The 72,089-nt window shown below is 39.6% G+C and overlaps 2 protein-coding genes and 4 non-coding genes across 7 annotated transcripts; 1 reads left to right on the top strand and 5 right to left on the bottom strand.

Annotated features, from left to right (window-relative positions):
* Positions 1 to 19,707: 19,707 nt before the first annotated feature.
* LOC126872751 (5S ribosomal RNA) lies at positions 19,708 to 19,826 on the bottom strand. The gene has a single exon (XR_007692166.1). It is a non-coding gene; the product is annotated as a 5S ribosomal RNA (ribosomal RNA).
* A 7,783-nt stretch (positions 19,827 to 27,609) lies between these two features.
* Positions 27,610 to 27,728, bottom strand: LOC126872750 (5S ribosomal RNA). Its single transcript, XR_007692165.1, has one exon. It is a non-coding gene; the product is annotated as a 5S ribosomal RNA (ribosomal RNA).
* Positions 27,729 to 28,030: 302 nt separating this feature from the next.
* LOC126872621 (uncharacterized) lies at positions 28,031 to 31,092 on the bottom strand. Its single transcript, XM_050632725.1, has 3 exons — positions 29,850 to 31,092; positions 28,975 to 29,126; positions 28,031 to 28,270 (listed from the first exon to the last, which is right to left on the bottom strand). Exons 1-3 carry the CDS (start codon positions 31,090 to 31,092, stop codon positions 28,031 to 28,033), a joined length of 1,635 nt encoding a protein of 544 aa, XP_050488682.1.
* A 9,816-nt stretch (positions 31,093 to 40,908) lies between these two features.
* On the bottom strand, positions 40,909 to 41,027 carry LOC126872749 (5S ribosomal RNA). Its single transcript, XR_007692164.1, has one exon. It is a non-coding gene; the product is annotated as a 5S ribosomal RNA (ribosomal RNA).
* A 10,617-nt stretch (positions 41,028 to 51,644) lies between these two features.
* LOC126872748 (5S ribosomal RNA) lies at positions 51,645 to 51,763 on the top strand. The gene has a single exon (XR_007692163.1). It is a non-coding gene; the product is annotated as a 5S ribosomal RNA (ribosomal RNA).
* A 9,035-nt stretch (positions 51,764 to 60,798) lies between these two features.
* Positions 60,799 to 69,323, bottom strand: LOC126872649 (zinc finger protein 184-like). Of its 2 annotated transcripts, none has more exons than XM_050632755.1 (3): positions 69,121 to 69,323; positions 68,756 to 68,872; positions 60,799 to 66,073 (listed from the first exon to the last, which is right to left on the bottom strand). In XM_050632755.1, the coding sequence occupies exons 2-3, from the start codon at positions 68,759 to 68,761 to the stop codon at positions 63,305 to 63,307; spliced, it is 2,775 nt and encodes a 924-aa protein (XP_050488712.1). In that variant the 5' UTR covers positions 68,762 to 68,872; positions 69,121 to 69,323; the 3' UTR covers positions 60,799 to 63,304. The 2 variants fall into 2 exon arrangements, with proteins under 2 accessions (XP_050488712.1, XP_050488711.1); XM_050632754.1 differs by having other exon boundaries at positions 69,148 to 69,323.
* Positions 69,324 to 72,089: the final 2,766 nt, after the last annotated feature.

Raw genomic sequence — 72,089 nt, 5'->3', positions numbered from 1 at the left:
CGGATTAGGATTATTGGTTGTTAGTCGTTGCTGCTCAGGGAGTCGTAATCGTTCTATTGATTTTGGTCGTCGATTTCGATCTTCCCTGAAGAATCGCTCGATGTCGGTGGCTTTCTTTTCGACTTCAAGGATATTGTATGGTGGATTGGCGAGTAGTAATTGTCCTTTTTCGCCTTTCAGGCCTCGGATAAAATCGATCACGGAGTCTTTTAAAATCCTGTCGTTCATAGCTCGTCTAGTAATTTCGTCACGGTATTCGTTCGTTATACTGTATTGTAACTTATTGAGTGCTCTGCGGAACCTGATGATATAACTTTGCACACTTTCGTCGTGACGCTGTCTCGTTTCGCGTAGCTGGTCTTGATGTTCTCTAACAGAGTCTTGGGTGGCTACGTTTCGTCTTAGGGCATCGTACAGGTGTCCGTATTCGTATATCGGTATATTGCAGATGGCCATTGCGGCTTTACCCGTGATTTTCCCGATTTTGATCATTTTTAATAGTAGCGTGGGTTCGCTACACATGGCTCGTAATTCGCGTACTTCGCGTATGAATTCTTCTACTCCGATATTGTCTTCGCCGTTTAATTGCGGAATACATACTATCGCGTCTTTGGCCCGTAAGCTCGGAGAGGCGAATTGCGGTGGACGGTCTTCGTAAGAGGGATGGTTGCCTTCTTCTGTTCGAATTGGAACGCATGGTGGGGAAGTTCTATCTCTCGCGGCAACAGATTCGTCCATAGTAATAAGGGAGCCTAGTTCTGTAGTAGCGTCGCGTCCTATTTTTATTTTGGAGATATTTTTGCCTAATAGTTCTATTTCCGCTGCACGCTTCTTATTTTCACTGTCGGCCGTCCGTTGTGTCTCTTCTACACGTTGCGCAAGAATTTCAATTTGTTTTTGTATCACGTCGGATATGACACGAATCGAATTGTCCGTTCCTCAGTTTGTAGAAACGGTTTCAATAGTTTCGACTTTGTCTTTTCGTGATGTGGGCATGATTCTAATTGAGCTTATTGATTCTGAACTACTGTTGCTATTTGGACTCGAAGCGCTTGAGAAACTGGGTTTTCTCACACGGTATCGTGAAAATGAATCCAGATTTTTCAGCTTACCGTAGTAGCTATGACCGTTGAGGAGTCTCAGGGATGTTTCCTCTCTGGTTGGTTCTAGATTCCGAATCTTATTCGTAGGCTTGCTCTGCGCTGACCGTAGTCCTCTCGTCTAGTTTCACCGTAGTGGAACGTTGAAAGTTGCTGCAGGGCTTCGTAGTAGCAAAGATTCGCACTGGGTCCGTTGATCCTTCGATCTTCAATGATGCGCGTACGCCGAAATCGTAATTTCGTTTGCACTGAAGTGAATAGATCCTGGCACGGAGCGCCAAAAATGTCGTGTAAAATTAAGATAAAAATAAGGAACTTGTTAATTTCCGAAAAGGAGATAAAGTTCTTTTTATTTTTTACTCAATTTATACAATTTTTTCGGTTCGCGATGATACACTTTCGATACTTGGATTAGTTAAGAAAATTTTTTTTTTTAGACTGACTGGATGATTTTGAAGCGAGCATTTATATTCTTCCATTCGTTGGAGTGGGAGAAGGTTTTGTTTATACTTAGTGTAAACTTCGGAGAACGGCTGGAGTGATCGATTCGGAGCCACTCAGGCGGCTGAGAACGGATGCTGACCGGACGGTCACACGCGATAAGGCGTTCGGAATTTCGGTTTGTTATATAGAGCCGCTCGAATTTCGTCTGTGACATCTGCGTGGTGGAAGCCCCCACCGGTAGATTAAGTCAGCGGGGTGAGTCGTTCCCATTCTATTTCGATTCTGGAGCCGAGTGTTCGCTAATCAAAGAGTCCGCAGCCTCGAAATTGTCGGGCAAAAGAACGACTCACGTAGTAGCACTGCGAGGAATAGGAAACACTTGTATTAAAAGTACGTCTCAGATTCTGTCCACCGTAGGTATTAACGGTTTTAGATTGGAGATAACTTTTCACGTCCTTGCGGACAGCAACTTAAAATACGATATCATGATTGGTCGTGAAATTTTAAGCCAAGGTTTTGACGTAAACATTACACGAAACAGCGTTGATATTTACAAGAGCAAGGTGGTTAACGTTTGTAGTAAAGTCGCGGAGGTTGCGGTCGATATTAACAAGGTCGACACCGACGAGATTGGTAGCGATAAAGATCGATTGATTTCCGTTCTTGAAAGTTTTAAAGTATCATTCATTACGGGTTTCCCGCGTACTCGCGTAAGTACGGGCCAGTTAGAAATACGGCTAGTTGATCCTAACGTCACCGTGCAAAGAAGCCCTTACAGGCTTAGCGAAGATCGTAAGACCTCGCAATTCGCCATTCGCGAGCCCCATGATACTCGTGAAAAAGAAGGACGGCACGGATAGATTATGTGTAGATTTTCAAGCGCTAAATAAAGACACGGTCGCGGATCGATATCCCTTACCCCTCATTGCAGATCATATCGCGAGATTACAAAACGCGAGATACTTTATTAGCCTGGACATGGCCAGCGGGTTTCACCAAATTCCCATTCACCCTAACTCGACAGAGTATACCGCGTTCGTCACCCCCGGCGGTCAATACGAATACATAACGATGCCGTTTGGATTGAAAAACGTACCCTCCGTTTTTCAGAGGGCCGTTCTCAAGGCCTTAGGCGACCTTGCTTACTCGTACGTTGTTGTTTACCTGGACGTCGTCCTAATTATTGCCGACTCGATAGATCAAGCTCTAGAAAGATTGCACACCGTGTTAGATACTCTCGTAAAAGCCGGATTCTTCTTTAACTTTTCAAAATGTTTCTTTCTAAAGATATCGATACTCTATTTGGGATATGTAATTCATAATGGGGAAGTCCGCCCAAACCCGGGTAAAATACAAGCCCTGAGTTCTTTACCTGCACCGTCGACCGTCACACAGCTTAGGCAGTTCATAGGTTTGGCCTTCTACTTCCGAAAATTCATTCCTAGATTTTCACAAGTAATGAAACCCCTGTATGCACTTACGTCTAGTAGCAAGAATATAACTTGGACAGATAGGCACGAACAAATAAGACAGAAGGTAATCTCCGTCCTGACCGACGCGCCGGTGCTAATGATATTTGACCCCAATTACCCCATCGAATTACATACGGATGCCAGTTCGGAGGGATACGGGGCTATCTTAATGCACAGGGTCGAAGGTAAAAATAGAGTGGTGGAGTATTACAGCAAAAGAACGAGCCCCGCGGAATCTAGGTACCATTCGTACGAATTAGAAACTTTAGCAGTTGTAAACGCCGTCAAGCATTTCCGTCACTATCTACACGGACGAGAATTCCTTGTTATCACAGATTGCAATTCTTTGAAAGCATCCAGTAATAAGGTACATTTAAATGACAGGGTTTGCAGGTGGTGGGCTTACCTGCAAACTTTTACCTTTGACATTATGTATCGGGAAGGTAAACGAATTGCCCACGTAGACTTCTTCTCGCGGAACCCCGTAAACTTAGATTACCGTGCGACCAGCAAAATTGTCGAGAAAGAAATTAACCTGGCCGAAATCTCCGGCGACTGGCTACTAGCAGAACAACGTCGCGACCCACAGATTTCTGAGATCGTCAATAAATTACAGAACGAAGAGCTCGCGGAAGACGTCGCGAATACGTACGAAATACGGTCCGGTACCCTTCATCGTAGAATACAGAGAAAGGGCAGAACTCTCTGCTTGCCCATTGTCCCACGAGGCCTTAGGTGGTCCGTTATAAGCCACGTGCACCAGTCCATTATGCACTTAGGGTGGGATAAAACGCTGGAGAAACTTTACGAGTATTACTGGTTCGAAGGAATGGCGAAGTATGTTCGAAAATTCGTGGAGAACTGTCATGCTTGTATAGTTTCAAAGGCAAGCTCAGGAAAAATACAAGCTGAATTACATCCTATACCTAAGACCAGCATACCTTGGCATACGATTCATGTGGATATATGGGGCAAACTAAGCGGTAAAAATGACTCTAAGGAGTATGTCGTTGTGTTAGTCGACGCCTTCACCAAATTTGTATACTTGTACCATACCCGTAAGATAGATTCCTTGAATACCATTAAAGCGTTAAAGTCCGCTATATTTTTATTGTAGATGTAATTGTATTGTATTGAAGCCACTTTTCTATTTTTGTGATATGTTCTTGTAGTAATGTAACTGCTGTTGCAGAGTTAGTGTGCCTGACTAGTACAGCTGTGTCATCCGCGAATGTCAGTATTTTGCTATTGTTAAGCACCCGTCATAAATCCTAGTAATTTGCTTGCTAAGGTCCTTCAGACCCAACAAACGTCTGTTTTCCCAATCACATCTAAAGACTATTGTCTACCACGGCTTGACAAGGGAAAGTCGGGTTTTTGCACGTACGATGCTTTCTAATAACAACTTCCTATCGAGGGCAGCTAAGACCCATCCTAGTCCACCAACCTTCGTTTAACCAATTAACAACAAAGCCTATTTCCCACACTCTCTTAGCTAATATCGTTACCAACAAATCCGGTGGTCCCGTGCGCTAGACACATCCATCCTTAGCTTTCCTCCGCCACAGCATCGTCAACGAACAGCGGTGATTTTCCATCCTTCGTACAGTCAACATCCTTTGACCGGGTATGCACCCGTAGATCAGCAACTACTTCTCCTGCGACATCAGTCAGGTCAGTCACTTCTCCTGCGACATCAGTCAAATCAGCTACTTCTACTACGACATCAGGAGAGTCAAGTCAGTCAGTCTCGGTCAAACATCTGCTCAAGTCAGTCTTCACCAAGGATCAGCTCAAGTCAGTCTTCAAGGATCCACTCAAGTCAGTCGAATACAGTCAGTCGACACAACTCATCAACATACGCGACAACACAAACAGAGACTCAGGTCGTACTCATTCGTAGTCAGTTTATATCAATCATTCACTTGTGTTACACCGAAGTTGTTGGATTGTGCAAGTATATAATACCTGTTAACAGCAGCGTTCTATTCAAGACAAGTACCCCTATTATCCTACAAAAAATAAGGGATCGAATGATTCGTGGCGTCGATTAGTCAATCGTGGTATGTTGGCCGTGTATAATGTGTATAAAGTTGGTCCTAGGACGCTTCCTTGCGGAACTCCTGCCTTGATTTCTTTAGCTTCCGAATATGTTTTTGATTTTTACTATGAAGCTTCTGCTGCTTAGGTATGATTTGATTAGTTGGTATATCTGCCCCGGGAACTGTTTTCTGATTGATTGTAGTAGGCTAGTGTGGTTTATTTTATCGAATGCTTTTTCGATGTCCATAAAGAGTGCCGTGCAGTATTGTTTTGTTTCCAGCGCCTGTAAGATTTCATTGACGAGTCTGTGCGTTTGTTCTATTGTGGAGTGTTTGTTTCTGAATCCGAATTGGTGATCCGGTATTAGATGGTTCTAGTCTATTATGGGTTTTATCCGGTCGTAGATTATTTTCTCTAGTATCTTAGAGAACACCGGAAGTAGTGAGATTGGTCGGTAAGATTTGGTTCCGTGTGGGTCCTTGCCTGGTTTGGGTATCATTATGATTTGTGCCAGTTTCCAAGCTTTTGGAAAGTATTGTATTCTTAGTATTGCCTTTGCTATTATTGTGATTTGTCTTATCGCTTTTGGCGGAAGGTTTTTCAAGATTTTGCCGTTAATTAGGTCGATCCCTGGTGCCTTATTATTTTTTGTTTTCTCAATTATGTTTCTGATTTCTTGTGCTGTTGCTTTGGGTATGGTGTAGTGATTGTCAGTTGGTGTACTAGTAGTTAGCGCATCCTCGTCCGTATGACTATTGTGGTTGCTGTTGTTGATGTTGTGTGGGGTGAATGTGTTGCATAGATGGTTGGAAAATTCTTCAGCCTGTTCTTCGTTGCTTCTTGCCCATGTGTCGTCTGCTCTTCTGATTGCTGGTACCATTTTTGTTGCCTTCATTATTTTTCTTGTGGCTTTCCATAGGGAGTAGTTGCAGTTCTCGTGAGCAGATAGTGACTCGATGAACTTTGCGAACTCCTTGTTGTTGTGCTCTTTTATTTTGTTTTTTATTTCTTTTGTGAGTTTGTTTAGGTGTTTTTTGTTTTCTTTTGTTCTGTGTTTTTGCCATTTTGCTTTCGCTTTTCTTTTTTCTCTAATTTTTTCGAGGATGTCTAGTGGAACTGTTTTTGTTTGTCTGTTGGTTGTTTCCGGTATAGTGGTTGCCCTTGCTGCTTCTTGGATAGTTTCTGTGAGTGTTGTTACTGCTTGGTCGATGTGTTCAGGTGTTTTCAGTGGGATCTTGCAGCTGATTTTGCTTTGTATTATTTCTTTGAATATTTGCCATATGGTGGTTGTATTGCATAGCTTCTCTGTGCTGCTGTAAAGTATTGGTTTGTTTCTGTATGTAATTATTATAAGCGTATGGTCGGAGGTAAGCTCGAGGCTGGGTGCTGTGTTTAGTTTATTTGCGTTTAGTCTCTTTGTAACTGCAAAATCAAGTAGATCAGGTATTTTGCTCAGGTCTGTCGACCAGTATGTCAGTTTTCCCGTGGATAATATATTGAGGTTATTTTTTATAATGTAGTTTTTCAAGGTTCTACCTCGTGGTGTAGTGATTCTTGATCCCCATAGTGTGTGCTTTATGTTGTAGTCTCCAACTGCGATATACTTGTTACCTAAGTGTTGAAAATACTCTTCCCACATTTGTGATGCAATTTTGTGTCGCGGCGGTACATATACTGCTGACAACTGTAAATGGTTGCTGCTAGTTTGTACAGTAACGGTGGTTGCTTGTATATGTTCGTTACTTACTTGGCCGTGTAAGTGATGTTTAATGTCGTTTTTTATTGCTACTGCGATCCCTCCGTGTGCTTTTCCTGAGGGATGCTTGGTATCATATATGGTGTAGTACGGTATTTTTATGTAACTTTTTGTAGTGAAGTGTGTTTCTGATACGAATAGTGTGTCGATATTATTGTTGTACAGGAATGTTTTTGTTTCTAGGGCCCTTTGTTGTAGGCCGTGAGAGTTCCAGGCTGCTATTTTAAGCGTGTCTATTTTTATTTTTAGTAAGTAATTGTAACATGACTGCTATCTGCTGTGTTTGCTGTCTGAGGAGTTCGTTTTGGTCGCTTATCATTTTTGTGCGTATTTCGGTGTTTTTTATGGAATGTTTTATTAACTCTTTGATTTCTGTAGTGTCGTTGCTATGGTTGTTCTGTTCTTGATTGTCTAAGGGTGACGACGGGTTGACTACTTGCGCGTAGCTTCGGCTTCTAACGGTGTTGGTGTTACTGTGGTTATTGTTCATTACATGCTGTGTACTTGGTATTGACATAGATTCTGTGTTGTCATGTTGCGTGTGGAAATTGTTGTGTGTCCTGTTTCGAATCGGCGGGAAGAGTTTGCTTTGTAGTTGTTTTTTGACTACGCAGCCTTTGTAGCTGGCTGGGTGATTTCCACCGTAATTGTGACATTTTACGTCATTTATTTTTCCCGTGTGTGGGCAGTTCACTGTTAGGTGCTTTCCTGCGCATTTGACGCACACCGGGTTTCTGTTGCAGTAGTTTTTTGTGTGTCCGTATTGTTGACACCGCATGCATTGTGGTATGTCTTCTTTATGTCTGGGTGGCTCGACTGTAATTATTGTGTTTAAGATTTTTTTAATTACGTATATTTCTTTGTTGTTGTTTTTAGGTTCAAGCTCTATTAAAAATAGCGGTAGTGGTTGATTAGTATCAAATCTGGTTATATTGTTGATCGTTCTTACCTGGTGTCCGATCTTGGCTAATTCCTCGCATATGTTGTTTGTATTTGTTTTAGGGCGTAAACCTCTGATTACAGCTTTGTAGCTTTTATCAGATTTGGGTTGGTAGGTATGATACCCAGCGTTTTTTTCCTTTAGCGCTTTTGTTACTTTCCTATAGATTTCTGGGGTATTAGTTTGTACTTTTACCTGATCCAGTTTAAATTGTTTAATGGTGTAGTTTTCTTTTCCTGCTGTGCTGTTTAGCAGATCAATGAGGGGGTCTATTAGTTTAGCGTCTATGTAGATTGGCAGTGGCCTGGGAGTGTGTGTTCTTGGTTTTTCTGTAGGGTCTGTGTCCATCTCTTCTATCAGTGAGCTGAAGGAGTTTTGTGTGGGAATTTCCTGTAGCCATTGTTGTCTTTCTGTTTCTGTGGTCCTCCTATCATTTGTGTTTGTGTTTATTTTTCTTTTTTTGCTGGGAGTTACAGTCTTCCAGCTTTCGTTATGTTGTGGTAGATCCTTGTTGGTATTGCTCTTTTCGTCGTCTTTTTGTATTATTTCCATCTCTATTTCGTTTGTATTTGAGCAGTCCTATGCCTCACTTGTTGGTTTATTTGGGCTCTGTTGGTCTACTGCCCTGTTTATAGCGTATGTTTCTCCTTTGTTTAGTATTTTTATTGTTGGTATTTTTCTGATGTTTTCCATCATCGATTGGTTCTGTTGCACGTCCCTTTTCTTTCACTCTTGTCACACTTACGGAGGCGCTAGTTTTCACGTCCGCATGGCTCGACTGCTCGGGCAGGACTGTCAGTAAAAGTTTAATTTTGGAAAAGTTAGAAATAAAAAAGTTTTACTTTTGATTCAGCACTTAGATACATTGTCTCCGCGCTATCTGCCACTGAATCATATTACACCACTCGATCGCGGCGGGCCGTCGAGTTTCGTGTGTTCTTGTGTTTTCTTCCACCTTTTTGTTTATTTTATTGTTTATGTCCTTGTCATTGTACATTTTATTGGCATAAGTAAACATACGGTAGAAAAAAAAGTTGAGAAATATCCGAATCAGCGGTACGCACCGAGCGAGGTATCATAAAGACCACGTGCTATATTACAAAAACAAACACTTGATATTCAATCAATTTCAATTCTTTAAACACTTTCCGACCCAAAATATCCCGAAGTCCTTGTTGGACTCAACGGGTATAACATCGCAGATACTTTGCATATATACTGCATAGATCTCCGCAGTTTATTTAATTTTTTATAAACATTGTAACAAAAGTTAGTGTTATAATTTCATTTTATTGCATCATAAGTCAAGTATTTGTTTGTGCAATAAAATATTGTTATACTACTATCACCAGGAACGACGCGTAAAAGTACACTTACAAGAAAAAATAAAAATTTATTTCACAGTTATAATTAAATGTGACATAAAACGTAATATCTGAAAGAAAATTTCAGAAACATTGATTTCGAGAATTATTTCATTACTTTCCACATACAGTTGTCAATATCCACAGTTGGCTGAATCCCACATATAGAGCGTAAAAAAAGAAAAACAAGACAATACGATAAAATGTTGTAAGAAACAAGAAATTCTGACAGTGAAATAAATAAAAAAACAGAAAAAGATAAAACAGATAATAGGAAACTACAATGGAACAAAGAAAGTTCAAGGAAGTAGACAGTTACAACTAAAATGGTAGAGGAAAGAAACACAAAAGGAAAATTAGAAAAACACATCATAAACAGCAAAATGGCAACAAAAGACAAAGAATAGATAACAACAAGTATAAACAAAGGAAATGTAGTTGTGAACACAGGGAATAGAGGCATGAAATTTGAAATCCTGAAAAAGATAGATATGTTTAGGGAAATGAGAAATATGAAAGACAAATTAAAGAAGATAAGAAAGGCAAATAATATATGTCGGAGATAAGAGGACACCGGTGCCTTCCTTCTGAAACCTCGGGAAAATCCATAAAAACATTGTAATTAAAACCTACAGTTGTAATTAAACGATTTGCCGTCATTCTACCCAATTGTATTTGTTTGAGACTTGTGACAATGAGCTTGGGCTCAAGGCGACAATTAGTCGCCGAACGTAGCCGCGGTCAACGGGATGAACGCTTTGCCTAACAAAGGCACTGAGTAACCCTATAGCTCTCCTTAAAAGTAAGATTTGTAGCGACACGTGACAGTAAACATTCCAACGGTTTCTGTCCCGTAGCTCGCCACACGCAGACCCCATTCTTCGAGTAAGATGATTGCCAGATGTCTATGCGTCCCGTTATAAATCTTAAGATTTAGTCAACTAAAGTCCTTCAAACAGACAAACAGTCTTTGTCCCAACTACGGGAAAATAGGGGAGATCTATTTTTCAACGAGCGGCGTCTCCCACTAGCAACTTTCTCTCGAGGGTGGCTAGCATCTTTTTCTAACCACCGATATGGAGATTGACCAATTAACAGCAACGCCAATTTCCCTTACTTTCTGAACGAAGGCTTTTCCCCGACAAATCCGATGACCTCGTGTCCTTAGACACACCCCGTCATAGTTTTCCTGTGAGGTATCACCGGGACGGAAAGTCATTCTCTCTTACGGTCTCATCGACAAAAAAGATTAACGCCTTACGGTCAGCGAATATTAACACAGAATCCGACTTAGATTTTTGCGAGTGCGTACGACTACCGTCCCGTTGTCCGCGGATTCGTTATTGAACCTAGGATCATTGTCATTAGTTTCTCGAGTATCTAATTACCACGGTTACTTGCCCGGTTCTATGGTAATCGTACTTGCACTAGCCAATGTCTTCTCTATTGCATAATGACGACGTGTAATCCAAACGAAGATTCGCTTCACGCCCCTAACCCTAATTCTAATGTAAACCCGACATATATTTAGTTATACCTAATACAAGATGTGAAGCTAGAGAAAAGTAACAGGAGATAAGGAAACAAAATGGATAGAAAAAAGAAGAAAACTTGAAAGTACAAGATAAGATAGATGAACCCAAAGGGATGACGATAAATTAAAAGTGATAAATGAAGCGGGATATATTCAAGAGATAAAAACAAAACACCATTAAAAGATGTAACAGTTATACTTTCAGACCAGAAGAATAAGATGAGAGTATAAGTAAATGAAAAGATATGGACAAGATCATACACGATCTATCACAAACGCTATCATACTTTGAGAAAAATATATTTTTTATATTTCTTAAAATCCTTTTTAAGAAGAAAAAATGATTTGAAACAAGAACAAAAGAAACTTTCAATCATTTTCCTTGCCTTAAATCGCAGTGTAAAAATAAAGATGAAAATTTGGGGAAATTAGGATTATATCAACATGGATTTTAGCAACAGGTTTGGAACCATGCAGGATCTTAAACCTACTACAGAATTTATCATCAATACTTTTGCGACATAAATTCCTGAAGTTGGATTTCTAATATCTTCTTTGGAATTTTGCAAATTTCTACCAGAATAAAAATAAGAATAATAAATTTCCGCTAATATACCAAAGGGAAATATCATAAATACGGCATCAAATAATACAAATTGTGTTTACCGAGCGGTTATACGTATGATTTAGGTGTTTACGCAGGAAAAAACATGAGCATTTTAATAAATGGACACATGTTTAGAACAAGAGCAGTTCTAATTTTGATTATTGATTGATTATTATTATATGATTTATGATATTATTGATTATATTATATGATTGATTTCAGATATAAGAACTATATCAGGGTTTCTGTTTTGATTCTTATGTCTCAACCGCTTCTCGCATCGCGCTTGCTTTTTTTAATATCTGTGAGTTGACGATCCCGTTCGGCAGATTTCGGCTGTGTTGGTACCGGTGTTATGATCCGATTGGCAAGCTCCGGACGGCTGTTACTCTTCTACAGGACGTCTTTAACTTTTTGTACATTAGCCTTTTGTACATTAGATCAAACGTTTTAGATCTCGGTGTGTTCCGGCAAATTCAAAGGAACCAATGCACAGGAAGAGGAATACGCAAGGGTATAAATCGATGAGCCGCGCTCAGCTTACGTTGTTACGTCGGGCGACCCTCTACCTAGACCAGGCCATACACCGCGGGCCAGACGGGAACCAGATGTCCGCTCATCCTTGCTGCGTACCCGCTTGTCTTAAGGACCCATCATAAATCCCAGTAATTTGCTAGCTAAGGTTCTTCAGAACCAACAAACAGCTGTTTTCTGAATCATTTCTAAAGACTATTGTCTACTACGGCTTGATAAGGGAAAGTTAGTTTTTCTCACGCACGATGCTTCCTACTAGCAACTTTCTATCGAGAGCGGTTAAGACCCTTCCTAGTCCACCAACCTTCGTTTATCCAATCAGAAGCAATGTATATTGCCCTCACTTTCCTGACCAAAAATGTCATGAACAAATCCGATGGTCCCGTGCGCTAGACACACCCATCGCTAGCTTTCCTCCGACATAGCATCGTCACCGTAACTTATTGCTCCTATGACCTCAGGAGGGTCAAGACAACTACTTCTCCTACGACCTCAGGAGGGTCAAGTCAACAACTTCTCCTACGACTTTAGCGGGGTTAAGTCAACTACTTCTTCTACAGACGCTTGAGAAGTCAGCGTCTAAGTCTAACTCACATCAACTATCCAAGTCAGTTCTCGGGATTACCGAACATTCACTTCCTCTATTAAGTATCTTCTAGTGCTACGTCCACTAACATGCCAAGTTTAACTCCACAAACCTTGCTCTACTGTGCATATCTACCTTATCTTCGTGCGAAAAGTTGTCATCTACGATTTATATCTGTGGCGGATCGGTATCAATAGGACGCCGACAGGTTGAGGCATCAACGCGACGCAACACCTCCCGGGTGATCCGCGGGTAGCAACCGCCAACACTAGAGGGCTACGACGACAACGAGTCTGTCTGTCTAACTCGCTAGCGGTCGAATATACGAGCGATTGATACAAATACCGCACCTAGCGAGACTCCTTCTACGTCTAAGGCAGGGACTACCGGGCATAGCCTTACTGACGAGTCCACCGGTAGTCCCCGGACGAAACGCAAAACTCTCTTTTCATCTGCCACATATCTACTCAACAGTGTAACTTAAGTGCTGGAAATAAAAACCTTATAATTCTGTGAATCACACTGTTATAATAACTGAATCACCCTTATTATCTTAACGGAAATCAGGGGATCGATCAACTCGTGGTGTTGATTATTATAATCGTAACGGGAATTTACGACTCCCGTTGACGTCTCTTCTCGCGATTGCGTCTCCCCGCGAGTGGTCGAAAATACATACGTCATTGCGAATTATTCAGTTTTTGATACATTAATCAATCATCTACGTTCGAAAAATTCGGAAGAGTTAGTATGAATAATAAATAAGTTGAGTGCGTGTTCTTCATCCGTTTATAGTCGACAGTACTTTAACTTTAATAATTAGCACCGAGAGCTTCGTTCGACTCGCCGCTACTGTTCGCATCACGTTCCGCGCTAGGTTCATATTTATTCTCTTGCACAAGCTGCTACTTGCACTGGTGGTTACTACGATACAGCGACGACGAGCGGTTTGACAGGGAGCAGTGTTGACACAGTGCAAACCTTCTGATGTGCGCTGCATAAAGCAGCAAAGGACGAGTACAACGCGCTTCACGCTGTCCATGTAAGCCGAAAAACAACGGAGGTTCGTTGAATTGAATTTTTGGCCCCGAACGTTAAAAAGTAGTAAAATTGCATCGGTTTTGACAGAGAGCAGTGTTGACACAGTGCGAACCTTCTGTCGTGCGCTGTATAACGCAGAAAATGTCGAGTACAACGCTCTTCGAACTTTTTCTTTTTTTTTTGTACGTGGAGAAATCCTCATGGACACTCCGATGCTGCAGTGGACGCGTAGCAGCAGAGCAGTGTCAGACTCCTACCGACTAAAACTCCACGATGACTATCCTACGAGTGCGACGGGGGTGCTCCAGGAACCTCAATGAATTAACTTCTGTTGCGCCCTTTTCTCGAGTCCTCCTGTTCGAGCCAGTCCTAGTATCTTCCGTCTATTGAGCTAGCGTTAGGGGGGTCCTTGCCCTTAGCGCTGCGCTCCTTCAGGCGTGGTCCGTTGGCACGGCGGTGGTGCGGTTCTAGGTCGCCTGACTGCCATCCTTCTCCATCGTCTTATTCTGCAGGGGTGAGAGTTTTTCTTCCTCTCCCTTTCCGCTCGCTCCTTCGCGAGCATAACTCGCTCGCAGAAGTGGCGGACGGCCTCGTATTCCTGTGGCCCTCTCAGAATCGCCTCTATAATCGCTGGGGGGTCAGTGTTCCTCTTGTGGCGTGCCGCAGGGAGTGTCGGGGCAGCTTCCACGCCGGGCAGAGCTCCAGTGATTGCTGCGCCGTGTCCCTGTCCTCTCCACAGTGATGGCAGATGTCTGTCGTCTCTCGTCCAATTCTCTTTAGGAACTCGCCGAACACGCAGTGTCCGGTGAGCATCTAGGTCATTCTGAATGTGAGCGGGAGGCCGTGGCGGCTTCTCCATGCCTCCCAGTTTGGGAGGACCGCCTCCGCGCCCCGATGTTCACCTCCCTCGTTGATCAGCTGGGATCGCCACCGGCCCCACGTGTCCTCCTCAGCGGTTCCTATGCCATTCGAAGCCGCCTTCTCGGTCGGATCTTCTCCCGGATGCAATACTCTCCGGTGGGTGTATCACTTTTTGAGCGCTTTTGGATTCACTAAAAAATAACAAGACTTGGGACCTTGTGATTCCACCTAAACAGCGAAAGGTTATTGGATGTAGATGGGTCTACAAGATAAAGAGAAACATCGAAGGCAAAATTGTAAGATATAAGGCAAGACTCGTCGCAAAAAGCTTTTCACAAAAATTGGAAAGGATTACGACAAAGTGTTTGCGCCAGTAGTAAGGCACACTACAGACATTCAGAAACGTGCAGACAACAGCAGGAAACAGTTTACATGGGTCAACCTGAAGGGTACGGGATCAAATGATAGCTGATTCACTAACTAAAACCTTAAGTGCAATTAAATTGAATTTTCTGTTACAGAAATACAATTTACAGAATTAATGATTGGCAACTAATATCGCATATAGATGAGGTGATTGATCGAACGGATTCTTCCCTTCGTTGCCCAGCGATGTCCCCACTAGCGTACGTTCGTTAGATGTACCGCGGCGGCTGGCGCGTGCATGCTCTTCCGAGAATTCGGCGGAAGAAGCGTAAGGATATGGACGAAACATTGGGCACGTCGGTGTCGCACCTAGGCGGCGTAGCGCTTTGTATCGAGAAGCTGCTAGAAGGTTCCGTGAAGCCACACAGACATCTACTCAGGTCACACTCTTTACTGCATAGAGAGTGGGGTTCAAAACCTTTTTAAGGGGCATGGGTCACTAAGTCAGTCAGTCTGAGAATAACTAGCCAACTGTCTACATTCCACAACACTCACTTATATTCCCTGTAATAATTGTTTAATAAATATCACATAACATTATTTCAACACAAACATTGTGTCTCCCACAGATTATTAATCTTAATTCCGAGATTAAATTCTAACAATTTTGCTTTGTATTATTGGATTAGTGGGTTCTTAAAGAGGATTATTAACTTTCGAAACTCAAATATTTTCCTTTCCAATGTATGCAAGCAATGAAAAGTATGAAGTTATAATATTATAATACTATAATACTATATTATAATACTAAGCTTAACAAATAATTAAGTCTAATGAATGATAAATTTGATGAACAATGAAGTTAATGAATAATACGATTTACGAATAATGAATTTATGTACACTATTAACAATGCTTTTGTTGGGTTCAAACGAATCCACGGCCAACGAGATAACTCTCTACTAAGCGTAAAAATAATCTTAGGCGCAAAATACGATTGACGAGAAATGTTCGATGTGTCACTCTCCAAGGCAATCACAAGAGTGCCAGCCTCGTCTGCAATTCGATACGCACTCGTTAAGAGCATCGAGAAGTTCCGAACGCCGTTGCTAGGCAGTTTCTGCCTGGAGTTTGGTTATTGATACAATGTATGTCCCATTGTCTCGACACCTCCGAGGTAACCTCACACGTGACTAGACCCGCTCAAGAGGCCGCCTGCCGCCACAATCACACTTCTCGGAAAACCCATACAACCACTCCAGACCTCCGTTAGGCAAAACGTTTATCTCGTGACCGTGGCTACGTTCGGCGACCAATTGTCACCTCGAACCCAATCTCGCTATCACAAATTTTAAACAATTACAACTATAATAAAATCTAGACTAAAGTACTAGAGGATGTTCCCAAAATTTCCAAGGAAAGGCTTCGGCTTTCCTTTCATCTCCGACATATATATTATTTCTGGCATATACATTTCGGGTTCACATTATGATTAGGGTTAGGTGCTTGTAACGAATCTTCATTTGGATTAGCCATTGTTGTTATGTAACAGAGAAGATATTTACTAGTACAAATATGATTATTACAGAATTTGACAAGTAGCCGTAGTAATTAGATACTCGAGATGTTAATGACAATAATCCTACGTTCAATAACGAATCCGCGGTCAGCGGAATAACAAAATGCGCTTCCTTCCAAAGTCCAAGTTGTACTCAACTTGCTTGTCTACGGTACAAGTATTACTAAACTAACTCTTTGTTAAAACGTAGAATATTCACCGAGCGTAAAGACACTATGTAACTCGCTACTGAGACATCACGAGAGAGAATGACTTTCCATCAGGGTGATGCTGCAGAGGAAAACTGTGATGGGGTGTGTCTAAGGACACGAGATCATCGGATTCGTCGAGAAAAGCCCTTGTTCGGAAAGTGAGGGAAATTGACGTTGCTGTTAATTGGTCAATTTCCATGTTGGTATCGAGAAAAGGATGCTAGCCGCCCTTGAGGGAAGGTTGCTAGTGGGAAGCGTCGTTCGTGAAAAAAATACATTTCCCCTATCTTCACGTAGTTGGGACAAAAACTGTTTGTCTGTTTGAAGGACTTTAGTAAACTAAACCTTAAAATTTATAACGGGTTCTCAAGCTAGCTGAACATGTACTGTGGAGATGCATCGACATCTGGTAATCATCTTACCCGGAGAATAGGGTCTGCATGTGGCGAGCCACGGGACAGAAACCGTTGGAATGTTTACTGTCGAGCGCCGCTACAATTATTTCTTTTAAGGAGAGCTATAGAATTTCTCTATACCTCTGTTAGAGAAAGCGTTCATCCCTTGACCGCGGCTACATTCGGCGACTGATTGTCGCCTCGAGCCCAAGTTCATTATCACAAATCTCGAACAAATACAATCGGATTGAATAACGACAATTGCTTAATTGCGGCTATAGTAGAATCTAGATTAATGTGTTAAGGGGTTTTCCCAAAATTCCAAAGGGAAGGCTTCGGTGTCCTTTTATCTCCGACATATACATATAAATGTGATGTAAATTATATCGTGTTTGGCCTCATTTTAATCTCACAAAAAAGTCAGTAAAAATTTAATTTAAAAAAAATTAAACATAAAGTTTAACCATTGACTGATGGATAATTAGTATTCTTTCATGGACGATTGAATTCGGATCATTTTACACTACTCAACCGTCGAACTTCGCGGCGTGTTAAAGGGAACACTAGGGCCCTGTAGGTTGATTTCCCCCCAGTAACGGGAATGACGACCGATTAATTGCGATCAATTATACAGAAAATATAACAAATTGATTATAAAAATAGTATGCTAATAAATAATTGATATTGTTTTACGAAAAGAATAACTGTTAGCATTTTATGCAAGCGTTGGATCAAAAAGACCGACATTGTTTGACCGATATGTATCTTATTAACCCGACTCTCACACCTTTTCCTGTTTCGCTTGCGCTGTCTTTTCTAAGTAAGTCACTACTGTACAAAACTCTACTGTAATTCATCGCCAAGGAGACACGATTTTCGAACAACTATGGAGACAATACGTGTATGTGACTTTACGTATAAATGTTCGTGAAGATGAACGATGTGCATACGTCCACGCAAATGTATGAAATTTTGCTCAGGTGACTACACCTTTTAGGCCAAACGGTGTTCCATTGAATTCATAGTGAAAACGGGCTGTAGAAAAAACAGCTGGACGTCTCTGTTTCGAAGAAAAGTTGTGCCATTGTAGATTTTGGACTCGTGTTTGAAAGATTATCTCATCACGTTGTTTATATCACATAACTTGTGCTGTTTGGTTGGTTGGTTGGTTGGTAGACAAGTAATATGAACTTTATGCGCATAATTAATTTATGGTGTTACTGGTTTATTTAATCAACTATGTTATATCCGTTGTTTTCCATGATATCCGTTGCGTTATCATAGAAAGAGACTGGATTTGATTAGGAAAAGAAAACCAAGCTGTTTATGTTTCTTCCATCCAAAAACTTTTACAACGACCAGAGCGTACAGTAATTAGTATGGTTTCACCTTCTTTGTCTTTTTAACGTGAAAGTAAATATTCACTTAAACCACGAATGGCATAATGGATTAGACGTATGTAATGAATATTCGGTATCGAGTTTGCTATATGTTAACAAATTTATTACGTCGTCATCCGTGGAATAAAAATTGGAATAAATATATGTCGGAGATGAAAGAACACCGGAATCTTTGGAATTTTGGTTAATCCCGCAACATTGTAACCTAGAGTCTACTATAGCAGTAATTAAACAATTGTAGTTATTCAATCCGATTGTAATTGTTCGACATTGGTGATAGTGAGCTCTGGCTCGAGGCGACAGTCTGTCGCCCAACGTAGCCGCGGCCAAGGGATGAACGTTTTGTCTAACAAAGGTATGGAGCAATCCTATAGCTCTCCTTAAAAAAAATATTCGTGGCGACACGCGACAGTAAACATTCCAACGGTTTCTGTCCCGTGGCTCGCCACACGCAGACCCTATTCTTCGAGTAAGATGATTGCCAGATGTCGATGCGTCTCCGCAGTACATGTTCGGCTAGCCCGGGGGCCCGTTATAAATCTTAAGGTTTAGTTAACTAAAGTCCTTCAAACAGACAAACAGTCTTTGTCCCAACTACGGGAAGATAGGGGAGACCTATCTTTCAACGAGCGGCGTCTCCCACTAGCAACTTTCCCTCGAGGGCGGCTAGCATCTTTTTCTAACCACCGGTATGGAGATTGACCAATTAGCGGCAACGCCAATTTCCCTTACTTTCTGAACGAAGGCTTTTCTCGACGAATCCGATGATCTCGTGTCCTTAGACACACCCCAATATAGTTTTCCTCTGTGGCATCATCGGGACGGGAAAGTCATTCTCGCTCGCGATCTCATCGATTAAAGAGTAACGTCTTCGCGATCAGTGGTTATTTCACGTTTTAACCAGACTTGGACTTTGTGAGTACGTTCTGTTGTCATCCCGTTGGTCGCGGATTCGTTATTGAGCCCGAGACCATCGTCACTAATGTCGCGAGTGCCGAATCGCCGTGATCAATTGTCAAGACTGTAATAATTCTATCATTGCAATAAACTACGCTTGTGTGTACCGTAGCAATGGCTAATCCTCGAGAAGATTCATTTGACGCCCACAACCCTACTCCCAGTGCCAATCCGACATATAAATAGCCGTTTTGTGCAAACGGCGGCCATAGAGTGTCGAAAGTAAATACTACTGCAGGAATCAGTGTAATAGATGCATAGATAATTGGTGCGTTAAATCTATTGTGCAGTTCATGAATTACAGCGCACAGTACTGGTGTATAATGTACATGAAATTACACTTACGTGCTAGACAACAATTTATAAGTTGTACGTGATTCAGCAATAGTCTATTGACTTTCAAACGAGCGTACTTGAATGTATAACGAATAACCACGACATTGACATACGCTGTAATACAAAAAGTATATTTTTAACACGATGTACATGACCATAAATTATTAAGAAAAATAGGAAGAATTGGAAAAAATTAAAAAAAGCCAGCACCACACGGAGTTCCCAAGCGGTCACCCATCTAAGTACTATCCGTGCCCTACGTTGCTTAACTTTCGTGATCGGACGAGAACGAGTGCACTCAACGTGGTATGAGAGTTGGCTGAAGTAAGTAGTTTTGTTACTTGCTCTTAATATTCAGGAAAAAAGAATATTAAAAAAAACAGATGTATGTAAAAGTGAGAATGACATAATGTATGGTAATAGTCGCGTAGTACTAAAACATTTCTTTTTTTCGATGCTTATATTATAGATTATTAAAGATAGATTATTAAGAAAAGCAAAAATAAAAAAAATTTGGAAAAATAAACAAACCAATACAACACGGAGTTCCCAAGCGGTCAACCATCCGTGCCTAGCGTTGCTTAACTTTCGTGATCAGACGAAAACCAGTGCTTTTTTAATTTTAATCATAACGTTTATTGCCCAAAGAAGTACATACTTTGTATATAAGGCCTAAAATTCTTACTATATCGAATGCTTTTTCAAGGCAGGAGGCTATTCGTTGTTTTGCGTTTAGAGCCCAGAAGATGTCCGACGTAAGTTTGTTTATTGCGCGAATTGTGGAGTGTTTGTGTCGGAAGCCGAATCGATTCTCTGGGATTATGTCATTTTTTGTGCAGAAGACTATTACCACGCATGGAAACTAAAAATCAAAATAAGCAAATGCGAAACCATACTGTTTAGACCCAAGTCAAGTAAAATCGGCCCAATAGAAAGAGAATACTGCAAAAAATTTCAACTAAGAGAAAAAAAAGACAAAGGGGCTCTCATACCACACAAAAATTGCGTAAAATACCTAGGAGTAAACATAGACTATAAATTAAACTACAAGTAGCACTCCGAAATTCAACTTACTAAGGCCAATAAAGCATTCTGGAAAATAAAAAAACTATTCTACTCCAAACATCTCGACAGCAAAGTAAAAATACTATGCTATCAAGCACTAATCGGACCGATCATAACCTACGGCTGCCCAATCTGGTGCAACATATCAGCCCCCCCCCCCCCCCACTCATTGTGTGTGGTATGAGAGCCCCTTTGTCTGTTCTTTCTCTTAGTTAAAATTTTTTGCAGTATTCTCTTTCTATTGGGCCGATTTCACTTGACTTGGGTCTAAACAGTATGGTTTCGCATTTGCTTATGTTGATTTTTAGTTTCCGTACGTGGTAATAGTCATTTATTTTCACAAAAAGTTCTTGGTGTTCCGTTTTTATTGTTTTGGTTTTGCGGCCTGTTACGTAGATGATTAGGTCATCTGCGAAGACTATGGAGCGTTTATGGGTGGATGTATTGAGATTAAAGAGATTTAGTAAGTCATTGTTGTAAATACTGAAAAGTAACGGGGAATTTACTGTACCTTGTTGTAGACCGTTTTTTATGGAGAATTCTTTGCTTGATGAGTGTGAACCTTCAGTCATTACGAATGTTCTGCTTGTGATCATGTCCCAGACTATTTTAATCAGGTATTTAGGAAAATTTTTCTTGATCATTTTGTATATGAGACCTGGAATCCAAACTGTGTCGAAAGCTTTTTCGAGGTCTATTAAGCAGGCGGCTACTCGTTGTTTTGCGTTTAGGGCCCAGCAGATGTCCGACGTAAGTTTGTTTATTGCGTGAATTGTGGAGTGTTTGTGTCGGAAGCCGAATTGGTTCTCTGGGATTATGTCATTTTTTGTGCAGAAGGAGGTTAGGGGGTTGTTTATGATTATTTCAAATACTTTGCTTATGTTGGGGAGGAGACTTATGGGTCGTAGGTTTGCGGGCGATGAGCCGTCTTTATCTTTTTTTGTTATAGCTATCAATTTGGCTTTTTTCCATTTTCTGGGGAAATATATGTTGTTTAGAGCATTGTCGAAGAGTACTGTGTAATACCATTTTATTTCGTTCGGTAGGCGCTTGAGTAAAATGTTTGGGATGCCGTCGAAGCCGGAGGATTTTTTGTTGTTTAGTTTGGAGAAGATTGTGTTTAGTTGAATGTAATTTGTGAAGTAGTTTATTTCTGGATCTGGTTGCTTGGGGTTGTCTGCGGTGTTTTCGTTTGAGAATGTGCAGACTGTTTTGTTCAGCGTTTTGTCTTGTTCCAATTCATTTTTGAGTTTGTTTGTTTCGGCGATGATAATTCTGTTTAGTTCTTCTCGGCCCATGTGTTCGTTTTGTGTGTGTATTTTGGAAAAGTGGGTGCCGATAATGTCTAGTTTTTCTATTGTTTTAGATATTATGAAGTTACCATCGGTGTCTTTGATGGTGTTGTGTATCGTTATACCTGCTTCTTGGATGAGGGAGGCATTTTCTGGGGGCAATTTGAGAGGTGGGATGGGGTTTTGTTCTTTTGGTCTAAAGATTTGATTTATTTGTGAGAACATGTTTGCTGAGTCGTTTTTGGAGATGTTTTTTATTTTGTTTGTCCAGTAATGGTTTATGGAATTTGCGAATTCTTGTTTCAGTTGCGCTTTTATTCTGTATAGTAGGTACTTTGGGAATTCTAATTCTTCTCTTTTGTCGTAAGAATAGTTAAATTTTATATTGTTTATTTTGGAGAGTATGTAGCTTTTATCTCGATGTAGATCTTTTATTTTATTGTTGATATAGGGCTCGCATGAATTTTTTTGTTTTATGTTTGGCACGAATTTTTGGAGAGCGATTTGTGTATGTTTTTCTATTTCATCTATGAATGAGTCGATTTGTCTATTTGTTAGGTTGACGTTGTTGTAGATCTTTAGGTCGCAGTTTTGTTCGAGTGTGTTTTGGAACTTTTTCCAGTCTGTCTTTTTGTAATTGTACCTGGGTGTCTCGGGCTGAGTTTCGAGTGTTAGGAGGTCAGATGTGTTTTTGTTTACGTGAAATACTAGGGCGTTATGGTCACTGTCATAGGCTAAGGTTTTGAGGGTGTTATTTGGACGTAGGTTTTGGAATTTTAGTCGTGCATCTGCTAGGCATATGTCCAGGTATGAGCCTCCTTTTGGGTAAGAGGGTAGCTCGGAGCTGTATAAGTTTGTTTTGTAGTGGATGCTTTTATTGTCTAGCCAGTTTCTAATGAAGTTGCCTCTCGTGTTGTTTATTTCGTTTTTCCAGCTTGTATATTTTGCGTTAAGGTCTCCTGCTATTATATAGTAGTTTTCCGGTTTGTTGAGCTGTAAGTGTTCGAAAAGATTATTGAATTCGTAGTTAAATTCTTTCTGGTTTCCGTAGGTTGCATAGGCTGCAATGATGAATAAATTTTCCTTATTGCTTATTTTTATTTTTATGATCGTTGTTTCCAAGGTTTTGAAACTTGTTATTTTATCAATTAGAATTGTTTTGTATTTTATAGGGTTTTTTTATGAGGATCGCTGTTCCTCCTCCTTGACTGGCGTTCGGTCTGTCGTGACTTATCATGGAGTAGTGTTTGAAGTGTACATTGTGTCTTTTGTTTAGTTTTGTTTCTTAGATGAGTACCATATCGGGGGCTTCTTTATTTATTAGGGTTAGCATACTGTATCTTTTTTGGTTTGAAATTAAAGAGTTAGCATTTATTGCAATTATTTTCAGATGCTTTAGGTTAAATTTATGTGTTTTTTGCTGTGATTGTTGGTTTGGCATGTTTTGGTTATTCGTCATCTGTACTTTTGAAAGTGCTGAAGATGGCGTAACGTCAATTCATATCAGAGACCAGGCCACACACCACGGACAGGATGGCACCCAGATGTCTGCATATCCTTGGAGCGCACCCTCAATAGTCTTAAGTGCCCACCAGGGGGGCCTTGGCATTTTTATAGTTAAGGTCCTTCGGACCAAGCGAGTATTTCCTGTCTTAAATTTCCCTTTATGTTTATTGTCTACCACGTGTTAGCTTAGAAAGTTGGTTTCCTCCACATCTGGTATGTTCCGTTGGCAACTTTCTCGCGAGGGCGGCTAAAACCCTTCCGGGTCCACCAACCGTCCTATTATCCAATCGGAGATGGTGTCTACTGCCCTCACTTCCTTAATCAAAATTGTCATCAACAAATCCGATAGTCCCGTGTCCTTAGACACACCCACCCCTAGCTTTCCTCAGACACAGTATCGTCAGTAAAACTTCACTTATTCTGTATCCTTAGAATAGTCAACATATCTATGTCGGTCTCTACTCTTATAAGTCGCGTAGTTAATGTATTGTTGTAACTAAGTCTTACATAACGTGGTTGGAGTAAATTGTGATTTATGTTAATTCAGTGCGTGTTACATTGTGATTGGTGAATTCATAATAAAGGTTGATTAAAACCAAGTAAGCAGTGGTGTTACGACTCAACTATATTTTATTTTCACCGACCAACCCAAAAATTACGTGACAATGGCGTCGAACCTTTCTTCGTGCGTTGATAGTGTATTTTTTATTTCATTTAATTGCATTTGTTGTTCTTTTAACGCTTGGAGAATACCTTTTTTAAAGTCTTCAATAACGTTTATAATGTTTAGATGGGGGGAGTCATCGATTGTGATTGAGCTTTGGCTTGAGCGCGGATCTAAGTTTGTTAATTGTGATCGTGTTGTGATTGTGTTTTCGATTATTTGATTCAATTTTGTTTGTTGTTTCGCTACGTCAGAGAACTTTAGTTCTGGGACGTATTTACGGCTTATTTGGGCAATTCGTTTTGTTTCGACCGTTCGCGGAGAGACGCGATCGCTAGATAGCACGTCAACGAGAGTTGTAAGTTCCCGTTACGATTAAATAATCGACGCCACGAACTGATCGATTCCCTTATTTCGATTATGATAATAAGGGTAGTTCAATGAAATTCCACAGAATTAACACAAATAAATTAATGTTTATTTCAACAACTTATTAACTAGGAAGACATAAATGGAACAAAAAAAAAAAAAAATATAACTGCGTTTTGGTTGATATGTAATGCGCGATATATGAGATGTGTTGACGGTTCGACTTCTCGAAAAGTTCTGAACGCCTTTCGATTTTTTCCGTTTTTTCTGGAAGGCGACCCCCACTACGTTCGGGTCACGCCACATTCTTTTACGCGAGGTAAAATACGGGCCACGAGTCGACGTTTCTGGAAGTCGCCCTGCTTAATGAACCATGCGCTTGCCACTACAATGTTTGTTTGCCGGGCAGACACGACGATCCGTCTGCGACATTATAGTGCCGCGATCGACAGTTAAGAATATGACCTATGGTAAGCCGCATGGCGTAACACGTTTTATCTTTGTTTCCTTGTCTTTTTTTATTTTATCGGCTAGCTTTTTACGAAGCTCTACGAGTTTGGGGCAACCTTTGTATGACGCGGGGAGTCCGTAGTTTTTGCAGTTAACGCAGAATATTTTGTCTTTGGTACTGCGTTTTCTCTTTTTATTTTGCAGTCGCCTGGACCATGGGGCTCAATGCATTTAACACAGCGGTAGTTTAGGTTACAGTTTTGTGCTGTGTGACCTAATCGCTGGCATTTGTGGCATTGAGTTGTGTCATCATTTTTTTTATTATTTTTTCCCATTTTATTCTGAAGTGGTTAAAATGGTTAACTTTTAACACGTTACTTATATTACTGTCGGAGGATACTTGTATTATGTAAATTGGGAGCAATATATTGTTCTCCCTTGATCTTTTTGTCGTGAATCGTGTGACTTTTGTGAATTTTACGTCGTCTATTTGCAAGGCTTGTAGGTCTGTGAGTATTTCTGTTTCGGTGTAACTATTGTCTAAACCTTTTAACAAGTATGTATGGTGTTTCTCTGTTTTGGGTGTGTACGTGTAAGAGGTTGTATTAGCTGAGAGGAGTATTTGTTTTGCTTTGTGGAAATCGGGTAGGTTTCGGAGGTAGAGTGCATGTTTACCTGAGTCTATTCTTTTAATATGATATGAACTGATTGATGCCCGCTACTTTCTCTATGAGCGTTACCGTGTCCTTTGGGTCTTGTAGCGTTATGTTGATAGGCGGCGGTTTGTTATCCCTTGTAGTGGATGGGGCGTTCGTACGCCCCTCTGCGGTGTATCTGGTGGGGCGTCCGTCCGGTGCTCGGTTCCCCCTTGGCGATGCTGGTGGCGCTGGGCCTCCTGGGTTGTACGATGGGGTCTGTCGCCCCTGCGGTGTTGATTGTTTTGGTGGTATGGTGGGACTGTGTTTTCCCATTTTGCCTCGTAATATTTCGTTTTTCTTTTTTATTTGTTCTAGCGTTGAGCTCGAAGTAGAGTAGTTTGATGGTCCCGGTTGTGGATGAGGCTCTGGTTCAGATTGTAGTATATTGAATCTGTTTTTTGTTATGATCGCTGGAGGCGAGGTAGCTATTGTGGGCTTCATGTTTTCGATTTCTTTAGCCTTTTCTTCTTGGCTGGAGTGATAATCTACAACTGTGTTTCCTAGGATGTTTACTAGTCTTTTCGTCCTGGCAACCAGGTTTGGTCGTGGGTTGAGTTTCCGCGTCTTTTGAGCGAAAAGTCTTAAACTATTGTTGATTTCCTTGGCTGTTTTTTGTGTGATTATTTTTCTCTTGATGGCTTTTTTATTGGGTCCACGGTGGGTTCCGTTTCGTTGCATTTGGCTTCATTATCGGTAACTTCTATCTATTTGTCGGAGATGAAAGAACACCGGAGCCTTTGGAATTTTGGATAATCCCGCAACATTGTAACCTAGAGTCTACTATAGCTGTAATTGAACAATTGTAGTTATTCAATCCGATTGTAATTGTTCGAGAGTTGTGATAATGAGCTTGGGCTCGAGGCGACAGTCTGTCGCCCAACGTAGCCGCGGCCAAGGGATGAACGTTTTGTCTAACAAAGGTATGGAGCAATCCTATAGCTCTCCTTAAAAAAAATATTCGTGGCGACACGCGACAGTAAACATTCCAACGGTTTCTGTCCCGTGGCTCGCCACACGCAGACCCTATTCTTCGAGTAAGATGATTGCCAGATGTCGATGCGTCTCCGCAGTACATGTTCGGCTAGCCCGGGGGCCCGTTATAAATCTTAAGGTTTAGTTAACTAAAGTCCTTCAAACAGACAAACAGTCTTTGTCCCAACTACGGGAAGATAGGGGAGACCTATCTTTCAACGAGCGGCGTCTCCCACTAGCAACTTTCCCTCGAGGGCGGCTAGCATCTTTTTCTAACCACCGGTATGGAGATTGACCAATTAGCGGCAACGCCAATTTCCCTTACTTTCTGAACGAAGGCTTTTCTCGACGAATCCGATGATCTCGTGTCCTTAGACACACCCCAATATAGTTTTCCTCTGTGGCATCATCGGGACGGGAAAGTCATTCTCGCTCGCGATCTCATCGATTAAAGAGTAACGTCTTCGCGATCAGTGGTTATTTCACGTTTTAACCAGACTTGGACTTTGTGAGTACGTTCTGTTGTCATCCCGTTGGTCGCGGATTCGTTATTGAGCCCGAGACCATCGTCACTAGTGTCGCGAGTGCCGAATCGCCGTGATCAATTGTCAAGACTGTAATAATTCTATCATTGCAATAAACTACGCTTGTGTGTACCGTAGCAATGGCTAATCCTCGAGAAGATTCATTTGACGCCCACAACCCTACTCCCAGTGCCAATCCGACATATAAATAGCCGTTTTGTGCAAACGGCGGCCATAGAGTGTCGAAAGTAAATACTACTGCAGGAATCAGTGTAATAGATGCATAGATAATTGGTGCGTTAAATCTATTGTGCAGTTCATGAATTACAGCGCACAGTACTGGTGTATAATGTACATGAAATTACACTTACGTGCTAGACAACAATTTATAAGTTGTACGTGATTCAGCAATAGTCTATTGACTTTCAAACGAGCGTACTTGAATGTATAACGAATAACCACGACATTGACATACGCTGTAATACTAAAAGTATATTTTTAACACGATGTACATGACCATAAATTATTAAGAAAAATAGGAAGAATTGGAAAAAATTAAAAAAAGCCAACACCACACGGAGTTCCCAAGCAGTCACCCATCTAAGTACTATCCGTGCCCTACGTTGCTTAACTTTCGTGATCGGACGAGAACGAGTGCACTCAACGTGGTATGAGAGTTGGCTGAAGTAAGTAGTTTTGTTACTTGCTCTTAATATTCAGGAAAAAAGAATATTAAAAAAAACAGATGTATGTAAAAGTGAGAATGACATAATGTATGGTAATAGTCGCGTAGTACTAAAACATTTCTTTTTTTCGATGCTTATATTATAGATTATTAAAGATAGATTATTAAGAAAAGCAAAAATAAAAAAAATTTGGAAAAATAAACAAACCAATACAACACGGAGTTCCCAAGCGGTCAACCATCCGTGCCTAGCGTTGCTTAACTTTCGTGATCAGACGAAAACCAGTGCTTTTTTAATTTTAATCATAACGTTTATTGCCCAAAGAAGAACATACTTTGTATATAAGGCCTAAAATTCTTACTATATCGAATGCTTTTTCAAGGCAGGAGGCTATTCGTTGTTTTGCGTTTAGAGCCCAGAAGATGTCCGACGTAAGTTTGTTTATTGCGCGAATTGTGGAGTGTTTGTGTCGGAAGCCGAATCGATTCTCTGGGATTATGTCATTTTTTGTGCAGAAGACTATTACCACGCATGGAAACTAAAAATCAAAATAAGCAAATGCGAAACCATACTGTTTAGACCCAAGTCAAGTAAAATCGGCCCAATAGAAAGAGAATACTGCAAAAAATTTCAACTAAGAGAAAAAAAAGACAAAGGGGCTCTCATACCACACAAAAATTGCGTAAAATACCTAGGAGTAAACATAGACTATAAATTAAACTACAAGTAGCACTCCGAAATTCAACTTACTAAGGCCAATAAAGCATTCTGGAAAATAAAAAAACTATTCTACTCCAAACATCTCGACAGCAAAGTAAAAATACTATGCTATCAAGCACTAATCGGACCGATCATAACCTACGGCTGCCCAATCTGGTGCAACATATCAGCCCCCCCCCCACTCATTGTGTGTGGTATGAGAGCCCCTTTGTCTGTTCTTTCTCTTAGTTAAAATTTTTTGCAGTATTCTCTTTCTATTGGGCCGATTTCACTTGACTTGGGTCTAAACAGTATGGTTTCGCATTTGCTTATGTTGATTTTTAGTTTCCGTACGTGGTAATAGTCATTTATTTTCTCAAAAAGTTCTTGGAGTTCCGTTTTTATTGTTTTGGTTTTGCGGCCTGTTACGTAGATGATTAGGTCATCTGCGAAGACTATGGAGCGTTTATGGGTGGATGTATTGAGATTAAAGAGATTTAGTAAGTCATTGTTGTAAATACTGAAAAGTAACGGGGAATTTACTGTACCTTGTTGTAGACCGTTTTTTATGGAGAATTCTTTGCTTGATGAGTGTGAACCTTCAGTCATTACGAATGTTCTGCTTGTGATCATGTCCCAGACTATTTTAATCAGGTATTTAGGAAAATTTTTCTTGATCAATTTGTATATGAGACCTGGAATCGAAACTGTGTCGAAAGCTTTTTCGAGGTCTATTAAGCAGGCGGCTACTCGTTGTTTTGCGTTTAGGGCCCAGCAGATGTCCGACGTAAGTTTGTTTATTGCGTGAATTGTGGAGTGTTTGTGTCGGAAGCCGAATTGGTTCTCTGGGATTATGTCATTTTTTGTGCAGAAGGAGGTTAGGGGGTTGTTTATGATTATTTCAAATACTTTGCTTATGTTGGGGAGGAGACTTATGGGTCGTAGGTTTGCGGGCGATGAGCCGTCTTTATCTTTTTTTGTTATAGCTATCAATTTGGCTTTTTTCCATTTTCTGGGGAAATATATGTTGTTTAGAGCATTGTCGAAGAGTACTGTGTAATACCATTTTATTTCGTTCGGTAGGCGCTTGAGTAAAATGTTTGGGATGCCGTCGAAGCCGGAGGATTTTTTGTTGTTTAGTTTGGAGAAGATTGTGTTTAGTTGAATGTAATTTGTGAAGTAGTTTATTTCTGGATCTGGTTGCTTGGGGTTGTCTGCGGTGTTTTCGTTTGAGAATGTGCAGACTGTTTTGTTTAGCATTTTGTCTTGTTCCATTTCATTTTTGAGTTTGTTTGTTTCGGCGATGATAATTCTGTTTAGTTGTTCTCGGCCCATGTGTTCGTTTTGCGTATGTATTTTGGAGAAGTGGGTGCCGATAATGTCTAGTTTTTCTATTGTTTTAGATATTATGAAGTTACCATCGGTGTCTTTGATGGTGTTGTGTATCGTTATACCTGCTTCTTGGATGAGGGAGGAATTTTCTGGTGGCAGTTTGAGAGGTGGGATGGGGTTTTGTTCTTTTGGTCTAAAGATTTGATTTATTTGTGGGAACATGTTGGCTGAGTCGTTCTTGGAGATGTTTTTTATTTTGTTTGTCCAGTAATGGTTTATAGAAATTGCGAATTCTTGTTTCAGTTTCGCTTTTATTCTGTGTAGTAGGAACTTTAGGAATTCTAATTCTTCTCTTTTGTCGTAGGAATAGTTGAGTTTTATATTGTTTATTTTGGACAGTATGTAGCTTTTATCTCGCTGTAGATCTTTTATTTCATTGTTTATATAGGGCTCGCATGAGTTTTTTTGTTTTATGATTGGCACGGATTTTTGGAGTGCGATTTGTGTGTGTTTTTCTATTTCGTCTAAGAACGAGTCGATTTGTCTGTTTGTTAGGTTGACGTTGTTGTAGATCTTTAGGTCGCAGTTTTGTTCGAGTGTGTTTTGGAACTTTTTCCAGTCTGTCTTTTTGTAGTTGTACCTGGGTGTCTCGGTCTGGGTTTCGAGTGTTAGGAAGTCAGATGTGCTTTTGTTAATTTGAAATACTAGGGCGTTATGGTCACTGTCATAGGCTAAGGTTTTTAGTGTATTGTTTGGACGCAGGTTTTGGAATTTTAGTCGCGCATCTGCTAGGCATATGTCCAGGTATGAGCCTCCTTTTGGGTAAGAGGGTAGCTCGGAGCTGTATAAGTTTGTTTTGTAGTGGATGCTTTTATTGTCTAGCCAGTTTCTAATGAAGTTGCCTCTCGTGTTGTTTATTTCATTTTTCCAGCTTGTATGTTTTGCGTTAAGGTCTCCTGCTATTATATAGTAGTTTTCCGGTTTGTTGAGCTGCAAGAGTTCGAAAAGATTATTGAATTCGTAGTTAAATTCTTTCTGGCCTCCGTAGGTTGCGTAGGCTGCAGTGATGAATAAATTATCCTTATTGCTTATTTTTATTTTTATGATCGTTGTTTCTAAGGTTCTGAAACTTGTTATTTTGTCAATTAGGATCGTTTTGTATTTTATGGGGTTTTTTATGAGGATCGCTGTTCCTCCTCCTTGACTGGCGTTCGGTCTGTCGTGTCTTATCATGGTGTAGTTTTTGAAGTGTACCTTGTGTCTTTTGTTTAGTTTTGTTTCTGAGATGAGTACCATATCGGGGGCTTCTTTATTTAGTAGGGTTAGCATACTGTATCTTTTTTGGTTTGAAATTAAAGAATTAGCATTTATTGCGATTATTTTCAGATGTTTTAGGTTAAGTTTATGTGTTTTTTGCTGTGGTTGTTGGTTTGGCGTGTTTTGGTTATTCGTCGTCTGTGCTATTGAAGGTGCTGAAGATGGCGTCGAACCTTTCTTCGTGCGTTGATAGGGTGTTTTTTATTTCGTTTAATTGTATTTGTTGTTCTTTTAACGCTTGGAGGATGCCTTTTTTAAAGTCTTCGATAACGTTTATAATGTTTAGATGGGGGGAGCTATCGGTTGTGATTGGGCTTTGGCTTGAACGCGGATCTAAGTTTGCTGATTGTGGGAAGATTTTGGTTGTTTGATTTAGTGTTGTTTGCTGCTTCACTACGTCGGAGAACTTTAGTTCTGGGATGTATTTGCGGCTTATTCGGGCAATTCGTTGTGTCTTTGCTTCTTTGTCTTTTTTTATTTTATCGGCCAGCTTTTTACGAAGCTCTACGAGTTTGGGGCAACCTTTGTATGACGCGGGGTGTCCGTAGTTTTTGCAGTTGACGCAGAATATTTTGTCTTTGGTTACTGCGTTTTCCCTTTTTATTTTGCAGTCGCCTGGACCATGGGGCTCACTGCATTTAACACAGCGGTAGTTTAGGTTGCAGTTTTGCGCTGTGTGGCCTAGTCGCTGGCATTTGTGGCATTGAGTTATGTCATCCTGTTTTTTTATTATTTTTTCCCATTTTATCTTGTAGTAGTTAAAATGGTTTATTTTTAGAAGATTGTTTATATTGCTGTCGGGGGATAGCTGTATTATGTAGATTGGGAGCAATATATTGTTCTCCCTTGATTTTTTTGTCGTAAATCGTGAGACTTTTGTAAACTGGACGTCGTTTATTTGTAGAGCTTGTAGGTCTGTGAGTATTTCTGTTTCCGTGTAGCTATTGTCTAAACCTTTTAGCAAGTATGTGTGGTGTTTCTCTATTTTGGGTGTATACGTGTAGAAGGTTGTGTTAGCTGAGAGGAGAGTTTGTTTTGCTTTATGGAAATCGGGTAGGTTTTGGAGGTAGAGTGCGTATTTACCTGCGTGTATTCTTTTAATGTGAAATTGTTTAATGTCCGCTACTTTCTCTATGAGCGTTACGGTGTCCTTGGGGTCTTGTAGGATTATGTTGATGGGTGGCGGCCTGTTGTCTCTTGTGGTGGGTGGGGTGCTCGTGCGCTCCTTCGCGGAGCATCCGGTGGGGCGTCCGTCAGGTGCTCGGTCCCCCCTTGGCGGTGTTGGAGGCGCCGGGCCTCCTGGGTTGTGCGGTGGGGTGCGTTGCCCTTGCTGCGCCGATTGTTCCGGTGACGTGGTGGGACCGTGTCTTCCCGTTTTTCCTCGTAATGTTTCGTTTTTCTTTCTTATTTGTTCTAGCGTTGATTTCCAGGTGGAGTGGCTTGATGGTCCCGGTTGTGGGTGAGGCTCTGGTTCAGCTTGTAATATGCTGAATCTATTTTTTGTTGCTATCGCTGGAGGCGAAGTAGCTCTTGTGGGTTTCATGTTTTTGGTTTCGTTAGCCTTTTCTTCTTGGTTGGGGTGATGATCTACAACAGTGTTTCCTGGGATGTTTGCTAGACTTTTTGCCCTGGCAACCAGGTTAGGTTGTGGGTTGAGTTTCCGCGTCTTTTGCGCGGGTAGTCTTAGGATGCTGTTGATTTCCCTGGCTGTTTTATGTATAATTATTTTTCTCTTGGTGGCTTTTTTCATTGGGTCTACGGTGGGTTCCGTTTCGTTGCTCTTGGCTTCATAATCGGTAGCTTTTATTTTTTTGTACAGTTTTATTTTGTCTTATCTTATTTTATTTTCTTTTTGTTCTTATTTGTATTTATGGAGATGATGTCGATGCCGTATTTTTCACTTTTTTTTGTCACTATTTTGTCACTTGGTCCTTCTACTTTAGTGGGTATTAGTCTACTCCGACGCGCGCTCCGAGGGGTCCGTCCCGCTCGGTGGTCAACAGTCGACTGGCGAGAACGAGTGCACTCAACGTGGTATGAGAGTTGGCTGAAGTAAGTAGTTTTGTTACTTGCTCTTAATATTCAGGAAAAAAGAATATTAAAAAAAACAGATGTATGTAAAAGTGAGAATGACATAATGTATGGTAATAGTCGCGTAGTACTAAAACATTTCTTTTTTTCGATGCTTATATTATAGATTATTAAAGATAGATTATTAAGAAAAGCAAAAATAAAAAAAATTTGGAAAAATAAACAAACCAATACAACACGGAGTTCCCAAGCGGTCAACCATCCGTGCCTAGCGTTGCTTAACTTTCGTGATCAGACGAAAACCAGTGCTTTTTTAATTTTAATCATAACGTTTATTGCCCAAAGAAGAACATACTTTGTATATAAGGCCTAAAATTCTTACTATATCGAATGCTTTTTCAAGGCAGGAGGCTATTCGTTGTTTTGCGTTTAGAGCCCAGAAGATGTCCGACGTAAGTTTGTTTATTGCGCGAATTGTGGAGTGTTTGTGTCGGAAGCCGAATCGATTCTCTGGGATTATGTCATTTTTTGTGCAGAAGACTATTACCACGCATGGAAACTAAAAATCAAAATAAGCAAATGCGAAACCATACTGTTTAGACCCAAGTCAAGTAAAATCGGCCCAATAGAAAGAGAATACTGCAAAAAATTTCAACTAAGAGAAAAAAAAGACAAAGGGGCTCTCATACCACACAAAAATTGCGTAAAATACCTAGGAGTAAACATAGACTATAAATTAAACTACAAGTAGCACTCCGAAATTCAACTTACTAAGGCCAATAAAGCATTCTGGAAAATAAAAAAACTATTCTACTCCAAACATCTCGACAGCAAAGTAAAAATACTATGCTATCAAGCACTAATCGGACCGATCATAACCTACGGCTGCCCAATCTGGTGCAACATATCAGCCCCCCCCCCCCACTCATTGTGTGTGGTATGAGAGCCCCTTTGTCTGTTCTTTCTCTTAGTTAAAATTTTTTGCAGTATTCTCTTTCTATTGGGCCGATTTCACTTGACTTGGGTCTAAACAGTATGGTTTCGCATTTGCTTATGTTGATTTTTAGTTTCCGTACGTGGTAATAGTCATTTATTTTCTCAAAAAGTTCTTGGAGTTCCGTTTTTATTGTTTTGGTTTTGCGGCCTGTTACGTAGATGATTAGGTCATCTGCGAAGACTATGGAGCGTTTATGGGTGGATGTATTGAGATTAAAGAGATTTAGTAAGTCATTGTTGTAAATACTGAAAAGTAACGGGGAATTTACTGTACCTTGTTGTAGACCGTTTTTTATGGAGAATTCTTTGCTTGATGAGTGTGAACCTTCAGTCATTACGAATGTTCTGCTTGTGATCATGTCCCAGACTATTTTAATCAGGTATTTAGGAAAATTTTTCTTGATCAATTTGTATATGAGACCTGGAATCGAAACTGTGTCGAAAGCTTTTTCGAGGTCTATTAAGCAGGCGGCTACTCGTTGTTTTGCGTTTAGGGCCCAGCAGATGTCCGACGTAAGTTTGTTTATTGCGTGAATTGTGGAGTGTTTGTGTCGGAAGCCGAATTGGTTCTCTGGGATTATGTCATTTTTTGTGCAGAAGGAGGTTAGGGGGTTGTTTATGATTATTTCAAATACTTTGCTTATGTTGGGGAGGAGACTTATGGGTCGTAGGTTTGCGGGCGATGAGCCGTCTTTATCTTTTTTTGTTATAGCTATCAATTTGGCTTTTTTCCATTTTCTGGGGAAATATATGTTGTTTAGAGCATTGTCGAAGAGTACTGTGTAATACCATTTTATTTCGTTCGGTAGGCGCTTGAGTAAAATGTTTGGGATGCCGTCGAAGCCGGAGGATTTTTTGTTGTTTAGTTTGGAGAAGATTGTGTTTAGTTGAATGTAATTTGTGAAGTAGTTTATTTCTGGATCTGGTTGCTTGGGGTTGTCTGCGGTGTTTTCGTTTGAGAATGTGCAGACTGTTTTGTTCAGCGTTTTGTCTTGTTCCAATTCATTTTTGAGTTTGTTTGTTTCGGCGATGATAATTCTGTTTAGTTCTTCTCGGCCCATGTGTTCGTTTTGTGTGTGTATTTTGGAAAAGTGGGTGCCGATAATGTCTAGTTTTTCTATTGTTTTAGATATTATGAAGTTACCATCGGTGTCTTTGATGGTGTTGTGTATCGTTATACCTGCTTCTTGGATGAGGGAGGCATTTTCTGGGGGCAATTTGAGAGGTGGGATGGGGTTTTGTTCTTTTGGTCTAAAGATTTGATTTATTTGTGAGAACATGTTTGCTGAGTCGTTTTTGGAGATGTTTTTTATTTTGTTTGTCCAGTAATGGTTTATGGAATTTGCGAATTCTTGTTTCAGTTGCGCTTTTATTCTGTATAGTAGGTACTTTGGGAATTCTAATTCTTCTCTTTTGTCGTAAGAATAGTTAAATTTTATATTGTTTATTTTGGAGAGTATGTAGCTTTTATCTCGATGTAGATCTTTTATTTTATTGTTGATATAGGGCTCGCATGAATTTTTTTGTTTTATGTTTGGCACGAATTTTTGGAGAGCGATTTGTGTATGTTTTTCTATTTCATCTATGAATGAGTCGATTTGTCTATTTGTTAGGTTGACGTTGTTGTAGATCTTTAGGTCGCAGTTTTGTTCGAGTGTGTTTTGGAACTTTTTCCAGTCTGTCTTTTTGTAATTGTACCTGGGTGTCTCGGGCTGAGTTTCGAGTGTTAGGAGGTCAGATGTGTTTTTGTTTACGTGAAATACTAGGGCGTTATGGTCACTGTCATAGGCTAAGGTTTTGAGGGTGTTATTTGGACGTAGGTTTTGGAATTTTAGTCGTGCATCTGCTAGGCATATGTCCAGGTATGAGCCTCCTTTTGGGTAAGAGGGTAGCTCGGAGCTGTATAAGTTTGTTTTGTAGTGGATGCTTTTATTGTCTAGCCAGTTTCTAATGAAGTTGCCTCTCGTGTTGTTTATTTCGTTTTTCCAGCTTGTATATTTTGCGTTAAGGTCTCCTGCTATTATATAGTAGTTTTCCGGTTTGTTGAGCTGTAAGTGTTCGAAAAGATTATTGAATTCGTAGTTAAATTCTTTCTGGTTTCCGTAGGTTGCATAGGCTGCAATGATGAATAAATTTTCCTTATTGCTTATTTTTATTTTTATGATCGTTGTTTCCAAGGTTTTGAAACTTGTTATTTTATCAATTAGAATTGTTTTGTATTTTATAGGGTTTTTTTATGAGGATCGCTGTTCCTCCTCCTTGACTGGCGTTCGGTCTGTCGTGACTTATCATGGAGTAGTGTTTGAAGTGTACATTGTGTCTTTTGTTTAGTTTTGTTTCTTAGATGAGTACCATATCGGGGGCTTCTTTATTTATTAGGGTTAGCATACTGTATCTTTTTTGGTTTGAAATTAAAGAGTTAGCATTTATTGCAATTATTTTCAGATGCTTTAGGTTAAATTTATGTGTTTTTTGCTGTGATTGTTGGTTTGGCATGTTTTGGTTATTCGTCATCTGTACTTTTGAAAGTGCTGAAGATGGCGTAACGTCAATTCATATCAGAGACCAGGCCACACACCACGGACAGGATGGCACCCAGATGTCTGCATATCCTTGGAGCGCACCCTCAATAGTCTTAAGTGCCCACCAGGGGGGCCTTGGCATTTTTATAGTTAAGGTCCTTCGGACCAAGCGAGTATTTCCTGTCTTAAATTTCCGTTTATGTTTATTGTCTACCACGTGTTAGCTTAGAAAGTTGGTTTCCTCCACATCTGGTATGTTCCGTTGGCAACTTTCTCGCGAGGGCGGCTAAAACCCTTCCGGGTCCACCAACCGTCCTATTATCCAATCGGAGATGGTGTCTACTGCCCTCACTTCCTTAACCAAAATTGTCATCAACAAATCCGATAGTCCCGTGTCCTTAGACACACCCACCCCTAGCTTTCCTCAGACACAGTATCGTCAGTAAAACTTCACTTATTCTGTATCCTTAGAATAGTCAACATATCTATGTCGGTCTCTACTCTTATAAGTCGCGTAGTTAATGTATTGTTGTAACTAAGTCTTACATAACGTGGTTGGAGTAAATTGTGATTTATGTTAATTCAGTGCGTGTTACATTGTGATTGGTGAATTCATAATAAAGGTTGATTAAAACCAAGTAAGCAGTGGTGTTACGACTCAACTATATTTTATTTTCACCGACCAACCCAAAAATTACGTGACAATGGCGTCGAACCTTTCTTCGTGCGTTGATAGTGTATTTTTTATTTCATTTAATTGCATTTGTTGTTCTTTTAACGCTTGGAGAATACCTTTTTTAAAGTCTTCAATAACGTTTATAATGTTTAGATGGGGGGAGTCATCGATTGTGATTGAGCTTTGGCTTGAGCGCGGATCTAAGTTTGTTAATTGTGATCGTGTTGTGATTGTGTTTTCGATTATTTGATTCAATTTTGTTTGTTGTTTCGCTACGTCAGAGAACTTTAGTTCTGGGACGTATTTACGGCTTATTTGGGCAATTCGTTTTGTTTCGACCGTTCGCGGAGAGACGCGATCGCTAGATAGCACGTCAACGAGAGTTGTAAGTTCCCGTTACGATTAAATAATCGACGCCACGAACTGATCGATTCCCTTATTTCGATTATGATAATAAGGGTAGTTCAATGAAATTCCACAGAATTAACACAAATAAATTAATGTTTATTTCAACAACTTATTAACTAGGAAGACATAAATGGAACAAAAAAAAAAAAAAATATAACTGCGTTTTGGTTGATATGTAATGCGCGATATATGAGATGTGTTGACGGTTCGACTTCTCGAAAAGTTCTGAACGCCTTTCGATTTTTTCCGTTTTTTCTGGAAGGCGACCCCCACTACGTTCGGGTCACGCCACATTCTTTTACGCGAGGTAAAATACGGGCCACGAGTCGACGTTTCTGGAAGTCGCCCTGCTTAATGAACCATGCGCTTGCCACTACAATGTTTGTTTGCCGGGCAGACACGACGATCCGTCTGCGACATTATAGTGCCGCGATCGACAGTTAAGAATATGACCTATGGTAAGCCGCATGGCGTAACACGTTTTATCTTTGTTTCCTTGTCTTTTTTTATTTTATCGGCTAGCTTTTTACGAAGCTCTACGAGTTTGGGGCAACCTTTGTATGACGCGGGGAGTCCGTAGTTTTTGCAGTTAACGCAGAATATTTTGTCTTTGGTACTGCGTTTTCTCTTTTTATTTTGCAGTCGCCTGGACCATGGGGCTCAATGCATTTAACACAGCGGTAGTTTAGGTTACAGTTTTGTGCTGTGTGACCTAATCGCTGGCATTTGTGGCATTGAGTTGTGTCATCATTTTTTTTATTATTTTTTCCCATTTTATTCTGAAGTGGTTAAAATGGTTAACTTTTAACACGTTACTTATATTACTGTCGGAGGATACTTGTATTATGTAAATTGGGAGCAATATATTGTTCTCCCTTGATCTTTTTGTCGTGAATCGTGTGACTTTTGTGAATTTTACGTCGTCTATTTGCAAGGCTTGTAGGTCTGTGAGTATTTCTGTTTCGGTGTAACTATTGTCTAAACCTTTTAACAAGTATGTATGGTGTTTCTCTGTTTTGGGTGTGTACGTGTAAGAGGTTGTATTAGCTGAGAGGAGTATTTGTTTTGCTTTGTGGAAATCGGGTAGGTTTCGGAGGTAGAGTGCATGTTTACCTGAGTCTATTCTTTTAATATGATATGAACTGATTGATGCCCGCTACTTTCTCTATGAGCGTTACCGTGTCCTTTGGGTCTTGTAGCGTTATGTTGATAGGCGGCGGTTTGTTATCCCTTGTAGTGGATGGGGCGTTCGTACGCCCCTCTGCGGTGTATCTGGTGGGGCGTCCGTCCGGTGCTCGGTTCCCCCTTGGCGATGCTGGTGGCGCTGGGCCTCCTGGGTTGTACGATGGGGTCTGTCGCCCCTGCGGTGTTGATTGTTTTGGTGGTATGGTGGGACTGTGTTTTCCCATTTTGCCTCGTAATATTTCGTTTTTCTTTTTTATTTGTTCTAGCGTTGAGCTCGAAGTAGAGTAGTTTGATGGTCCCGGTTGTGGATGAGGCTCTGGTTCAGATTGTAGTATATTGAATCTGTTTTTTGTTATGATCGCTGGAGGCGAGGTAGCTATTGTGGGCTTCATGTTTTCGATTTCTTTAGCCTTTTCTTCTTGGCTGGAGTGATAATCTACAACTGTGTTTCCTAGGATGTTTACTAGTCTTTTCGTCCTGGCAACCAGGTTTGGTCGTGGGTTGAGTTTCCGCGTCTTTTGAGCGAAAAGTCTTAAACTATTGTTGATTTCCTTGGCTGTTTTTTGTGTGATTATTTTTCTCTTGATGGCTTTTTTATTGGGTCCACGGTGGGTTCCGTTTCGTTGCATTTGGCTTCATTATCGGTAACTTCTATCTATTTGTCGGAGATGAAAGAACACCGGAGCCTTTGGAATTTTGGATAATCCCGCAACATTGTAACCTAGAGTCTACTATAGCTGTAATTGAACAATTGTAGTTATTCAATCCGATTGTAATTGTTCGAGAGTTGTGATAATGAGCTTGGGCTCGAGGCGACAGTCTGTCGCCCAACGTAGCCGCGGCCAAGGGATGAACGTTTTGTCTAACAAAGGTATGGAGCAATCCTATAGCTCTCCTTAAAAAAAATATTCGTGGCGACACGCGACAGTAAACATTCCAACGGTTTCTGTCCCGTGGCTCGCCACACGCAGACCCTATTCTTCGAGTAAGATGATTGCCAGATGTCGATGCGTCTCCGCAGTACATGTTCGGCTAGCCCGGGGGCCCGTTATAAATCTTAAGGTTTAGTTAACTAAAGTCCTTCAAACAGACAAACAGTCTTTGTCCCAACTACGGGAAGATAGGGGAGACCTATCTTTCAACGAGCGGCGTCTCCCACTAGCAACTTTCCCTCGAGGGCGGCTAGCATCTTTTTCTAACCACCGGTATGGAGATTGACCAATTAGCGGCAACGCCAATTTCCCTTACTTTCTGAACGAAGGCTTTTCTCGACGAATCCGATGATCTCGTGTCCTTAGACACACCCCAATATAGTTTTCCTCTGTGGCATCATCGGGACGGGAAAGTCATTCTCGCTCGCGATCTCATCGATTAAAGAGTAACGTCTTCGCGATCAGTGGTTATTTCACGTTTTAACCAGACTTGGACTTTGTGAGTACGTTCTGTTGTCATCCCGTTGGTCGCGGATTCGTTATTGAGCCCGAGACCATCGTCACTAGTGTCGCGAGTGCCGAATCGCCGTGATCAATTGTCAAGACTGTAATAATTCTATCATTGCAATAAACTACGCTTGTGTGTACCGTAGCAATGGCTAATCCTCGAGAAGATTCATTTGACGCCCACAACCCTACTCCCAGTGCCAATCCGACATATAAATAGCCGTTTTGTGCAAACGGCGGCCATAGAGTGTCGAAAGTAAATACTACTGCAGGAATCAGTGTAATAGATGCATAGATAATTGGTGCGTTAAATCTATTGTGCAGTTCATGAATTACAGCGCACAGTACTGGTGTATAATGTACATGAAATTACACTTACGTGCTAGACAACAATTTATAAGTTGTACGTGATTCAGCAATAGTCTATTGACTTTCAAACGAGCGTACTTGAATGTATAACGAATAACCACGACATTGACATACGCTGTAATACTAAAAGTATATTTTTAACACGATGTACATGACCATAAATTATTAAGAAAAATAGGAAGAATTGGAAAAAATTAAAAAAAGCCAACACCACACGGAGTTCCCAAGCAGTCACCCATCTAAGTACTATCCGTGCCCTACGTTGCTTAACTTTCGTGATCGGACGAGAACGAGTGCACTCAACGTGGTATGAGAGTTGGCTGAAGTAAGTAGTTTTGTTACTTGCTCTTAATATTCAGGAAAAAAGAATATTAAAAAAAACAGATGTATGTAAAAGTGAGAATGACATAATGTATGGTAATAGTCGCGTAGTACTAAAACATTTCTTTTTTTCGATGCTTATATTATAGATTATTAAAGATAGATTATTAAGAAAAGCAAAAATAAAAAAAATTTGGAAAAATAAACAAACCAATACAACACGGAGTTCCCAAGCGGTCAACCATCCGTGCCTAGCGTTGCTTAACTTTCGTGATCAGACGAAAACCAGTGCTTTTTTAATTTTAATCATAACGTTTATTGCCCAAAGAAGAACATACTTTGTATATAAGGCCTAAAATTCTTACTATATCGAATGCTTTTTCAAGGCAGGAGGCTATTCGTTGTTTTGCGTTTAGAGCCCAGAAGATGTCCGACGTAAGTTTGTTTATTGCGCGAATTGTGGAGTGTTTGTGTCGGAAGCCGAATCGATTCTCTGGGATTATGTCATTTTTTGTGCAGAAGACTATTACCACGCATGGAAACTAAAAATCAAAATAAGCAAATGCGAAACCATACTGTTTAGACCCAAGTCAAGTAAAATCGGCCCAATAGAAAGAGAATACTGCAAAAAATTTCAACTAAGAGAAAAAAAAGACAAAGGGGCTCTCATACCACACAAAAATTGCGTAAAATACCTAGGAGTAAACATAGACTATAAATTAAACTACAAGTAGCACTCCGAAATTCAACTTACTAAGGCCAATAAAGCATTCTGGAAAATAAAAAAACTATTCTACTCCAAACATCTCGACAGCAAAGTAAAAATACTATGCTATCAAGCACTAATCGGACCGATCATAACCTACGGCTGCCCAATCTGGTGCAACATATCAGCCCCCCCCCCCCACTCATTGTGTGTGGTATGAGAGCCCCTTTGTCTGTTCTTTCTCTTAGTTAAAATTTTTGCAGTATTCTCTTTCTATTGGGCCGATTTCACTTGACTTGGGTCTAAACAGTATGGTTTCGCATTTGCTTATGTTGATTTTTAGTTTCCGTACGTGGTAATAGTCATTTATTTTCTCAAAAAGTTCTTGGAGTTCCGTTTTTATTGTTTTGGTTTTGCGGCCTGTTACGTAGATGATTAGGTCATCTGCGAAGACTATGGAGCGTTTATGGGTGGATGTATTGAGATTAAAGAGATTTAGTAAGTCATTGTTGTAAATACTGAAAAGTAACGGGGAATTTACTGTACCTTGTTGTAGACCGTTTTTTATGGAGAATTCTTTGCTTGATGAGTGTGAACCTTCAGTCATTACGAATGTTCTGCTTGTGATCATGTCCCAGACTATTTTAATCAGGTATTTAGGAAAATTTTTCTTGATCAATTTGTATATGAGACCTGGAATCGAAACTGTGTCGAAAGCTTTTTCGAGGTCTATTAAGCAGGCGGCTACTCGTTGTTTTGCGTTTAGGGCCCAGCAGATGTCCGACGTAAGTTTGTTTATTGCGTGAATTGTGGAGTGTTTGTGTCGGAAGCCGAATTGGTTCTCTGGGATTATGTCATTTTTTGTGCAGAAGGAGGTTAGGGGGTTGTTTATGATTATTTCAAATACTTTGCTTATGTTGGGGAGGAGACTTATGGGTCGTAGGTTTGCGGGCGATGAGCCGTCTTTATCTTTTTTTGTTATAGCTATCAATTTGGCTTTTTTCCATTTTCTGGGGAAATATATGTTGTTTAGAGCATTGTCGAAGAGTACTGTGTAATACCATTTTATTTCGTTCGGTAGGCGCTTGAGTAAAATGTTTGGGATGCCGTCGAAGCCGGAGGATTTTTTGTTGTTTAGTTTGGAGAAGATTGTGTTTAGTTGAATGTAATTTGTGAAGTAGTTTATTTCTGGATCTGGTTGCTTGGGGTTGTCTGCGGTGTTTTCGTTTGAGAATGTGCAGACTGTTTTGTTTAGCATTTTGTCTTGTTCCATTTCATTTTTGAGTTTGTTTGTTTCGGCGATGATAATTCTGTTTAGTTGTTCTCGGCCCATGTGTTCGTTTTGCGTATGTATTTTGGAGAAGTGGGTGCCGATAATGTCTAGTTTTTCTATTGTTTTAGATATTATGAAGTTACCATCGGTGTCTTTGATGGTGTTGTGTATCGTTATACCTGCTTCTTGGATGAGGGAGGAATTTTCTGGTGGCAGTTTGAGAGGTGGGATGGGGTTTTGTTCTTTTGGTCTAAAGATTTGATTTATTTGTGGGAACATGTTGGCTGAGTCGTTCTTGGAGATGTTTTTTATTTTGTTTGTCCAGTAATGGTTTATAGAAATTGCGAATTCTTGTTTCAGTTTCGCTTTTATTCTGTGTAGTAGGAACTTTAGGAATTCTAATTCTTCTCTTTTGTCGTAGGAATAGTTGAGTTTTATATTGTTTATTTTGGACAGTATGTAGCTTTTATCTCGCTGTAGATCTTTTATTTCATTGTTTATATAGGGCTCGCATGAGTTTTTTTGTTTTATGATTGGCACGGATTTTTGGAGTGCGATTTGTGTGTGTTTTTCTATTTCGTCTAAGAACGAGTCGATTTGTCTGTTTGTTAGGTTGACGTTGTTGTAGATCTTTAGGTCGCAGTTTTGTTCGAGTGTGTTTTGGAACTTTTTCCAGTCTGTCTTTTTGTAGTTGTACCTGGGTGTCTCGGTCTGGGTTTCGAGTGTTAGGAAGTCAGATGTGCTTTTGTTAATTTGAAATACTAGGGCGTTATGGTCACTGTCATAGGCTAAGGTTTTTAGTGTATTGTTTGGACGCAGGTTTTGGAATTTTAGTCGCGCATCTGCTAGGCATATGTCCAGGTATGAGCCTCCTTTTGGGTAAGAGGGTAGCTCGGAGCTGTATAAGTTTGTTTTGTAGTGGATGCTTTTATTGTCTAGCCAGTTTCTAATGAAGTTGCCTCTCGTGTTGTTTATTTCGTTTTTCCAGCTTGTATGTTTCGCGTTAAGGTCTCCTGCTATTATATAGTAGTTTTCCGGTTTGTTGAGCTGCAAGAGTTCGAAAAGATTATTGAATTCGTAGTTAAATTCTTTCTGGCCTCCGTAGGTTGCGTAGGCTGCAGTGATGAATAAATTATCCTTATTGCTTATTTTTATTTTTATGATCGTTGTTTCTAAGGTTCTGAAACTTGTTATTTTGTCAATTAGGATCGTTTTGTATTTTATGGGGTTTTTTATGAGGATCGCTGTTCCTCCTCCTTGACTGGCGTTCGGTCTGTCGTGTCTTATCATGGTGTAGTTTTTGAAGTGTACCTTGTGTCTTTTGTTTAGTTTTGTTTCTGAGATGAGTACCATATCGGGGGCTTCTTTATTTAGTAGGGTTAGCATACTGTATCTTTTTTGGTTTGAAATTAGAGAATTAGCATTTATTGCGATTATTTTCAGATGTTTTAGGTTAAGTTTATGTGTTTTTTGCTGTGGTTGTTGGTTTGGCATGTTTTGGTTATTCGTCATCTGTACTTTTGAAAGTGCTGAAGATGGCGTCGAACCTTTCTTCGTGCGTTGATAGGGTGTTTTTTATTTCGTTTAATTGTATTTGTTGTTCTTTTAACGCTTGGAGGATGCCTTTTTTAAAGTCTTCGATAACGTTTATAATGTTTAGATGGGGGGAGCTATCGGTTGTGATTGGGCTTTGGCTTGAACGCGGATCTAAGTTTGCTGATTGTGGGAAGATTTTGGTTGTTTGATTTAGTGTTGTTTGCTGCTTCACTACGTCGGAGAACTTTAGTTCTGGGATGTATTTGCGGCTTATTCGGGCAATTCGTTGTGTCTTTGCTTCTTTGTCTTTTTTTATTTTATCGGCCAGCTTTTTACGAAGCTCTACGAGTTTGGGGCAACCTTTGTATGACGCGGGGTGTCCGTAGTTTTTGCAGTTGACGCAGAATATTTTGTCTTTGGTTACTGCGTTTTCCCTTTTTATTTTGCAGTCGCCTGGACCATGGGGCTCACTGCATTTAACACAGCGGTAGTTTAGGTTGCAGTTTTGCGCTGTGTGGCCTAGTCGCTGGCATTTGTGGCATTGAGTTATGTCATCCTGTTTTTTTATTATTTTTTCCCATTTTATCTTGTAGTAGTTAAAATGGTTTATTTTTAGAAGATTGTTTATATTGCTGTCGGGGGATAGCTGTATTATGTAGATTGGGAGCAATATATTGTTCTCCCTTGATTTTTTTGTCGTAAATCGTGAGACTTTTGTAAACTGGACGTCGTTTATTTGTAGAGCTTGTAGGTCTGTGAGTATTTCTGTTTCCGTGTAGCTATTGTCTAAACCTTTTAGCAAGTATGTGTGGTGTTTCTCTATTTTGGGTGTATACGTGTAGAAGGTTGTGTTAGCTGAGAGGAGAGTTTGTTTTGCTTTATGGAAATCGGGTAGGTTTTGGAGGTAGAGTGCGTATTTACCTGCGTGTATTCTTTTAATGTGAAATTGTTTAATGTCCGCTACTTTCTCTATGAGCGTTACGGTGTCCTTGGGGTCTTGTAGGATTATGTTGATGGGTGGCGGCCTGTTGTCTCTTGTGGTGGGTGGGGTGCTCGTGCGCTCCTTCGCGGAGCATCCGGTGGGGCGTCCGTCAGGTGCTCGGTCCCCCCTTGGCGGTGTTGGAGGCGCCGGGCCTCCTGGGTTGTGCGGTGGGGTGCGTTGCCCTTGCTGCGCCGATTGTTCCGGTGACGTGGTGGGACCGTGTCTTCCCGTTTTTCCTCGTAATGTTTCGTTTTTCTTTCTTATTTGTTCTAGCGTTGATTTCCAGGTGGAGTGGCTTGATGGTCCCGGTTGTGGGTGAGGCTCTGGTTCAGCTTGTAATATGCTGAATCTATTTTTTGTTGCTATCGCTGGAGGCGAAGTAGCTCTTGTGGGTTTCATGTTTTTGGTTTCGTTAGCCTTTTCTTCTTGGTTGGGGTGATGATCTACAATAGTGTTTCCTGGGATGTTTGCTAGACTTTTTGCCCTGGCAACCAGGTTAGGTTGTGGGTTGAGTTTCCGCGTCTTTTGCGAGGGTAGTCTTAGGATGCTGTTGATTTCCCTGGCTGTTTTATGTATAATTATTTTTCTCTTGGTGGCTTTTTTCATTGGGTCTACGGTGGGTTCCGTTTCGTTGCTCTTGGCTTCATAATCGGTAGCTTTTATTTTTTTGTATAGTTTTATTTTGTCTTATCTTATTTTATTTTCTTTTTGTTCTTATTTGTATTTATGGAGATGATGTCGATGCCGTATTTTTCACTTTTTTTTGTCACTATTTTGTCACTTGGTCCTTCTACTTTAGTGGGTATTAGTCTACTCCGACGCGCGCTCCGAGGGGTCCGTCCCGCTCGGTGGTCAACAGTCGACTGGCGAGAACGAGTGCACTCAACGTGGTATGAGAGTTGGCTGAAGTAAGTAGTTTTGTTACTTGCTCTTAATATTCAGGAAAAAAGAATATTAAAAAAAACAGATGTATGTAAAAGTGAGAATGACATAATGTATGGTAATAGTCGCGTAGTACTAAAACATTTCTTTTTTTCGATGCTTATATTATAGATTATTAAAGATAGATTATTAAGAAAAGCAAAAATAAAAAAAATTTGGAAAAATAAACAAACCAATACAACACGGAGTTCCCAAGCGGTCAACCATCCGTGCCTAGCGTTGCTTAACTTTCGTGATCAGACGAAAACCAGTGCTTTTTTAATTTTAATCATAACGTTTATTGCCCAAAGAAGAACATACTTTGTATATAAGGCCTAAAATTCTTACTATATCGAATGCTTTTTCAAGGCAGGAGGCTATTCGTTGTTTTGCGTTTAGAGCCCAGAAGATGTCCGACGTAAGTTTGTTTATTGCGCGAATTGTGGAGTGTTTGTGTCGGAAGCCGAATCGATTCTCTGGGATTATGTCATTTTTTGTGCAGAAGACTATTACCACGCATGGAAACTAAAAATCAAAATAAGCAAATGCGAAACCATACTGTTTAGACCCAAGTCAAGTAAAATCGGCCCAATAGAAAGAGAATACTGCAAAAAATTTCAACTAAGAGAAAAAAAAGACAAAGGGGCTCTCATACCACACAAAAATTGCGTAAAATACCTAGGAGTAAACATAGACTATAAATTAAACTACAAGTAGCACTCCGAAATTCAACTTACTAAGGCCAATAAAGCATTCTGGAAAATAAAAAAACTATTCTACTCCAAACATCTCGACAGCAAAGTAAAAATACTATGCTATCAAGCACTAATCGGACCGATCATAACCTACGGCTGCCCAATCTGGTGCAACATATCAGCCCCCCCCCCCCACTCATTGTGTGTGGTATGAGAGCCCCTTTGTCTGTTCTTTCTCTTAGTTAAAATTTTTTGCAGTATTCTCTTTCTATTGGGCCGATTTCACTTGACTTGGGTCTAAACAGTATGGTTTCGCATTTGCTTATGTTGATTTTTAGTTTCCGTACGTGGTAATAGTCATTTATTTTCTCAAAAAGTTCTTGGAGTTCCGTTTTTATTGTTTTGGTTTTGCGGCCTGTTACGTAGATGATTAGGTCATCTGCGAAGACTATGGAGCGTTTATGGGTGGATGTATTGAGATTAAAGAGATTTAGTAAGTCATTGTTGTAAATACTGAAAAGTAACGGGGAATTTACTGTACCTTGTTGTAGACCGTTTTTTATGGAGAATTCTTTGCTTGATGAGTGTGAACCTTCAGTCATTACGAATGTTCTGCTTGTGATCATGTCCCAGACTATTTTAATCAGGTATTTAGGAAAATTTTTCTTGATCAATTTGTATATGAGACCTGGAATCGAAACTGTGTCGAAAGCTTTTTCGAGGTCTATTAAGCAGGCGGCTACTCGTTGTTTTGCGTTTAGGGCCCAGCAGATGTCCGACGTAAGTTTGTTTATTGCGTGAATTGTGGAGTGTTTGTGTCGGAAGCCGAATTGGTTCTCTGGGATTATGTCATTTTTTGTGCAGAAGGAGGTTAGGGGGTTGTTTATGATTATTTCAAATACTTTGCTTATGTTGGGGAGGAGACTTATGGGTCGTAGGTTTGCGGGCGATGAGCCGTCTTTATCTTTTTTTGTTATAGCTATCAATTTGGCTTTTTTCCATTTTCTGGGGAAATATATGTTGTTTAGAGCATTGTCGAAGAGTACTGTGTAATACCATTTTATTTCGTTCGGTAGGCGCTTGAGTAAAATGTTTGGGATGCCGTCGAAGCCGGAGGATTTTTTGTTGTTTAGTTTGGAGAAGATTGTGTTTAGTTGAATGTAATTTGTGAAGTAGTTTATTTCTAGATCTGGTTGCTTGGGGTTGTCTGCGGTGTTTTCGTTTGAGAATGTGCAGACTGTTTTGTTCAGCGTTTTGTCTTGTTCCAATTCATTTTTGAGTTTGTTTGTTTCGGCGATGATAATTCTGTTTAGTTCTTCTCGGCCCATGTGTTCGTTTTGTGTGTGTATTTTGGAAAAGTGGGTGCCGATAATGTCTAGTTTTTCTATTGTTTTAGATATTATGAAGTTACCATCGGTGTCTTTGATGGTGTTGTGTATCGTTATACCTGCTTCTTGGATGAGGGAGGCATTTTCTAGGGGCAATTTGAGAGGTGGGATGGGGTTTTGTTCTTTTGGTCTAAAGATTTGATTTATTTGTGAGAACATGTTTGCTGAGTCGTTTTTGGAGATGTTTTTTATTTTGTTTGTCCAGTAATGGTTTATGGAATTTGCGAATTCTTGTTTCAGTTGCGCTTTTATTCTGTATAGTAGGTACTTTGGGAATTCTAATTCTTCTCTTTTGTCGTAAGAATAGTTAAATTTTATATTGTTTATTTTGGAGAGTATGTAGCTTTTATCTCGATGTAGATCTTTTATTTTATTGTTGATATAGGGCTCGCATGAATTTTTTTGTTTTATGTTTGGCACGAATTTTTGGAGAGCGATTTGTGTATGTTTTTCTATTTCATCTATGAATGAGTCGATTTGTCTATTTGTTAGGTTGACGTTGTTGTAGATCTTTAGGTCGCAGTTTTGTTCGAGTGTGTTTTGGAACTTTTTCCAGTCTGTCTTTTTGTAATTGTACCTGGGTGTCTCGGGCTGAGTTTCGAGTGTTAGGAGGTCAGATGTGTTTTTGTTTACGTGAAATACTAGGGCGTTATGGTCACTGTCATAGGCTAAGGTTTTGAGGGTGTTATTTGGACGTAGGTTTTGGAATTTTAGTCGTGCATCTGCTAGGCATATGTCCAGGTATGAGCCTCCTTTTGGGTAAGAGGGTAGCTCGGAGCTGTATAAGTTTGTTTTGTAGTGGATGCTTTTATTGTCTAGCCAGTTTCTAATGAAGTTGCCTCTCGTGTTGTTTATTTCGTTTTTCCAGCTTGTATATTTTGCGTTAAGGTCTCCTGCTATTATATAGTAGTTTTCCGGTTTGTTGAGCTGTAAGTGTTCGAAAAGATTATTGAATTCGTAGTTAAATTCTTTCTGGTTTCCGTAGGTTGCGTAGGCTGCAATGATGAATAAATTTTCCTTATTGCTTATTTTTATTTTTATGATCGTTGTTTCCAAGGTTTTGAAACTTGTTATTTTATCAATTAGAATTGTTTTGTATTTTATAGGGTTTTTCTATGAGGATCGCTGTTCCTCCTCCTTGACTGGCGTTCGGTCTGTCGTGACTTATCATGGAGTAGTGTTTGAAGTGTATATTGTGTCTTTTGTTTAGTTTTGTTTCTTAGATGAGTACCATATCGGGGGCTTCTTTATTTATTAGGGTTAGCATACTGTATCTTTTTTGGTTTGAAATTAAAGAGTTAGCATTTATTGCAATTATTTTCAGATGCTTTAGGTTAAATTTATGTGTTTTTTGCTGTGATTGTTGGTTTGGCATGTTTTGGTTATTCGTCATCTGTACTATTGAAAGTGCTGAAGATGGCGTCGAACCTTTCTTCGTGCGTTGATAGTGTATTTTTTATTTCATTTAATTGCATTTGTTGTTCTTTTAACGCTTGGAGAATACCTTTTTTAAAGTCTTCAATAACGTTTATAATGTTTAGATGGGGGGAGTCATCGATTGTGATTGAGCTTTGGCTTGAGCGCGGATCTAAGTTTGTTAATTGTGATCGTGTTGTGATTGTGTTTTCGATTATTTGATTCAATTTTGTTTGTTGTTTCGCTACGTCAGAGAACTTTAGTTCTGGGACGTATTTACGGCTTATTTGGGCAATTCGTTTTGTTTCGACCGTTCGCGGAGAGACGCGATCGCTAGATAGCACGTCAACGAGAGTTGTAAGTTCCCGTTACGATTAAATAATCGACGCCACGAACTGATCGATTCCCTTATTTCGATTATGATAATAAGGGTAGTTCAATGAAATTCCACAGAATTAACACAAATAAATTAATGTTTATTTCAACAACTTATTAACTAGGAAGACATAAATGGAACAAAAAAAAAAAAATATAACTGCGTTTTGGTTGATATGTAATGCGCGATATATGAGATGTGTTGACGGTTCGACTTCTCGAAAAGTTCTGAACGCCTTTCGATTTTTTCCGTTTTTTCTGGAAGGCGACCCCCACTACGTTCGGGTCACGCCACATTCTTTTACGCGAGGTAAAATACGGGCCACGAGTCGACGTTTCTCGAAGTCGCCCTGCTTAATGAACCATGCGCTTGCCACTACAATGTTTGTTTGCCGGGCAGACACGACGATCCGTCTGCGACATTATAGTGCCGCGATCGACAGTTAAGAATATGACCTATGGTAAGCCGCATGGCGTAACACGTTTTATCTTTGTTTCCTTGTCTTTTTTTATTTTATCGGCTAGCTTTTTACGAAGCTCTACGAGTTTGGGGCAACCTTTGTATGACGCGGGGAGTCCGTAGTTTTTGCAGTTAACGCAGAATATTTTGTCTTTGGTACTGCGTTTTCTCTTTTTATTTTGCAGTCGCCTGGACCATGGGGCCCAATGCATTTAACACAGCGGTAGTTGAAATTTTTTGCAGTATTCTCTTTCTATTGGGCCGATTTTACTTGACTTGGGTCTAAACAGTATGGTTTCGCATTTGCTTATTTTGATTTTTAGTTTCCATGCGTGGTAATAGTCTTCTGCACAAAAAATGACATAATCCCAGAGAATCAATTCGGCTTCCGACACAAACACTCCACAATTCGCGCAATAAACAAACTTACGTCGGACATCTTCTGGGCTCTAAACGCAAAACAACGAATAGCCTCCTGCCTTGAAAAAGCATTCGATATAGTAAGAATTTTAGGCCTTATATACAAAGTATGTTCTTCTTTGGGCAATAAACGTTATGATTAAAATTAAAAAAGCACTGGTTTTCGTCTGATCACGAATGTTAAGCAACGCTAGGCACGGATGGTTGACCGCTTGGGAACTCCGTGTTGTATTGGTTTGTTTATTTTTCCAAATTTTTTTTATTTTTGCTTTTCTTAATAATCTATCTTTAATAATCTATAATATAAGCATCGAAAAAAAGAAATGTTTTAGTACTACGCGACTATTACCATACATTATGTCATTCTCACTTTTACATACATCTGTTTTTTTTAATATTCTTTTTTCCTGAATATTAAGAGCAAGTAACAAAACTACTTACTTCAGCCAACTCTCATACCACGTTGAGTGCACTCGTTCTCGTCCGATCACGAAAGTTAAGCAACGTAGGGCACGGATAGTACTTAGATGGGTGACCGCTTGGGAACTCCGTGTGGTGTTGGCTTTTTTTAATTTTTTCCAATTCTTCCTATTTTTCTTAATAATTTATGGTCATGTACATCGTGTTAAAAATATACTTTTAGCATTACAGCGTATGTCAATGTCGTGGTTATTCGTTATACATTCAAGTACGCTCGTTTGAAAGTCAATAGACTATTGCTGAATCACGTACAACTTATAAATTGTTGTCTAGCACGTAAGTGTAATTTCATGTACATTATACACCAGTACTGTGCGCTGTAATTCATGAACTGCACAATAGATTTAACGCACCAATTATCTATGCATCTATTACACTGATTCCTGCAGTAGTATTTACTTTCGACACTCTATGGCCGCCGTTTGCACAAAACGGCTATTTATATGTCGGATTGGCACTGGGAGTAGGGTTGTGGGCGTCAAATGAATCTTCTCGAGGATTAGCCATTGCTACGGTACACACAAGCGTAGTTTATTGCAATGATAGAATTATTACAGTCTTGACAATTGATCACGGCGATTCGGCACTCGCGACACTAGTGACGATGGTCTCGGGCTCAATAACGAATCCGCGACCAACGGGATGACAACAGAACGTACTCACAAAGTCCAAGTCTGGTTAAAACGTGAAATAACCACTGATCGCGAAGACGTTACTCTTTAATCGATGAGATCGCGAGCGAGAATGACTTTCCCGTCCCGATGATGCCACAGAGGAAAACTATATTGGGGTGTGTCTAAGGACACGAGATCATCGGATTCGTCGAGAAAAGCCTTCGTTCAGAAAGTAAGGGAAATTGGCGTTGCCGCTAATTGGTCAATCTCCATACCGGTGGTTAGAAAAAGATGCTAGCCGCCCTCGAGGGAAAGTTGCTAGTGGGAGACGCCGCTCGTTGAAAGATAGGTCTCCCCTATCTTCCCGTAGTTGGGACAAAGACTGTTTGTCTGTTTGAAGGACTTTAGTTAACTAAACCTTAAGATTTATAACGGGCCCCCGGGCTAGCCGAACATGTACTGCGGAGACGCATCGACATCTGGCAATCATCTTACTCGAAGAATAGGGTCTGCGTGTGGCGAGCCACGGGACAGAAACCGTTGGAATGTTTACTGTCGCGTGTCGCCACGAATATTTTTTTTAAGGAGAGCTATAGGATTGCTCCATACCTTTGTTAGACAAAACGTTCATCCCTTGGCCGCGGCTACGTTGGGCGACAGACTGTCGCCTCGAGCCAGAGCTCACTATCACCAATGTCGAACAATTACAATCGGATTGAATAACTACAATTGTTTAATTACTGCTATAGTAGACTCTAGGTTACAATGTTGCGGGATTAACCAAAATTCCAAAGACTCCGGTGTTCTTTCATCTCCGACATATATTTATTCCAATTTTTATTCCACGGATGACGACGTAATAAATTTGTTAACATATAGCAAACTCGATACCGAATATTCATTACATACGTCTAATCCATTATGCCATTCGTGGTTTAAGTGAATATTTACTTTCACGTTAAAAAGACAAAGAAGGTGAAACCATACTAATTACTGTACGCTCTGGTCGTTGTAAAAGTTTTTGGATGGAAGAAACATAAACAGCTTGGTTTTCTTTTCCTAATCAAATCCAGTCTCTTTCTATGATAACGCAACGGATATCATGGAAAACAACGGATATAACATAGTTGATTAAATAAACCAGTAACACCATAAATTAATTATGCGCATAAAGTTCATATTACTTGTCTACCAACCAACCAACCAACCAAACAGCACAAGTTATGTGATATAAACAACGTGATGAGATAATCTTTCAAACACGAGTCCAAAATCTACAATGGCACAACTTTTCTTCGAAACAGAGACGTCCAGCTGTTTTTTCTACAGCCCGTTTTCACTATGAATTCAATGGAACACCGTTTGGCCTAAAAGGTGTAGTCACCTGAGCAAAATTTCATACATTTGCGTGGACGTATGCACATCGTTCATCTTCACGAACATTTATACGTAAAGTCACATACACGTATTGTCTCCATAGTTGTTCGAAAATCGTGTCTCCTTGGCGATGAATTACAGTAGAGTTTTGTACAGTAGTGACTTACTTAGAAAAGACAGCGCAAGCGAAACAGGAAAAGGTGTGAGAGTCGGGTTAATAAGATACATATCGGTCAAACAATGTCGGTCTTTTTGATCCAACGCTTGCATAAAATGCTAACAGTTATTCTTTTCGTAAAACAATATCAATTATTTATTAGCATACTATTTTTATAATCAATTTGTTATATTTTCTGTATAATTGATCGCAATTAATCGGTCGTCATTCCCGTTACTGGGGGGAAATCAACCTACAGGGCCCTAGTGTTCCCTTTAACACGCCGCGAAGTTCGACGGTTGAGTAGTGTAAAATGATCCGAATTCAATCGTCCATGAAAGAATACTAATTATCCATCAGTCAATGGTTAAACTTTATGTTTAATTTTTTTTAAATTAAATTTTTACTGACTTTTTTGTGAGATTAAAATGAGGCCAAACACGATATAATTTACATCACATTTATATGTATATGTCGGAGATAAAAGGACACCGAAGCCTTCCCTTTGGAATTTTGGGAAAACCCCTTAACACATTAATCTAGATTCTACTATAGCCGCAATTAAGCAATTGTCGTTATTCAATCCGATTGTATTTGTTCGAGATTTGTGATAATGAACTTGGGCTCGAGGCGACAATCAGTCGCCGAATGTAGCCGCGGTCAAGGGATGAACGCTTTCTCTAACAGAGGTATAGAGAAATTCTATAGCTCTCCTTAAAAGAAATAATTGTAGCGGCGCTCGACAGTAAACATTCCAACGGTTTCTGTCCCGTGGCTCGCCACATGCAGACCCTATTCTCCGGGTAAGATGATTACCAGATGTCGATGCATCTCCACAGTACATGTTCAGCTAGCTTGAGAACCCGTTATAAATTTTAAGGTTTAGTTTACTAAAGTCCTTCAAACAGACAAACAGTTTTTGTCCCAACTACGTGAAGATAGGGGAAATGTATTTTTTTCACGAACGACGCTTCCCACTAGCAACCTTCCCTCAAGGGCGGCTAGCATCCTTTTCTCGATACCAACATGGAAATTGACCAATTAACAGCAACGTCAATTTCCCTCACTTTCCGAACAAGGGCTTTTCTCGACGAATCCGATGATCTCGTGTCCTTAGACACACCCCATCACAGTTTTCCTCTGCAGCATCACCCTGATGGAAAGTCATTCTCTCTCGTGATGTCTCAGTAGCGAGTTACATAGTGTCTTTACGCTCGGTGAATATTCTACGTTTTAACAAAGAGTTAGTTTAGTAATACTTGTACCGTAGACAAGCAAGTTGAGTACAACTTGGACTTTGGAAGGAAGCGCATTTTGTTATTCCGCTGACCGCGGATTCGTTATTGAACGTAGGATTATTGTCATTAACATCTCGAGTATCTAATTACTACGGCTACTTGTCAAATTCTGTAATAATCATATTTGTACTAGTAAATATCTTCTCTGTTACATAACAACAATGGCTAATCCAAATGAAGATTCGTTACAAGCACCTAACCCTAATCATAATGTGAACCCGAAATGTATATGCCAGAAATAATATATATGTCGGAGATGAAAGGAAAGCCGAAGCCTTTCCTTGGAAATTTTGGGAACATCCTCTAGTACTTTAGTCTAGATTTTATTATAGTTGTAATTGTTTAAAATTTGTGATAGCGAGATTGGGTTCGAGGTGACAATTGGTCGCCGAACGTAGCCACGGTCACGAGATAAACGTTTTGCCTAACGGAGGTCTGGAGTGGTTGTATGGGTTTTCCGAGAAGTGTGATTGTGGCGGCAGGCGGCCTCTTGAGCGGGTCTAGTCACGTGTGAGGTTACCTCGGAGGTGTCGAGACAATGGGACATACATTGTATCAATAACCAAACTCCAGGCAGAAACTGCCTAGCAACGGCGTTCGGAACTTCTCGATGCTCTTAACGAGTGCGTATCGAATTGCAGACGAGGCTGGCACTCTTGTGATTGCCTTGGAGAGTGACACATCGAACATTTCTCGTCAATCGTATTTTGCGCCTAAGATTATTTTTACGCTTAGTAGAGAGTTATCTCGTTGGCCGTGGATTCGTTTGAACCCAACAAAAGCATTGTCAATAGTGTACATAAATTCATTATTCGTAAATCGTATTATTCATTAACTTCATTGTTCATCAAATTTTTATTATTAGCTATTAGATTTTCATAACTTATTCATTTTTCTTCCTTTAGGAGAGACATTTATTTTTCCGTGTTACGTCGGGCGACACTCTACCTAGACCAGGCCACACACCGCGGGCCAGACGGGAACCAGATGTCTGCTCGTTAGTTCTGCCCGAGCATCCGAGCTAAACGGGCGTGTGAAACAGTGCTCCTGAAAAAGTGCGGCAAGTGGGTAAGAGAAAACTACGAACGGTTACGCCTATAGCCAAACGGTGAAAACCCGTGTCCTATATCAAGAAGACTAGCAAACCAACTATGGAAAATATTCCAGCGATAAGAATTATAAACAAACAAGAACAATATTACATACACAAAACAACAGATACATTAAAAACAAGTCAACCAACACACCAAGGACAGGGCTGCTCAGCCACAATAGAAGTCGACATGGAAAACAACAAAGCAACAACTCAACAGGACGAACCAGGATGAAAGCTGGAAGATAGTCAGCTATAACAAAAAAAAAGAAAAATAACAGCCAACCCAGATATGGAAAAGCAGCGATGGCTGCAAGAATTACCGCTAAGAAACTCCTTCAGCTCGCTAACAGAAGAATCAGACGACGACCCAACAAGCAACACCACAACCCAATCAACACACATCACAAAACCACCACCAATATTTGTTGAGGCGCAAATAATAGACCCGCTTATCGATCCACTTAACAATATTGTTGGAAAGGATAGTTACACAATAAAACAAACAAAACTAGAACAAATAAAAATCCAAACAAACACACCAGAAAATTACAGAATAGTTATAAAAGAATTAAGGGGAAAAATACCATATACCACACGTACCAGCTCAAAACGGAAAGGAGCTACAAAGTAGTTATAAGAGGACTGCACCCAAAAATCAACACAAAAAACTAAGTGACGAATTAGCAAAGATGGGCCACCAAACAAGAACTATAAACAATATTATAAGGTACGATACAAAGCAACCACTACCGCTATTGTTAATATAATTAGAACCTAAAAATAACAACAAGGAAATTTTCGATATTAAAAAAATCTTAAACACACTAATCACAGTCGAGCCACCCAGGCACAAAAAAGACATACCACAATGCATGAGGTGTCAACAATATGGACACACTAAAAATTACTGCAACAGGAACCCGGCGTGTGTCAAGTGCGCAGAAAAGCACCTAACAGCGAACTGCCCACACACGGGAACAATAAACGACGTAAAATGCTACAATTGCGGTGGAAATCACCCAGCGACTTACAAAGGCTGTCTAGTAAGAAAGCAACTTCAAGGCAAACTTTCTCCGCCGCTTCGTAACAGGACACACAACAATCTTCACACGCAACAGGACAACACAGAACCTACGTCAACACCAAAAACACAGCACGCAAGGAACAATAACCACACTAACACCAACACCGCTAGAAACCGAAGCTACGCGCAAGTAGTCAACCGGTCGTCACCCTTAGACAATCAAGAACAGAACAACCACAGCAACGACGCTACAGAAATCAAAGTGTTAATAAAACATTCCATAAAAAACACCGAAATAATCACAAAAATGATAAGCGACCAAAACGAACTCCTCAGACAGCAAACACAGCAGATAACAGTCATGTTACAATTACTTACTAACATGATGAGCAAAAAATAAAAATAGACACGCTTAAAATAGCAGCCTGGAACTCTCACGGCCTACAACAAAGGGCCCTAGAAACAAAAACTTTCCTGTACAACAATAATATCGACACACTATTCGTATCAGAAACACACTTCACTACAAAAAGTTACATAAAAATACCGCACTACACCATATATGATACCAAGCATCCCTCAGGAAAAGCACACGGAGGGATCGCAGTAGCAATAAAAAACGACATTAAACATCACTTACACAGCCAAGTTAGTAACGGACATATACAAGCAGCCACCGTTACTGTACATACTAGCAGCAACCATTTACAGTTGTCAGCAGTATATGTACCGCCGCGACACAAAATTGCATCACAAATGTGGGAAGAGTATTTTCAACACTTAGATAACAAGTATATCGCAGTTGGAGAGAACAACATAAAGCACACACTATGGGGATCAAGAATCACTACACCACGAGGTAGAACCTTGGAAAACTACATTATAAAAAATAACCTCAATATATTATCCACGGGAAAACTGACATACTGGCCGACAGACCTGAGCAAAATACCTGATCTACTTGATTTTGCAGTTACAAAGGGACTAAACGCAAATAAACTAAACACAGCACCCAGCCTCGAGCTTACCTCCGACCATACGCCCATAATAATTACATACAGAAACAAACCAATACTTTACAGCAGCACAGAGAAGCTGTGCAATAAAACCACCAAATGGCAAATATTCAAAGAAATAATAGAGAGCAAAATCAGCTGCAACATCCCACTGAAAACACTTGAACACATCGACCAAGCAGTAACAACACTCACAGAAACTATCCAAGAAGCAGCAAGGGCAACCACTATACCGGAAACAACCAACAGACAAACAAAAACAGTTCCACTAGACATCTTCGAAAAAATTAGAGAAAAAAGAAAAGCGAAAGCAAAATGGCAAAAACACAGAACAAAAGAAAACAAAAAACACCTAAACAAACTCACAAAAGAAATAAAAAACAAAATAAAAGAGCACAACAACAAGGAGTTCACAAAGTTCATCGAGTCACTATCTGCTCACGAGAACTGCAACTATTCCCTATGGAAAGCCACAAGAAAAATAATGAAGGCAACAAAAATGGTACCAGCAATCAGAAGAGCAGACGACACATGGGCAAGAAGCAACGAAGAACAGGCTGAAGAATTTTCCAATCACCTATGCAACAAATTCACCCCACACAACATCAACAACAGCAACCACAGTAGTCATACGGAAGAGGATGCGCTAACTACTAGTACACCAACTGACAATCACTACACCATACCCAAAGCAACAGCACAAGAAATCAGAAACATAATTGAGAAAACAAAAAATAATAAGGCACCAGGAATCGACCTAATTAACGGCAAAATCCTGAAAAACATTCCGTCAAAAGCGATAAGACAAATCACAATAATAGTAAACGCAATACTAAGAATACAATACTTTCCAAAAGCTTGGAAACTGGCACAAGTCATAATGATACCCAAACCAGGCAAGGACCCACACGAAACCAAATCTTACCGACCAATCTCACTACTTCCGGTGTTCTCCAAGATACTAGAGAAAATAATCTACGACCGGATAAAACTCATAATAGACAAGAACCATCTAATACCGGATCACCAATTCGGATTCAGAAACAAACACTCCACAATAGAACAAACGCACATACTCGTCAATGAAATCTTACAGGCGCTGGAAACAAAACAATACTGTACGGCACTCTTTATGGACATCGAAAAAGCATTCGATAAAATAATCCACACTAGCCTACTTCAATCAATCAGGAAACAGTTCCCGGGGCAGATATACCAACTAATCAAATCATACCTAAGCAGCAGAAGCTTCATAGTAAAAATCAAAAACACACACTCGGAAGCTAAAGAAATCAAGGCAGGAGTTCCGCAAGGTAGCGTCTTAGGACCAATTTTATACACATTATACACGGCCAACATACCAACAACTAACAATAGCAAAATACTGACATTCGCGGATGACACAGCTGTACTAGTCAGGCACACTAACCCTGCAACAGCAGTTACATTACTACAAGAACATATCACAGAAATAAAGAAGTGGCTACAAGTTAACCAAATTAAAGCAAATCCCAAAGTAAATGCAACCATATTACATTCACACTGCGAAAACAGATGCCACCAAACATCTTTCTTAACGGCACGCACATAATACAAACAAGGCAAGTCAAATACCCAGGACACCACATAGATACACAACTCACATGGAAACAGCATACTAAATCAATAATAGACAAAATACAGATAACAAGGAGACAAATGCATTGACTAACAAGTCGAAAATCCAAACTCAGTATAGAAAATAAATTAAAAATATACAAAATGATCATAAAACCAATCTGGACGTACGGAATACCACTATGGGGAACAGCAGCAATGAGCCATATAACCAAAATAGAGACAATGCAAGCTAAAATTCTTAGAACAATAGTAAACGCCCCATGGTACGTTAGAAACGAGGGCATTCGGAAAGACCTGGGAAATACCAACGGTCAAAGAGGAGATTAGCAGATGTGCAAGAAGGTACAGAGAAAGAATAGCAACTGACCCGAACCGGCTGGCAGCGGAAACGATCAACACATCAAGCATAGAAAGAAGACTAAAAAGGAAACACCCCACAAATATCACAAAGGTTATAATCTAACAAATACGAAGAAACCCTGCTGGGGGTAGCCACCCACATGATAATCAAACAGCCAACAAAATTCTACCAAATGTCCAAATGGGGCAAATTGTGAATGTAAACAACTAAATAAAAAAAAAATTTCTAGTTGATGGTACAACAGAAGCGTAGCTTCAATCTTCTAATTAACGTTGCTTGTACAAAGCGTTTCGAATCAAAGTGCTGTATACAATGGTACCAGTTCACCCTATTTCGAGTCCCGAATATACAAAGGCATAATTTTAACTTCATGTCGCGTCTTTTAATTAACGCGAGTCACAACGTTTCGAATGCGAGAGTGTTGGTTCGTACAACAACAAAGGTTGTACGAATGTCGTAGTTTACACGGGGAAAGAATTTACATTATTTTCTGGAAAATGTAATTTATTCAAGAATACCTATACTTTTAAAAACAGTACATATCGTACTACTAAATTCTACAAATTTCTCGAGCAATCTATTAAGTTTACCAGCTTTCTAATTTTTAGAAAATACAAACGTTAGCTCTTATAACTGCTCAACTGTTCGTTTCGTTGTACGGCAGAACCGGTGAAAGCTCTTAAAAATAGTTCATTTTCCCGCCGTGGAACAACCAATTTATTCGATTACGCGCTGCAACTATTCTGTGATATAAACGTCAATTCTTATTTCTTTATAGAAATTCTAATACGACAATTTTAATTCGCGCTTTCATAGCGATACATATCGTTCTTGGTCTCATGTTCCTCTCGATTATCGTATTGTACGACCGACACTGTGATGGAAATTGAAATATTTATTTACTGAATATTTAACGTAATAGTTTAATTGCACATTACAAAGCAATATCGTTCCCGTACAATTATCATTCGACGTTATTAATCGATAGCTGGGTAAGTAAATATATCATCTCATAATGAAAATTGTAATTACGATCCATATTTCAATTAGTCATCTGTCAAATATGAAACTTATCATATAATCATTCCACGTGTGATAAACGAAATGAATTTTTTTTTAATCTCAATATCAGATTCATTATTAGTGTTGCGCTGGGCGATTCTCTGCCTGGCCCAGGTCACACACCGCGGGCCAGACGGACACCAGATGTCCGCTCTTCCGTACGGCGTACCCTCAATAGCCTTAAGCACCCGTCATAAACCCGAGTCACTTGCCTGCTAAGGTCCTTCAGACCCAACAAATGTCTTTTCTAAATCAGTTTCCAAAGACTATTGTTTACTACGGCTTGACACGGGAAAGTTAGTTTTTCTCACGTACGATGCTTCCTACTAGCAACTTTCTATCGAGGGCGGTTAAGACCCTTCCTAGTCCACCAACCTTCGTTTGTCCAATCCGAGGCAATGTATACTGCCCTCACTTCCTGACCTAAAATGGTATGAACAAATCCGATGATCCCGTGCGCTAGACACACCGATCACTAGCTTTCCTCCGACACAGCATCGTCACTCAACTTCACTTCTTCTACATCGTTGGAAAAGTCAACTACTAAGTCTAACGCTAATGCCTATCGGGGCAGTCTAAGCATAACGCGAGAGTCGGTCTCGGTATTGTCGAGCATACATTTCCTCTCCTAAATATCTTATAGTGCTACGTCCACTAATACATTAAATCCAATTATAAGAGCCCTGCTCTAACGTACATATCTATCTTATCTTCGTGCGATAAGTGATTATCTATCTATCTATGCTCATCAGTGTAATCTAAGTGTTGGAAATATATAATTTATAATTCTGTGAATCACAGTGTTATACAAACTCAATCACCCCTATTATCTCAACGGAAATCAGGGGATCGATCAAGTCGTGGTGTCGATTGTTATAATCGTAACGGGAATTTACGACTCCCGTTGACGTCTCTCCTAGCGACTACGTCTCCCCGCGATTGGTCGAACAAACAATTAGGTTTGTTCATTTTTTAACGGATGTTATAATTATTATACTGAGCGGACGTTTAAACGAATAATTATAGCGAATAAACATTGCAATAAAAGAAAAATGACGAATATCAGGCCAATTAAGAAAAGAAATTGCAACATTTACTTACCCTCGCTTCATTTATTTTCTAACTTCTTCAAACATTTAGGCTGACCAAAAACAATTTACAAAATATAAAGATCCGCAAACGCGCACGTCGAACGAAAAACTCCCTTTAACAAAAAATTTTACAATAATGAAATAGGGTAGTGATTAACGTACTTGATAAAATACACACGCACGCACGCATGCACGCACGCATGCACACACACACACACACACACACACACACACACACACACACACACACACACACACACACACACACACACACGGAAACATATACGTATATGAAAGCACATAAATATAACGCGTTCAAAGAAAAGCAGACAAATTTATTACTCGATCTATCATAATTTTCATTAAGCTGTTTCAAGCGACACTTAGTAAACGATACAATAACGCGATTAGATCTCTTTATCTCTTATGGGAACAAAACGATGTATATTAAATAAAGTTAGAGACAGTATGGAATATCTAGTTCACTCGTTTTCTGGCTGTTCGTCTAGCGAATGCTTGACATATTCTGCTTCAACAAACTGAGACCATCGCAAACAATGAACAGGAAGCGCCTACGGCTGACACCCAAACTTCACTCAATGCTCGATGTTTAAGCCGAGCGCAGTTCGTATTAGGTCAGAAGCGTTGATTTGTCTTGTAAATTATATTTCAACAAATATCGATACATTTCATGCGTGTCATGGAAAATGCGAATACATGACTTAAAGGACACTTTGAAATCATTTGCTTCGTATGTGTATGTGTACTTGGCGTGTTTATTGTACGTCTCAATCTAGGCCGATTCTTCAGTATAGTACCGTGAAAATTGATTTTCAAACGACCTATAAATCGAAGAATTAAATATTCTCTATGCTTTTATTTTATGATTATCTTAATTTATCCAAAGAATTATGAACACACGCGAAAAGTCTGATCCGATGTATCGCGGTCGCGCGTTTTGTCAGCTGGCGAATCGTGCGAATGAACGTGTAGCCTATGTGCGTGGAGATGTGATTCGTAGCTGAAGCCTTCGTTACAAGTATCGCATTTGTAAGGGTACAATTTCGATGGTTCGTCCGGATAATGCTCCAACTTGTTGTGATGATAAAACTTGTACATTCCTTGAAACGACTTACCACATATTGCGCATAAAAAATCATTGCCCTTGTAATAATACGTGTTGTGCTCGACTAAACGTTCGTAGGATTCGAATAACAAATGACATATATTGCAGATTGGTTTATCTTCCACAACACAATCGGAATTCAGCACCAGCCTAGAATCTTGCCCAATATGCAAGTGTCGTTCGTGAATTTGAAGACTCTGTTTCTTAACAAATCCTTGATTGCAGAACTTACAAAAGAATTTGTAGTTCACCGAACACGAAGGCACATGAGTAGCAAGCATGTGAAACTGTAAGAATCTTTTAGTGGAAAACATCGTGTTACAAACGTTACACTTTTCTGTGGCTGTTTGGCGATAGGTGCGCTCGTGTATGCACAAATTTTTAAATGTTTGGAATTGTGTTCCACAAGTAGTGCAAGGAAACTTTGTTCTGTTCATCTTGTCCGCTTTATGACCCTTTAAGCATGCAATCCCATTAAGTAACCTTCTGTGTTTTGCAGCTGTATCGAATGACGAAGAGAAAGTATCATCCGTATTAAGCGCACTTGGAGTCAAATAATTTTTCAAAGATCTTGTCGTCCCACCCGAAACATCCAACGTTTGTTCCAAATCAGGCGACTGTACTATGCCGAGTTCCATGTCACTTGGTTCTTTCAAGGACCGAGACAAATGGTTTACACGAGGTACACGTTGTTTATTTCTTAACACTTTCATTCGACGACATACATTCTCGTGTTGTTTCAAACATGAGTATAGCCAAAATCGTTTGCGACAACCTTTGCATTTGTGTTGTTTCTTGAATGCATTGCAATTTATTTCAACATCAACCGGTGAAGCGTCCTTTTTTGATCTTATGGTCTTCAAACAATGCAGAATCATGTGCCGCTTCAACAGTGCCGACGTGTCAAACTTCTCATAACACACGCAACATTCCCTTCGTTTAAACACACCATGCTGACGTAGATAGTGAGTTAGTAACTTATTCATGGACGTGTAACGCGCGTTGCATATGCTCGAAATGTAAATCGTATGGAACAATTTCATGTGCTCGCGCAGGTTTTTCTTCGAAGAAAACGATTTTTTACAAATATGACATTGAATTATTTTCTGCTGACAGACTTTAAAGTTCTTCTGAAATTCAACCGATTCTTGTTGAAGTACGATTAATCTATCAGCGAAAGATTTTACAAATTCATTGAATCGCTTTGACGCAATCGTGTCAGCTTTCAAAGGCATGTTACATGTCGAGCTTGTTTCGCGAAAACCTTCAAATTCCTCTTTCACATTTTTCGATACTGCTTGTTTGTTGTTGTCTTCGACTTCGTCTTCGTCTTCATCTTCGTTTGACACAAAACTAGAAGGCTCCAAGAATTTGTCGCATTTCTCCAAGCGGACCACACATTCTTTACACTCCAATAAATCGTAAGAATCATATAAAGAAGAACATCTTTTCACTGGCCTAAGGTTGTAAGACATATTGTGCGAGGTATTAGAGCTTTCAGATTCAGCTTTTATTTCGTTCCTTAATAAAGATATCATTGTCTTTAAATTCACACGAATTTGAACAAATGATCTTTTCCTAACAGGAGATTCGATTCGCTTAACAGAAGTAGACATCTGAATAACTTCTGCAGCCGTTGATGTCTTGTTACTAAATGTCTCGAGCGTTAAAGTTGGAATAATAGTCGCAGTAACAGGAATATTCTCCGTATCGATAACTTTTTCCGGGCTAACCCATCTGTCATTCGGTTTGTCTTTGTACGTCGATATGAAGTCTGTAAGGACGGATTGCTTCATTCTTTTCGAAGGTGTACCATGCGAATCGTTTAACCATTTCGGATGCGTAAACTTGATCTTGCTGCTCGAATCCTTGGTGGATGTATTCTTTGAGTCATTAGATAGTTTCAAAGATATATTTATTGAGCTATTTACGTTCTTTGAGCAGGGACTGTGTGAAGTTTTTGATTCTGCCATGACTATATCATCCGAATGATTCGACTTTCCTAACGATTCAGGAGATGTTTTCATAATTTTGCTTCCACCAGAAAATATTGCGTTCCCATGCGCATGGAATAAATGAGACTGGACATGTCTTTTATAGGAAAACTTTCGGTTACAAAAATTACACTTATATCCAGACAATTTTTTCGTACAACATCGCTTCTTTAAATGACGTATTAACGAAATATGCATAGTGAAGATTGCAGTGCAATTATCACACTTAAATACATTACAGCTATATAATTTATTATGCAGTTCCAATAAATGTTTAGCTTGAAAAGTTAACAAACAAACATTGCAACTTATTCTGTTGTTTGAAGGTACTTTATGTTTACTTTTTCGTTTATCAGGATCCGATTTGTTATTTTCTAAATACGTACTTTCTTGAGGAAACGCGGATTCTTCATTGTTACAATAAACGTCGTCCGAAGATTCACCTTTAAACGTCGCTGTTTCATTTTTATTCCCTGTATTTGTATCAACTGGCGACAAATCATCGCAGATCTCTGGATCGATTGGCTCTTTTTTTATTGTTATTGCATATTCAGAAGGCTGAAAAAAAAATACAAACCAAATGTAACATCCTAAGAAACGAAAAATCTATGAAACAGTCCTAGTCTAGTAATTGAAGTCAATCGTGCCATAAATCATGGGTAGGATAGAAAGCTACGTATAGAACTACAGAACTAGATACTAGAAAGAACGGTTTATGACGTCATGTTTATCAGTTAGTCAGGTTCTACCATTAAAAACAATACATAACTGCACAAATCCAGAATACTGCGTATATAACAAGAGAGGTGTAAATTTTGTGTAAATTTACGGCTCCATTAGAATTACAAAGAAACTTTTCCTCAACTCCTAACGTTTACCATAGGACAGGGCCGATCGATATTTTCAAACTATTGTGTAGCGAAGTCGACTGTATTCAACTCTCAATTATATTCAAATGTAAGAAAAATCAGATTCGCAAACAATACTTTTAGCATGGTTGTTTAACATTATTTCATGAATGTATTCTTCCAGGTAACAAATTAGTACAAAGCAACGAGCGGTCCTTCTACATGTTTAGCAAATTGTATATTATAAATGAGAAATAAAATGTACGACAGAGTAACAAACACCATGCAAAACGCTAAAAATTCCATATCATTTGAAAATATAAAAAAACAACTCAAAATGTTTGCAAAAATCACCATGAATTGTTTAAAATAGAAATATTTGTATCGAATTGGGTGGAAAATATTGTGGAATCAATTGCGATCAGCAACCGGTGTGAGAAACAGTTAATGGTAGTACCTGGTCAAACAGAAAGAAAACGTGACTGTCAACGGTGCTTACATACGCTGAAACACTGATGCGATGAACGCATCGACGTATTCTGTTCTTTTATGATGTATATTGGCTGGCATCGATGCAGAAAGTAATATATTTTCTTAATTGGTAAGCAAAGCCAATGGGTATATATTAAGTATATATTGATATACTGATATCATTTCATGAGACTTTGGAGTCGATGCGTGGCGTCATTACAATACGTTTCAGCTTGTACAGGCTGCTCAACGAATTTTCTACGCTAGACTATACTAGAACTTCTGTCCCGATGCTGTTCGGGCAGTAAGGGACATATGCAAAATTTCTCCCTTTTCACTATGTTGCCAATTTGTGTAAGAATATATATACACGCAGGCATGCGCACACGCACACGAATGCAAACGTGTATCTGTGCCTTGTTATAACTGTGTGTGGAAAAATTTTGTACATAAACTCACAGCAGCAATAGTTTTTATAACGCATGCACAAATTTAAACCTGGGCATGAGGGTACACGAGCGTTAAAACAGACATACGTTTTACAGTCATTTCGTACGTACATAGAAGTCACGGCATACGAGCGTTGCCTGTTTTGCAGAGTTGGCGTCGAAGCGCTAAATTTCTAGTTCTCAAAAATAGCGATTGTTCTTGACTGTGGCGTAAACCGTGCTTAACGGAACGTTCGCGACATTGTGTTGTAAAACTCCAATAATATTTCTTTTTAATCTGAATCGATATCAAAGTGCGTTAAAAACTGTAAATAATTTGATTCATACAAATGATTGTTGCAATAACAAATGATTTATAATCAACAAATTTAAAAATCTTTGCACAAAATAGAAAAGTTTTCATTCCGATACAACTATTTGCTATAGAATAATCGCTGGACATACGTAAAAAATACGTACTCATCGAACTGAGAACGAATAACTAATGATACGTTCGTGTGACCTGCTCTATTTAAGGTTATAATTGTATAACCTTATTTAATTGTACAACAAAGCATGCCTCAGCTGAATCCAATGCCCGTACTCATATAAATACATCAGTGAAAAGGTAACGCACGTTGCCAATGATGAATGTTCCTGGTACATGTGTGAGTTTTAATCTATTATACGGCAATATATTTTTTACAACTTACGTTGTTTCAACGCTCGTATGCTTCGACGCTTGTATGCTTCGACGCATTAATATGATAAAAATCTTATCTGTAACATGCATCTTTCTTATTAATTCACTTCGTATCGTACGAATAAATAGATAACAGTGATTTACAATAATATTACATAAAACATATTTATATATGTATAAATATCAATTTTATATTCTACAAGCCTAGGAAAATTAACAACAAATAATAATAGCACAAATGGTGAACAGAATCACTATACTAAATATTAACATATTAATGAAAATCATTTGTAATTCAATATTTCCATTTTTATAAACTAAAATATGGAAATGAAATTTAATTGTAAGATGATCACATTCGTATAAACTCATTACTCTACAACGGAGCAATTAAATATTATATTGATAACGATAATAAGCAAAATTGCATCGATGCTAGACGTTCTGCATTACTTTAATATTTTTAATCCATGTATTATTATTGAGCCATAATATATAAAGCATAGACGCAAGAGATCATAGCGCGTTGGCCAAAGAAATCTTACAATTGACAGATACATTATACAAAATTTTATATACCATGGTGGAAATTCCGTCTAATTCAACAATTAAATTTCATTTCTATTACAAATCACAAGTTTGCGTCACAACGGCCAAAGAAGCAAATCTTACTTTGTCATATTGAAATAGTTAAAGAAAGTGGTACATAAACATTAATTTAATATGTTATATTAACCAAGATTTATAGAAACAAAGTATATTATTCAATGATGTTTCAAAAGGTACTTACGTCCATTTTGTTGTCCAATTTTATATCCACGGAGATTGCATCAACGGGGCGTACGCAAATTAACACTCGGGCTATTTGCTTTATGAAATTATTATTATTATTAGACCAACTGTTTGCCTGTGCACAAAGAAAATCTATGTTTAGTGAGTAGTAGACTTTAATAATATCTTCAAAGAACAATTCGCGTTTTCCTTAAAATATGTAATAACTGTACGATAACAGTAGCAACTTGTAAATAAATATAGAAATTGTATGAAATACAGTTATCAAATATATTTAACAAAACTGTAATTATTTAATAAAAAGTCGTGAAATTAATGAAAAGCAGAAGACAATGGAAAATATTTCAGGTTAACGTGTCATACATGATCTTAAAAGTTGTTTACACTCACTTATTATTCACTTATTATTCACTCATTATTCACTTGCATCCAGTACATGTTTTCTTTTGTTAATAGTTCGCGTCAAAATAGAATGTAAATTTTTTTTATACACATATAAACTTGCACAGAGAGAAAAAATACCGTTCAAACTCGGACACCACCATGAGCAGCACTGTGGGCATTAAAATGGCATCACCCACTAGTAGCAAACATGTCGCTCAGTTCAGACAGATTCACGTGGCTACAGCGCATGCGTGTTACTGAGTAGATGTTCTGACTAAGTTCACGTTATGTCCAATATAATTTTCTTCTTCACGTTTCTACATAAACTCACGTTATATATGTATGTATATCTGTGTATCTAAGAAGCAACATCAACACACGTCAATGAATATCTGATTATTCCTGAATCATCAGTATTGTGAGCATCGCATTCGTATACACAGGTCTGTAAACTCCAATAGGGGGGGGGGGGGGGGGGGGGTAATGCTCTTAATATTCGGAAATGTGCTTTACAAATCGGCCGTTAGTCGTAGCGCTGGCATTGATTTGTTAACACAATTGTTTGCATTATCACAGAAGGTAAAGAATATAAACTAAATTGCTTTTTATAATTTTCATCAATATACTTAAAGTAGACATACAGTATTTCACGTGATACAAAAGAATGTTGTTTAAATAAATGTAGTTTTACATAAGGAGGGCTAAGGTTAATTCGTACAAAAAAGGCATGTTTTTGTGAATTTTTTGTGACGTCAGAGTTAAAATCTCTTTATTAAAATCAATAGTAAATTAAAGTATGACATTCGAAGAATATTGTATAAAATTTTCACGGAGAAATATTAAAAATACGGCAATGGCAGTGTTACGTCGGGCGACCCTCTACCTAGACCAGGCCATACACCGCGGGTCAGATGGAAACCAGATGTCCGCTCATCCTTACTGCGTACCCTCAATAGCCTTAAGGACCCATCATAAATCTCAGTAATTTGCTAGCTAAGGTCCTTCAGACACAGCAAATATCTTTATTCTAAATCACTTTCTAAAGAGTATTATCTACTACGGCTTTATTTATTTGTTTGTTAAAATTACAATCAATTCTCGCGTTGAGAATTTTCAGTAATTTTTCTGGCGTGGCGCAGTGATATGGCTGATTATTTATAATAAGTTAATATTTATTATAGATAAATATGTCGGAGATGAAAGAACACCGGAGCCTTTGGAATTTTGGATAATCCCGCAACATTGTAACCCAGAGTCTACTATAGCTGTAATTGAACAATTGTAGTTATTCAACCCGATTGTAATTGTTCGAGAGTTGTGATAGTGAGCTTGGGCTCGAGGCGACAGTCAGTCGCCGAACGTAGCCGCGGTCACGGGATGAACGCTTTGCCTAACAAAGGTATGGAGTAATTCTATAGCTCTCCTTAAAAGAAATATTCGTGGCGTCACGCGACAGTAAACATTCCAACGGTTTCTGCCCCGTGGCTCGCCACACGCAGAGCCTATTCTTCGAGTAAGATGATTGCCAGATGTCGATGCGTCTCCGCAGTACATGTTCGGCTAGCCCGAGGGCCCGTTATAAATCTTAAGGTTTAGTTAACTAAAGTCCTTCAAACCGACAAACAGTCTTTGTCCCAACTACGGGAAGATAGGGGAGACATATTTTTCAACGAGCGGCGTCTCCCACTAGCAACTTTCCCTCGAAGGCGGCTAGCATCTTTTTCTAACCACCGATATGGAGATTGACCAATTAGCAGCAACGTCAATTTCCCTTACTTTCTGAACGAAGGCTTTTCTCGACGAATCCGATGATCTCGTATCCTTAGACACACCCCATTATAGTTTTCCTCTGTGGCATCATCGGGACGGGAAAGGCATTCTCGCTCGCGATCTCATTGATGAAAGGAGTAACTCTTTACGACCAGTGAATATTACGCGTCCGACTTAGATTTTGTGAGTGCGCTCATCTGTCATCCCGTCGACCGCGGATTCGTTATTGAACCTAGGATCATTGTCATTAGTTTCTCGAGTACCTAACTACCACGGTTACTTGTCCGGTTCTATAATAATCGTATTTGCACTAGTCAATGTCTTCTCTATTGCATAACGACAACGTGTAACTCAAACGAAGATTCGTTTCACGCACCTAACCCTAATTCTAATGTAAACCCGACAAATATAATTTATAAGTAAGTATTATAAATAAGTGAATATTGCTTAATTTTTGATAACTAAATGAATCTGGCGTTTAGATCTAGCGGGTAGTGCCTCTTCAGCCTGCGAATCTGGTCCGTCGTATCAAGTAGTCCAGTGATTATGGGGTTTCGGTGTTTGTTGAATCTTTTGCTATATCTGTCGCTATATTTTGCTATTTCCTCTTTGACTGTGGCTATCTTGAGGTCGCGATGAATTGTTTCGTTGGTAACATACCAAGGTGCGTCTATTAAGGGTCTTATCGTTTTCGATTGGAAGCGTTGAAGTATTTCAATGTTGGAGTTACTTGCTGTTCCCCATAGTTGGATTCCGTAGGTCCAGACAGGTTTTATTACGGTCTTGTGGAGGGTAATTTTATTCTGTAGGTTTAGTTTGGAGCGTCGGCCCGTGAGCCAATAGAATTTGTTTAGTTTGTCCTTTAGTTGCTTCGTTTTATCTGAGATGTGTTTTTTCCACGTTAGTCTCTTGTCCAGGGTCATGCCCAGGTATCTGTGAAGGATGAAAAGAGAGAGAGAGTGCGTTTCGTCCCGGGACTACCGGTGGACTCGTCAGTAAGGCTATGCCCGGTAGTCCCTGCCTTAGACGTAGAAGGAGTCTCGCTAGGTGCGGTATTTGTATCAATCGCTCGTATATTCGACCGCTAGCGAGTTAGACAGACAGACTCGTTGTCGTCGTAGCCCTCTAGTGTTGGCGGTTGGTACCAGCGGATCGCCCGGGAGGTGTTGCGCCGCGTT

This window comes from Bombus huntii, chromosome 13, assembly GCF_024542735.1.
Source record: "Bombus huntii isolate Logan2020A chromosome 13, iyBomHunt1.1, whole genome shotgun sequence".
NCBI lineage: Eukaryota > Metazoa > Arthropoda > Insecta > Hymenoptera > Apidae > Bombus > Bombus huntii.
Note: the sequence above shows the minus strand (reverse complement) of the source record. Positions and strands in the feature narration are given on the sequence as shown.

Coding starts and splice junctions, on each gene's coding strand:
- LOC126872621 (XM_050632725.1), bottom strand. CDS start 31,092: ATGCTAACCCTACTAAATAAAGAAGCCCCCGATATGGTACTCATCTCA. Junction 29,127..29,849: donor CACCATCAAAGACACCGATG/GTAACTTCATAA, acceptor TTTCGATTCCAG/GTCTCATATACAAATTGATC. Junction 28,271..28,974: donor ACGGTCTACAACAAGGTACA/GTAAATTCCCCG, acceptor TTTGATTTTTAG/TTTCCATGCGTGGTAATAGT.